Source organism: Helianthus annuus, chromosome 9, assembly GCF_002127325.2.
Source record: "Helianthus annuus cultivar XRQ/B chromosome 9, HanXRQr2.0-SUNRISE, whole genome shotgun sequence".
Classification (NCBI taxonomy): Eukaryota; Viridiplantae; Streptophyta; class Magnoliopsida; order Asterales; family Asteraceae; genus Helianthus; species Helianthus annuus.
Window position 1 is genome coordinate 147,309,134 of NC_035441.2, and position 72,089 is coordinate 147,381,222.

Consider the following 72,089-nt stretch of genomic DNA (forward strand, 5'->3'; position numbering starts at 1 on the left):
ATCAAAGTTTGTGTTAACAATGCTTTGACTTATGTAACATATGCTTGTCAAAGAATGTCATCTATATAGACAAGTTTATTTTGGTTGCTCCCACTCATCTTGAGGTAGGTACATTAATCCACTTGATTCTTGATGAAAATAATTACGTTAGCTTTTCATCACATTATGATGTTTGCATTAACCCATACATGGATATTATTGGCTTACAAATAAAGTGTTCTTTAACCTTCAGTTTGAAACTTTAGGTTGTTTTCTAATGAACATGTAAATGTGTCAGCCATTTATTAGGGAAAATCGTTTTAATGTTCGTCTAATGTAGCTTAAAACTATTATAAGCTACTAGAACAGTGATGATCCTCAAAGAAATCTTTTGTTAGATATGCAATAAAGATTCTTTAATAATTTATCTCTTCCTGAGTACAACCTTTGACAACCAATCATGCTTTTGAGTGTCTTAACGCTTATATTAGGATTTGGTTTAGTTATGAACACTCTAAGGTAATTCAATCAAATCCCAAATGTTACACAAACACATAAAATCAGTTTTACTAGAAAACTGTTTTATTCCATTCATATGATTGATTTACACTAATGGCTTAATTTGAAGAGATAGGATCAGTAAACATTTCCAAAATCCATTTCAACTTCAATTAGGGAGGTTATGTAATCATCAAAGTTAGTAGGCTTTTAAACCTAGATGACCTCCTGAGTTGATTATTGGGTTCATTAGAAGTTTCAATTTTATGGATTAGCTCTTGGTTAGGTTGCTATCATTTTCATTCTAAGTTTGTAAGAGTTGGTGCAGTATAGTGTACAAGAGGTGTAATCGGAGTTAAATTCGGAGTGAAATTTAATGACACTCTTCCCCCCGCCTCTTGTATTCCTTGCAAATCATGATAAGGACTTTGACTGCTCCCACCGAACTTAGAAATCTTTAGGAACTCAGCATGCGTAGGGTCAATGTGAAACGACCAACAAATTCTAATAGAGAAACAAGTTAATGACGTTAGTTGTTGTAGTTTCTCTTGTTGAGGATTATGTTAGTTTAGGTAAGAAATCTAAGTGTGCCCACAATTAAGAAACAATGAAACTTTTGTAAGAGTAGCATTAGATTTGAGGAGACAAGTATTGATGATAGAACAGTGTCATGATGGAGCGGTGTCTTGTACAAGAGGTGCAAACTTATAAGGTAATGTAAAATTTTCACTCCCCACCTCTTGCAACTATTGCAAGTTATTATTAAGACACTTAATGCTCCCACTGATCTTTAATATCTCTAAAATGCTATAAGAAAAGTTTCAATGAGCTACGTGACGCGGGAACCTATCACATATACGTTAGACTTTATTTGATTTCTTTAATGTCCAGATATCATAAGAAACTTTAGGAACATATTTAATAGAAATCTTATAAAGTATATGTATGAATAAATTTCTTCTAAGACCGTGGGCCATATGTGACAAAATTTAGATACAAGTTGATAGTCTGTTAAATGATAAATGAATTATGTCTGAATATTCCATTTGGAATAAGTTCCACAAATGTCAATGAATGACTTATGATGGACCCATCCTTATTCCCTAAGCCAAGTCATTTTTTAGGGCTTTAACGTCATGATTTAGAATCACTGAAAATGAGATTAAAAAAAAAATCATCCTCATTAACCATGTTATGATTTCTCATGAATTTTGGTTCTAATGGATGAAATTTATAAGTCTCATTTTCCTTTTGTCAAATTCTCGTTAGCATGATGACAAAGGTTGTGAAAAAATAAGGTATCATCTAGTTTCATCTTAGTAATGTTTCTATCCAGATATTTAGAACAAATAAGAGGAGAGTTTAAGATAAGTGTGACTTTATGTTGACTATGCAAACCTCACAACCTTCATAACATTGCTTAATTATGATACTATATTCAATCAGAATATATAAGGTATCGAAAAGCGTTGTTGGAAGACTGTTCATTATGGTTCTTATAGTCTTAACATTTAATTTTGTCACTAACTCTCATGTTAGTTATTTGTCGAGTTCTGGTAAGGAAACGTATGGAACTAGAGTTAACTAATCATGTGTTAGTTGGAATATTAAAATTATCAGACTTAAATATCATTAGTAAGTTACTATCTAATCAATTTATCCAACTGGTCTTTAGAATAATGGATAGTCTCGTTGCTTATGCCTAGTCTAATGACATAATTATGCAGTGAGATTTTCCCTTGAAGAACCTTAACGTTGGGATTAGCACTTGTAATTTGTCTATGGACTTTAGAACAATCCTCTCTTAAGGTTTTAGTGGTTGTAAGGTGAATAACATCTTATTTTCCAGTTTCAAACATTTATTTCTATGTACATATGTTGCTTATCAACACACTCGTTATACTTTGGTACTTTTGAGTGTTATAGCTGATTTATAATGCATCAAATTGTACAAATGAAAACTTAGTATGTAATGTACTGGAAAATGTACTTATTTCCATGCGTAAGCCCTTAACTTTATGGGTCATGGTATTGTACATTATAATATATTCACATATACCACTTAACCATATAATTTATAATTAGTTAAATGAAGACATGCACCTTAGGAGTTCTTGTAATTATTCCACAATTATAGATTAGTCTTAGGAAAGACTTAATCTGGAATAACTTTAGTGATAGCAATTATGTTAGAGAGTTCTTGATTATCATAAGAGACATCATGTTCGATTTATCCTAATCATCATGCTCTACTTTTCTTCTGTAGTGCCTTATCAGAAAAGAGCAATAGGGTTATCGTGTCTTAAGAGATAATCAAGTATTTAATTTAAGAGCTAATTCTTATAGAAACTTTAAATAAAGCAAAGCATTTTAGATTCAAGAATTAAAGTGGATTAGATATAGACTTATAGAAGAAAATTATAGTGAGTAAAAAATATGGGTACTAAGAATAAGGCAGACAAAATGATCACAAAATTAATTGAGGATCATTAATATAAGGATCATTATGTGAAGAGGTTGTGATATGTCTATTACTAACATCAAAATAATAGACTACTTAAAGTTCTACTTAAACGAAGACAAAACAGCTTTGGCCAGAAGTGTAATCATTTAAGCATATGTGCAAAGTGGTTGTAACAAATCAGCTTTGGCCAGAAATTGAGACAAACACTTTAGTTATGCACTTGTTGAGTATGCCATCTATGAATGAATTAGATCAGCTTTGGCCAGAAATTAAGACATTCATGCTTATGATGCACACACAACATAGCTTTCGTAATACTTGGATGATAAGTAGATGTATCAAGTCAGCTTTGGCCAGAAATGATATATCAAAAACTCATTCAAGTAAATCCATTTTGGTTTTGTAAAACATTATTTGATCCTCATTAATTAACTAAAAATTAACTAAAATTTTTCTTTAGTTAACATTTAAACAGCCTAAAATAATGAGATTGCGAGTCGCAACCACGATCTCGACTAATGACGTTATGGTTGCGAGTCGCAACTACGGTCTCGACTAATCACGTTATGGTTGCGAGTCGCAACTACGGTCTCGACTAATCACGTTATGGTTGCGAGTAGCAACCTCATGGTCTCGAGTGATGACGTAATGGTTGCGAGTAGCAACCTCATGGTTGCGAGTGATGACGTTATGGTTGCGAGTAGCAACCTCATGGTTTCGAGTGATGACGTTATGGTTGCGAGTAGCAACCTCATGGTTGCGAGTAGCAACCTCATGGTTGCGAGTAGCAACCTCGTGGTCTCGAGTAGCAACCTCGCTAACAGCTGTTAATTGTGATATCATAACCGAAAATTCGAAATCTAAGGGATTAAGAGATATTCTTTCCTGTTTTAAGCTGATCTAATTTTGTCAACATATTTCGAAAATAATAACTGTTTATCTAATAACAGTTTCGAATAAAATTAAAAGATAAAATTAGATCAAACATGGAAAAAACACCCATTAATCCTAAATCATTCCAAAACATAACAGAATACTTCGAATTTTCTCATGAACATGATGAACCCTAATCATAAAAAATAAAATTCTGGAACCCGAAACCTGAATTTTTTTTTTTAAGACTTCTAAACAGATTTCGGTTGTAAACATAAACCCAGTTAAAATCGAATGAACATATGATTATTTTTTCACGAAAACAAAGATCTCGAGTCGATACTCATGACTCGAAACCGGCTGTTAAGGTTTTAAAGGTTTCAAAATTCCGTTTTCCAAGTTTCAATCCCAGAATTATGGATACGAAAACAGAACTGACTAATCAACATATGCTCTGATACCACATGTTGGTTCAGTTCTGTTTATGCATGAAGAAAACAATATAAATCATACCTGTCACAGCAGATAGTGCAGAGGAGAATCCAGTAATGGAGTTCGACATGCCTGTCATCTTGATCTGGTTCCTCCTTAGGGTGCTGACTGATGATGGGGACTTAGAGAACCGAAAAGGGGTATCGGTTATGGAGAGGAGGTTTCGTGATGATGTTATGACTAATGGGGTGTGTGAATTGTGTAACTGAGTAACCCTTAAACCTCCACATAACTCTCCTTATATAAGCACCCAGGAGGAAACCTAATTAGTTACTAAGGGTAATATGGTCCATCAACAATTACCAACTAATTAAATAATAGGTTCTAATATATTTTGATCTCTATAATGTAAATGATTATGATGGCTATAGATTAAATATTAATACGTAATATATTTAATCTTACAATTGATTGGAACTAGTAACATTCACTATTTACATGTGTTAGAATATATTTGTTGTGCCGCATGTAGATATACAACTTCCTTCCGGTGATGCTTTATGATTTTCAGGCTTTAGTCGACTTTTACATATGCGTGACAAGTTGATCATTCTAACTGACCTTAAAAAGTAGAACTTCAAGCTACCAAACTTTACGTGTTTTCCTGCTCTTGACTCTTGAGTGGACGTGCGCAAGTGTCTTAGGGGAGACGGGGCGGTCCCGTTATAGGGAAGTTCCACGCGTGATTTTACCACGCAACACCGCCGCCACTTCAAAGATAACGCGTTATCTTTTCAACGCGTGGAACAGATAACGCGTTGAAAAGTTTGAAATTCGAACGTTGTGCACATGACCGTTGGGTTTGAACGGTTACTTTATTAAAAAAAAATAATCCATTTTTTTTATATATATATCCACATTTTAACCATTTTTTCACACACCAAACTCTATCTTTAACCAATTTAAACCCATTTCACCCAATTTTTTATATCTTCCTCAAATGGAATTCCCTACCGATTCGACGTTTCCGATGTCTAGCGATTCCGAGTCGTCTTCCGACAACGACACGCTAAACTATTTTGTGTCGGTGTATAACGAGCTTGATGCCGAGTCGTCCCGCCCAAAGAAGAAGATGGTCGGCCGTGATCGTATACGTGCCAACGAAGTTTTGATGAACGATTATTTTGTGGAAAACCCGCTATACAATTCCGAAACGTTTAGAGATCGTTTTCGTTTACCCAAAGAATTATTTTTAAAGATTGTTGGAGACATTGAAGCAAGCGAGGGATGGTTTCAAGAAGGTTACGATGCGAGGGGCAAACCAAGTTTCACGCCGATTCAAAAATGCACGTCCGCCATTCGCCAACTAGCGACAGGTAACCCACCCGATCAATATGATGAATACCTAGCTATGTCTGAAAGAACTTCACGTGAGTGTTTGCAATTTTTTTGCAATGCGGTTATTAAGTTGTATTCTAACGAGTTTTTACGAAAACCGACGAGCCACGACATCTCTCGTATTTATGTCGCACACGAGGCTAGATGGCATTTTCCCGGGATGCTCGGTAGCATCGATTGTACACATATCGAGTGGAAAAATTGTCCAAGAGAGTTGCGAGGGGCGTATGTGAGGGGAGACATCAAAAGACCAACCATCATACTAGAAGCGGTGGCGTCGAATGATTTATGGATTTGGCATTCGTATTTCGGTGTCCCAGGTTCAAACAACGACATCAATGTGTTGCACACGTCGCCGTTGTTCCAAAGCGTAACGGATGGTACCGCACCTTCCTCTCCTTTCTACGTGAACGGTCGACATTACAGACGAGGCTTTTATCTTGTCGATGGTATCTACCCGTCTTGGTCTGTTTTTGTGAAAGCTCCCTCATTTCCCGTCGAGGCTAAAGAAAAGGCGTTCAAAAAATTGCAAGAATCGGCAAGAAAAGATGTTGAGAGGGCGTTTGGTGTTTTAAAGGGTAGATGGGGTATACTACACCGACCGGTTCGTTCGATGACCAAGAAAGCAATACATAGCATAGTGTATGCGTGTATCATATTGCACAATATGTTGATCAAACACGACGGACGTGCAATATCCCCGGATTGGGTACCGGATCCTCCTACACAAGTTCAAGTTCCACAAGATATCAATTTACAATTGCGTAACGAAGAAACTCACTTTCGGTTGAGATACGATTTAATCGAACTAGTAGGTTCTCTAGGTTTGGAGTTTCCGGATTCGGACGAGGAGTAGGTTTTTTTTTTTTTTTTTTAAATTGTATGTTCCTAGTATGTTAAATTCGAGGAGTAGGTTTTTCTTTTTTTTTTTAAATTGTATGTTCCTAGTATGTTAAATTGAAATAGTATGTTTTAAAATTAATGAAATTTTTAATTTTAGTGTTTTATTGTTAATTTCTAATTTAAAAATAAAAGTTAAAAAAATTGGGAGGGAGTGATAGAATCCATCACTAGTGATTCCACCCCTAGTCCATTTCTATCACTAGTGATGGAAATATGGTTGATGACATGGCATTAGTTGATTGGATAGTGGGAGTGATGGAATCCATCACTAGTGATTCCACCCCTAGTCCCCTTAGGGGATACGGAGTGGCAGCGGCAAAGCAGCGGCAAATGAGTTTGCCGCGCGGCAAACACCGCCGCCGACCAACATAGGTCGCGGCAAAACATTGATCTCGGTGACCCTTTGCCGACTCGAGTAAATGAAATGGAAAAAGGGGGGGCCACTCCAACGGTAATATGACCGTTTAAAAAAAAATATTTTTTTTTTAAATTAAACTATATATATATTACCAACCATTTAACCATATACTTTCCAATTGAGCTATACTCATACAAACCAATTCCTTCTAAAAGTTTACCATACAAAATGGCGGATGAACTCCCGTTATGGTTCCCACCCATGAGTAGCGACGATTCATCCGATAGTAGCATTCTTTTTTTTCAAAATCTCATCGAAGAAGCCGAACTTCAAGATACCGGCACATCTAACCGAAGGAGATATATTGAACGTCAACGTGAGGAGGGGCATGAGACACTCATGGCGGATTATTTTGTCGAAGACCCGAAGTACAACGAAGATATCTTTCGGCATAGGTTCCGTATGTCGAAACGTTTGTTTCTAAAAATTGTGTCCGATGTGGAAGAGAACGACCCGTGGTTTGTAGAGGCCCCCGATGCGCGAGGTAGGAAGGGCTTTACGCCCTTGCAAAAGGTGACATCGGCTATTAAACAGCTCGCAACTGGAAACACTCCAGACGAGAACGACGAGTACTTGCATATGGCCGAAAGAACTTCCCGCGAGTGCCTAGAATATTTTTGTGACACGGTTTGCAAAATATATGGTCCAGAGTTCTTACGTAGACCGACAAGCCACGACATGACACTTTTATACCAAGCTCATGAGGAAAAACATCACCTTCCAGGTATGTTCGGTAGCCTTGATTGCACCCATTTCGTTTGGCGTTTTTGTCCGACAGAGTATCGAGGCCAATATATGCGAGGAGATCATAGATACCCGACTATTATGCTCGAAGCGGTTGCTTCTCAAGACTTATGGTTTTGGCATGCTTTTGCCGGTCCACCGGGTTCTCAAAACGATATCAATGTTCTACAACAATCTCCGTTATTTTTAACGGAACGAAATGGAACCGCGCCAAAATGTCCATTTTACGTTAACAACCATTTATACAAACGTGGTTATTTGCTCGTGGATGGAATCTACCTTTCGTGGTCCGTGTTTGTGAAGTCGATCCCTTACCCTCACGAAGTAAACGAAAAGAAATTCAAGAGGCAACATGAGGCGGCAAGAAAAGACGTCGAACGGGTTTTTGGTGTTTTGAAGGGGAAATGGGGTGTATTGAGTCGACCGATGCGAGCAAGATCGGTTAAAAAAATTAGGAATGTCGTGTACACGTGTATTATTTTACACAACATGATTTTGAAAGACGATGGAAAGGCGATAGCACCGGTGCACATTCGGGATCCTCCGGTCGAGCCGGCTCTAGACGATACGGTGTTGGGCGAGTTGTTGAATGAAGACACCCATTGGAGACTCAAACACGATCTCATAGATCATCTCGCAAGTCAAGATTTACCCCATCTTTTGGCCGATTCCGACGAAGACTAGTTTAAATTGTTTCATGCTAATGTAATTTTATTGTTTTTTAATTTAGTGTAACTTTGATGTTTTTAATTTAATTTATGAAACTTTATTGTTTTTAATTTATTTATATTAAATTAATTATTGCAAAAAAAAAAAATAATAATAAAAGTTTACCACTTCAGCAAGTGTTTAAACCATTGCCAACACTTTTCAGCAAAGTTTAAACACTTTTGCCTAATTGACATGGCGCGCTCTGATTGGTCGGTTTTTTGTTTTGCCACTTTAAAGTGTTTAACCACTCCTTATACCCTTAATCAGATATAGACCCAATCATTCATATTGGGGAGGAACTTCAATTAACAATTTGATTTGACTTTTCAAGTTTCCTTCTCGTAATGTATGGGCATGATGATTATGCTTAGCATTGTCAAACTTTTTTAAACGTGCAAGCTCCAAAAGCTTGATAAATATTCCCTCTTTCGTCATTTCCAGTGGCGAAGCTTGAGATTTCCGACCCGCGAAAGGGAGGGGGGGGGGGAGGTGGGGAGGTCACCGGACCTAAAAATTTCTATAAAACGGGAGGTCAAAAATGTATATACCAAAAAATTTCTATACGAAAACTACATACTCTCCACTATTGAGCGAAAAGTTCGAGGGTCGGCCGCCCCCTCCCGCCCCTTAAAAGCGTCGCCATGGTCATTTCCAATAATATGGACGAAAATCAAAATGGAGACCAAATCTGCCGTTTACCTCCCATGGAATGCCTTATAAGTTTTACCAGACCATCAATTGCTTTGTTCCATCTCTAAGCAAAAGCACATAGTTCCTATGATGGTGAGATCAATCTCAACAGTAACGAATTCGTAGACGGTCCATTAGCTATTTAGAAGAATAAAAGACGTATTCAAAGAGCTTGGCTGCATGAAAGGTGATCCAATATTCTCAATTTCTTTCCGGCTTGTTGGATACGATTAGAAAAGACATGATCACTTTAGAAAACAAGTCCCAGCGAGACTACAAATCAACTTTAAAAATAACACAAAGCAGTGAGATTATAAGTAAATTACAAAGCAGTCTCTGGTTGAGTTCCAGAAAGCAAATAACAAGCTTTTCGAAATCAAGAAACATATAATTTGACATTTGAGAAACGGGGAATGCGGATGATCAAACAATGCGCTCCAACTCCCTCGCGTAGCTGAGAGTCTGGTTTATGAGCTGGAGAGATGGAATCTCCTTGCATGATGCTGCTGATTCTTTTGCCTTGTTGAATACCAACCATCCGTTCTTCACCTCCCACTCTGGATGCTCCTGCTCAACAATTCATATTAGTTATATTATAATGTTTACTGCATGGTTAAACGCGACATGACATGATAATTTTCATATGTCCACGTGGATCGAAACAAAGAAGGATACCTCTTTGATGTATTCAAAAAGCTCTTTGTCTGATGAGAGCAACAACATTTGGCGAGCATCTTCAACCTTAAGAGAGTCGTACGCCTTCTCACTACACCCTGCAATCTCATCCCTGCAAATAAATATAATCAAGTAATGAGATAACTTTTTATGTGGATTGAGAAAATAATGTTAGAATTGCAGATCAAGCAATTCTTACCTGACGGTCCTTGCCAAGAGATCCATGAAATAAACATAAGTTTCATGGGGAACAGTCTGTCTGGCTGTCAATACACGGTTGTAAGCACCTTCCATGAATGATTGCTCAAGCTCCACTGCATGCTTGATACAAGGATTCTCAAGAGCATTGGCTGAAAGCAACTCTAATTCAGTGTGGAACTCAGCAATCCTGTTCTGTACCAGAAGTCTCAAAAGGTTAAGACCCAAAATGGGGTACTCCTGGGGGGATTGTGGGAGACGATTGCTGTTCCAACAACATAATAACAAAATTAGAATCATCACCCGTAATGCTAATGAATCCAGTTAACCATAGAAAGTAACTTTACCCAACATCCGTATAGTATGGTTTCAGCTGAAAGAAATCTCTCTCAAATGCATCTTGATCTTCCATCTTTACACTAAGCACCACAGCATGCTCATATATATCCCCTAAATTTGTTATCAAATATATCGGTTGATTATTCAAATCATAAACAATATAATATAACAAAAGAAATAAAGTATAGTGAATACTTACTTGCTAGAGTTAACTCTTGAACTGCATTAGGAGTTTCAGCAAACAATGGTGGGAGGCTCTTAAACTCTATCAACAAGATCTGCAAGTTAAGAAATTATATTCTAGGTTACTGCAAGTCAAACAGGATATGAAAAATGAAATATGTTCAGTGTCCTTTTAGGAAACTGGATGACATACAATTTTGAACACATGTAATTGACATACCAACATACAAAATATACGGTTTCTCAACTTAAATACCAATTATTTCTTAAGGTGTGAATGCAACTATGCTAGTCAATCAGACAACCTTGGGACCTATGAACTAGAAAGAATTTACAATCTTGATCATATCATAACCTGGGAAAATTAAACCCTACACCGTGTTAGCTACTTAACTACCATTTTCTGAACCCGTTTGGCTCAGCAGGTTGACGGTTTGGGCCAGGTTTTCTACTACACGGTTTTTATGGAGGAAAAAAAACTCTTTATATAATTGGTGGCATAAAATTAAACCACGAATTTTTTATGTGCATTCTTATTGTTGTAGTAGATTAGATGCTATGGAACTCCGCAGGTGTAAGAGCTGTCTTAAGACATATCTTATCACAAAGGTCATATGTAGCGCATACTCGTGCAAATGTGCAATGTTACATCCAAGTGGTTGTAATATGCAGGACAAACCATGACATGTGATATTTACACGATGTGGTCAAAGAATCCAAATGCACGCTACTTAGGCACAGCAAAACTGTCTGAACCGACCTAAACTAGTCTAAAACAGTGTAAAGCAGCTAAAAATGACCTGTTCCAACCGTGCGCCTTGGTTCTCCCGGCTACGCGCTTTTTAAGCGCCTAGAGGCCACTCTTTTTGGCTTTCTCCTTTGACTAGCTAGTGTTTAGGATGCCCTAAACAACATGCATAATGTGTTCAATCGTTCAATAACGGTTCTGTTAACGTAGAGTCCTAGCATTAACAGTTCCATTATAGTATGTCCAAAAGCAGATCAGGGTTTCAAGGTTTTCTTTCACCATAACAACAAAAATAAGAACCTGATTCCATTTAAGAGTGTCTGATATTATGCAAATATACAAAAAAATATCTTAACCGTCTATTATTGCCCAATTAATCTATTATCAGTATTATCACAGATTCTGCAACAACACGACCATCCCAATCACAAAGGAACGATACCGTTTCTCAGATCTCAATCGTGGCTTTATAATAACATCAGCTACCAATCTATAATATAGACTAACGAATCTACTCGAATTGTAATTTCATATCAACAATAACAGACATATAAACAACATACTGAAAAAAGAGGAACATAATTAGGGTTTATGGTGAATTTAAGGTACCTTAAGTTGAGAGAGAAGTCTGGAACAAGTATCGAAATCATTACGCACTAAGGCAGCTTTGAATCGCTCAAACAGCTGTGAGACCTCGGTCACCTTCGGATCCATACTTTCTGGTTTCTCTTCGGTGTTTGCTTCTTCTTCTTCTTCCTCTTTCCTTCTTCCCAAGAAACCTATTCTCTTTGCAAACCCCCTTCACCCTTTGTAACTTCGGATCTTATACACCTAAAGACGCTTTGGGCTTTTATGAAGCGTCGTTTTGTATTGTATTTGGGCTTACTGCTCTGTCATTATATTAAAACTTTTTATTTCTTTTTCAATTAAATAATACTTTTTACATGTTTATTATTACTCTTTCTTTCTTCACATTCACAACCACTTTAAAAAAATATATATTAAAAATTTACAAAGAATGAACGGTGTTTTTTTCAAATTTACCAATTAACAATAACATTTTCTTTCTCCTCCACTCACAACCATTCTATATAATACAGAGAACTCACTCACATTAATATAGAGGATCCGATATGAATGCTCTAAAAGCATTCACATCCCTTCCATCAGATATTTATAAATGTGTTTTTTATATTATAAAAAGTGGTTTTGAGTTAAAAAGAGAGAAAGTTGTTTTTCGTCTTTATATTTGGGAGAACATTGTTTACTTTCTATAATTTTTTAATATATTTTGAAATTGATTATGAGTGGATGAGAAATAAAATAGAATGATAAATATATAAACAGTATTATTTAATTGAAAAGAAAAAAAAATGCTGTGATTTTTAGTGTAATTATAAGGTAGAAATGGTGGAAGGGATGTGGTAAGGTGCATAAAATCAGTTTGTTTCAATACCTGGTTCCGGTACAGAACCATGTACGAGTATTGGTCATAACCAAGTCAGATATGAAATCAATTATTGGCTTGAAAACCCATACCTGATGTCCCTGGTTCCAAGTAGGGTAAGGAATCGGGTACCCTATACCCGAGTATTTTATTACCCTATTTTCAGGTATTTTTAGGGTACTGACGGAGTTTTTTAAGGGGCCGGGCTACACATGTATGTGGATTTATATAGTTATGGAACCAGTTTTTGTGTATAATCAGGTGCAATTCCAGTCTACTCACGGGTACAAGTTTTGGAACTAAAAGTAACACCTGGTGCATACCCTATGGGTAAGGTCGGTACAGGTTCGGGTACTCGTTTTTAAAAAAACCCAGTTGGATACAGGTTCGGGTTTGGGTTTTTTGTGCACCATTAGTTTAGACATTAGTATAGTTTGAGTCTATGAGACTTTTGAGACAAGTTTTGTTATTTTCAGTTTATATCATTCTAAAATCGTATCTCGTTTCTTAGTGTATAATTACGTCTCATGTTTGGTCTCATACATGTCTAGTATATGTGTAAATCATGATCTTTGGGCGCATAGTTTTGTTAACGTGTACCAATGGTCCTTGTTTATGGTCCCAAGGCCATGGGGTGTGGGAAGGAGGAAGGGAGCCGACGTGAACCCCCCCCCCCCCCCCCGTGTTTTCTTCGGTGGATGCTCCCCATCCTCCCCGATGTGTTGTGTGTTGAAAGGTGTTGATTGGAGGGGAATGATGGAAAGGAAGATGGTGTCAAGTGGATGTGATGTGGCTGATGGTGGGTGGTCGGGGAAGATGAAACCACACCTCAAAGTGTAGGTGATTAAATTTACCTCTTAGAGAATTAATCAACCAAAACTCCATCTTAAACCCATCCTTAAAAGTGAATTGAAATACCAAATACACAAGTATAAATGTAACAAGTTGAAGTTCATAAAAAGAGTTATGTCTGGTTGGTTCCTGTGGTTTGCAGATATTGCAGAGTTGACCCAAGATTTCAATAATTTTAGAATTGGTCCCGGTGATTGCGATTTTTAAACTTGGGTGATCCTTATCACTAACCTACTAATCTGTGTTAATTTCTCAGTTAAGTGCATGTGAAATAACTAAATTACCCCTAAACAATTAAAAAAATAAAAGAGATTGCCCACCTTTTTACTCTTCTTTCCCATCTCTATTTCTCTCTCTCTCTCTCTCTCTTTCTCCAACTCCTCTTCTACCATAACAGCCACCGACCATCTCCACCTCACCACCATCAATCTCCACCTCACCACCATCATCCATCTCCACCACCTAACACCCAATCTCACCTCCACCGCCATCAGTCTCTCATCTTCTTTATTCTAATCCTCTATTATTCTTACTTTTGAGTTGTATCTCCAATATTTCACACAGCATCCTCTGTTGACATCATTATCTATAGTTGCTTCATCACACCAATAGTTATTTACTTCATCACAATGGTAAAGTTAATATGTTAATTTCAAAAATTCAGGCTGCTATAGGCTGTTTGTTCAGACCATATAAAACTGATTTGGAACCAAGGTTGTCTCCATGGAATACATAACACTTGGTAAATAGAAAACCTGGGTGGAATAGCTAAATTATTGCACACATGGTTGTAAAACATCATATGAAAGAAAATGAAACACTGATTTACAAAATCACTGGAACAACCCAAAACAACATTTCCACGCAGGATCATGCTATATCCACCTAAAGGACGGCGGAAACTGAATGTGTGAACAACTGTTAATGGTGGTATTTTGCAATAATAAGATTGTCATCTACTCGTGTATTTCATGAGAACTTCATGTATAAAAGAGGCAAAAATGTCCTTTGTCAAGCACCATAGCAGAATGCCACCCTCCGAATATCAATTAACCACAAACAGGAAATCCAAGGAATTTGAACCCGGAAATAGAATAAAAAATTGGAAAAATACACCACCTATTTACTTTGTATTAAAGATTTCTTCACCAAGGTTTCTTGCCAGCATTTTAAGTATTGGCTCAATATCTCTACAAGTTGATTTTTTCTCCAGAATTCCTAGCAGTGACGCGTGCATCTGCATTTCTTGATTCATGTTTTCTTTTGCCGCGTGAACTGCGTCTTGATTTAGGGGTCCGAGTTTTTGTTGCACGCTTCTCGGTGATCTCTTGGGTTGTGCTGCTTATAACCTTTTGGGTATTGGATGGGAGTTCAGGGGGAACATCAGGCCATGGTGTTCGCTTAGCGGGTACTGTCATTTCTAATGGAGGATCAATTATCCATCTGCATCAGAAAAAAAAAAAAAGAGCCAGCTCTTAGGATGGAATACCTCGAGTTTTAAAAATTCTATGAATTCTTGAGGCAATTACAAAGTGTTCACACTTCAGACATCATCAAGATTTTAATAAAGTATACGATTATGACTCATTATTTATGTTGTAATAATCATTTTAATAATCAACACCTTGTTGGGAACAGCTAAAAGGTCACGAATTTCACTCGATTATTTATTAATAATGTTGATTTGAAATGGTCTGGTATCGAAGTGTATTTTAACAGTAAACAACCTCCTAAATCGCTTTATTCAAAGACAGAGATTATTATTGTATCCGTAAACAAATTAATGCATAATACACCTACTTGTATATGTATACGTATAAACAAACATACATATACATAAATATGAACATACAATTATACATATATGTTGTAGAATGTAGATCCATGAAATGGCTTATATCACATACATTGTAAATTCTATAGTTATCAATGGCCACAAACACAAAGAACCAAACTGTTTATATTCCCAAAATAAATAAAAAGGATTTAAAAAAACATATATGTCACTAGAAAGACTTTACCAACCACACTTCATCAAACCACCACCAAGATGGATAAAAATATCATTTTGAAGCCCTAATGATCAGTTTTGATTATGACTATCCTACTATCTAGGGACTACGTGTCAAGTAAACCGATTACTTAGGTGTCAAACACTATTTCCTGCAACATGTTCTGATCAATTGTTATATTAATCTCACATACATCATTCCAAAACGCACATCTAAACACCCCGTTAAAAACCATCGACCATTGTCACACCTTTCCAAACCTATATCACTATGAAATTGATCTATGCAGTTCTACACTATTTAGGACAATGGTTTACCATTCAACACATTATTGGCATGCTCACTTGTAACACTATGCATATGTAATGATAAAAATGTGACACTAATCTAACTTATTAGGCCAAAACACATTGAAAAAAGCACAATCATTATTATCCAAAGGTTATAACTACTGAATTTAGAAGGATGACTAACCCGGAAGGAAATTTGCTATCCGCACGAGCCTCAGCTCGAAGCCACCAAAGCATCACTTTCTTCCCACAACGACCTAGTGGTTCCACCATAGAAGCGTCCTTAACCAAAGAAAGAGGACTCCCAATGTCATCCTCTCCATCCCCGGCCACCACCACGTCCAAATCTTTAATCCAATCCGGCCTAAATTCAGCTTCCTTCCATACCAACCGTGAGTTCATCACAAACCCCGACCACTCTAACTTCCTCGGCAACACAACTGCCATATCACCAATATAATTTGCATTCTTTCCTTTATATACACCAGTATTAAACGTGTGCCATCCGCTCAACCGATCAGATGCATTACAAGCCGGACCTTGAACCGCCAATGGTGATTTCTTCTCATCTTCTTCATCCACCGTCTTTTTACCGTGAACCTCAAACGGATCCTCATCCGAATGACTCGAATGCGCAAGAATCCCAACCGAAATCGCACCAATCCATTCCACATTTTGGATCTCATCAAAAAGCTCCAAACTATGCATATTACTATCGTCAGCAAACATCACAATCCCATCCAGCTTCTCTTCTCTCACAACTCTAAATCACAAACAATTAAGTCAACTCATACTCAAATTCTATCATAAAACTTCAAACTATAACCGAATTATTAAATTTACCTCAAAGCCTTCAACCTCATTTCAGACTCCACCTTATGTCTCCCCTCCCAAAAAATCGGCATCTTCTTCTCAAATCCAATATGCATAACCTTCACATTCACCTTCACTTTCGATTTCGCAAGCAACGCAGCCGTCTCGTTAGTGGCCCCACCGGCTTCCACAACAATCCACACCACATCATAGGGCAAATTCATCAAAGTATGCATCAATCCAGTCAAATGCAAAGCTTGAAAAGTCCTCACATAAGTCGGAGTCACAACAATCAAACTTCTAGGGTTCTTAATCCCGTACTGCACCTTCTGTTCTCGCTGAACCGCTTCAATTATCCTATGAGCCTTCATAACCTCCACCGGATCCGGATGCGGCCACGGCCGGATCCGGATCCCGTGCCGCCCAACCACCACTCTGCTAGTAGCAGCAGCACCGGTGGTAATATTATTTGTATTAGCATTGGAAGTGGTAAACGAGAGCGTTTGGGCGATATCGGATGCGGATGCAAACGACGTCGTCGTAGTGGAGGTGTACAAGTTGTTGATCGAAGAAGTAGAGAAGAATAAGTAGAAGACTAAACGAGAGAATCTGAATCCGAGAACTAGACTAATGAGACAGCATAAACAATGTAGGATTAACCAGAAGATGTTGGAGGGAGACTTAACGGCGTTAGGTCCGTCCATGGATGAATCTAACGGGAGCCTGTTGGTGCGGTTGCGGTTAGCGTAGCTCTGGTGTAAGGCTAGTAGTTTCATTTTGTGGTGGTGGTGGTGGTTGTGAGGTGGAGTTGAAGTGTTTGTAGAGTTGAATTAGATTGATGGTTGTTGGAGGAGATGATGGGGGTGGGTGGGTTGAACTAACGGAGAATGAGGTGTTAAATCAGGATGAATGCTTTGAATCTACGAATCGGTTTGATTGGGAATTCGAATTTTGTCAATTAAAATTGAGGAAGAAGCTGCTGTTGGAGTCGCTTTCGTTAGTTGTATTGTAGATGAAATGAGATTCTTATTTTTTTTATATCTTTTTGATATGATGAGTGGGTTTCGTATGTTTTAAACCAGTAAATCTCGGTGTCTGAATTACACTCCACCGACTTTTAACTTGTTTTTTGTTGTCATTTAACAGCTCCATTAGACTAAAGGGTATGGAGAGCTCCATCCCAATGAGAATGAGCCGCTATATAGGTGTTACATTACCATTCCATAAAGGATGGGTCTCCTTCATTTTTAAGGGGGTGGAGGATGGAGCTACCCCACCTTATTATTTTATAATTTTCTAAGCTTTTTTTATTAACTTAATTAAAACTTTATAAAAATTAAAAAATACTACATAAAACAACCTAAATAATTTCATTTCATAACATAAAAAAAAAAATTACATTTCCTAAAAATAAAAAAAAAACCTACGACGTCCATTTTTTCTTCACCTCTTCCTTCATCCTCCGATACACCTCTCGTTCATCCTCCGGAACCGAGTCGAGATCCAACCTCATTATCCTAAAAACCTCCGCTCGAGCATAGTCGGCCGACACGTTTTTCTTGTAACTATATTTTTCGGCCGCAAAGTCTTTAAACGAACGGAATTCGGAAATTAACTTGTCCATTTTCGAAGACGCCTTCGATCCGCCACCTCCACCCGAGCCGCCCCCTCCACTCGAGCCGGCCCCTTTGCGCTTTTCGGCCGCCTCTTTTTTTGCTTTGTCCCTTCCTCCGGGACGTTCGATCTCGTGAACGGGCTCCTCCTTATATTCCGGTTCGTCGTTTATGTCGATTTGACAACGAGCGGTGGAGCCTCCCGTACTATAACTTCCGGACTCGGAAGTTTTTGTCCATTTGGCGGTTGCGACCTCATTTGGAATCGGCGCCCATTTAGGTTCTTTCTTTAAAACGTTCCACGCTCGGAGGTGCGGGAAAGGCGGATTTTTTGTTTCCCATTTAGCCATCGCAAGGTTAAGAACGTCCTTGTCGCTACTCCCACTAGGACGGTTGATGTAAAGTGGGTTATAAACCCCGATAAAATCATTCACGCACTTGTTCATTTTCCGCCACTTCCCCGATACGGAATCGAGATCACGGGCCGCGCCTTCCCCCATAAGGTTATTAAATCTATCCGTACATGCCTTTCAAAAACCAGAACACGTTTGATTGTTCCCTAAAATTAAAAAAAAATGCATAAAACTAAAAAATAATTCTTTTTAAATTTAAATTAAAAAAAAATTAACTTTGGTTCATACCGACAATCGGGCAAGTTGAGGCCTTAACATACGCTATTGCTAGCGCCTCCTCCTCTACTTTTGTCCACGTTCTCGCCTTTGCTCTCGAACCGCTTTTTTTTTTTTTGCGGTGTCGGATTCGGTTTCAACGACCTTCCCCTTCCCCCTATTTTTTTCGGTTGAGTTCTTTAGGTGGCGATTCGGGGACGACTTCATCATCATCGTCAAGTTGAACCGAGGGTTGCGGTTGCGAAGTTGGCGGTTGCGATTGGAATTGATCAAGTTGAACCGAGTTGCGTTGCATGAATTGTTGAAGTACTTGGTATTGTTGCAATTGTTGAAGTTGGGACATTTGATTAAAGGCGTTAGGTGATTGTTGGAAACCCGAAAACGTAAATGGTGGAGATCCCCACGAAGGATCCATAGTCGGAGTGTAAGCGGGACTCGAAAAAAAGTTAGGATTGTTCGGATTGGGATTGTTCGGGTTGGGGTTGTTCGGGTTGAAGGGATTCATGATTGTATAAAAAATGAGAGTGTTTTTTTTTATAAAAATGGATGAGAGAATGGGAGAATAATGGAAGAAATGGATGAAAGTTGTATAAAAAATGGAAGAAAATGGTATATATTTAAAGTGGAAAATGAATTTTTTTTATTAAATCAATCCGTTGCCCAACGGATATATTTTTGAAAATTGGCCCATCACAATCGTCGCTGGACTGCTGTTGTTGCCGTTTTGGGGTGGGGGGGGGGGGCGGTGTGGGGGACCGGCGCCGGTCCTAGCCGGGCCTCAGCCGAACCCAATACCCACTAGTCTTATTTAGTGGTTATGGTTATGTGATGAGCTCCGTTTCACTTTATTAGTAACGGTACCGAGAGTACTATTTTAGAAATCATAAAAAATGGTACTAATACCGATACTGAAAGTGTTTGGTACGGTATTCGAAGGTAAATCAACCTAAAATATCGATGTCATACCAAAGGTACCGATCCCAAAGATGGCAAAAAGCGAGTGCCGAAAATGGCATGGTATGATACGTTTCAATACCGGTACCGGTTTGGTTTCAGTATCGGATACTATTTGCTCATCCCTATTCTTAGCTATAAGTTTTCTATATTATCTTTTAGTGGTTGCCATATATATTACAAAATAAAAATTAGCAAGAAAAAAAAGTTATATTACATTTCAAAACATTTGATAAGTTGAATAAAATATCAATGTCTTGTTTTTTTTCTCTGTAAGAAAGAAGTCGCATTTATATCCTCTGTAACTTTGTCTGGATGTAGGTGTTTATTGTTGATTCTTGATTTTAAGGGGCCAGGTTGTGTTGGTTGAATGATGTCAGGTTGTGTTTCGGGTATTGCTTGTTGGGAGTATTAGGTTTGTTAGAAAAAGTTGGCTAGCGGTTGTGTTTCGGCTTGAGGGCTCGATAACATTAGGTTAGGTGGTATGGGTCGATAACAATTGGTGAAAAGGTTTGGAGCAAAAAGGTAAGCGTTGCTTGGGTTGTTCGGGGTGTTTGGCTCGTTTTGGTTTAGACAATACGGGTTGTTCGTGTCAAAGAGGCTACAATGATTCATACAGGGCCGGCTCAAGGGGGAATGAAATAAAGCAAGCGCTTTGGGCCACCACTTCCATAGGGCCTCAAATTTAAAAAAAAAATATTATATTTAGGTGATCTTAGATTTAAGATTACTGATATTGAGATTTATGATCTTTCATTCACAGAGATGATACATGAATAATAAGATCTAAAACAATTTTTTTCTTTTATTTTTTTTATGTAAAGGGCCTCAATTTTTCTATCTGCTTTGGGCCTACAATATTTTGAGCCGGCTCTGGATTCATGATTTTCTGTAGAAATTTATAAAAAAATATATATAGAGGAGGAGAGTAGAAAATGTGGTTTGAGAGTTCTGGTATAAAATGTTAACACATATATATATATATAGGTAATTCAAGTTTACATTTTCTTTTTTTAATTCAGATAGTCATGTGACTGTTGGGCACAAGTATAAAGATTTAAACTTTGCATTAGATGGATTTGCTACAAGTATATGGACCGTTAATGGATAATCAAAATAAGTTTCTTTGTTTCTATTTTTTTTTTATCCCAAAATGAATAAATAAATTGGTTCTCAAGGTTTTCGTTAGAATCCGGTTTTTGGTGAGCAAAAAATAAAAATATCTATTTGTAAAAAATGATTCGGGTTATAAACCGGTTTAGAAGGTAAACGTCCACATATCAAATCGATTGGGCACTGGGGTTGGGCTCAACTTGTTTGAGACAAAAAAAAAAAAAAAGTTTTTGACATGTTTTTCAAATTAGGTCGGGTCCAAACTGGTTGAGGCTAACCCGGTTTTTTGGTAGCAGGTCGGGTACTCGGGTTATAAACCGGGCCCGCCAAACTGGTTTTTGCCTACACCTCTAGTTCTTGTATAGTTTTGTATGGAATCCTTCACCACTAGATCACCAATCGGCCGGCCCAACTAACAAATATGATAGGGCTTTAATTTAAAGGGCCTATTTTTGTCAAGTCAGGCCCGGAAACAAGTTTATTACGATTTACCGGCACTAAAATAATAAAAATTTGATAGGCTTCCAGCCATCCAGAGTTCCAGGTGAATACAATTTACTCCGCATTTCTTTTTAAACCTAAAATAATCTTTAAAACATTATTAATAATCTATATGATTTAGTAATTAACTAATTTTATCATTTTGTATGATTCAGTAAGCACTGGTTCCTCATCACTAAGTTTGTTACCGTTTCCGTATGATTCATTTTGTGGCTAAACTACTATTAATTTTGAATTTTGATAGAAAAAAAGGACTCAATTAGCCTAATATCAAGGCCCTTCCGTATTAATGTATTAGACCCAAATGAACAAAACAAAAGCTATATTTATTGCGAGGCCAAATTGAAGTACCAATTTTAAAATTAAAGAGACCCAATTCCAACTCCAAGCAATATGAAATTCGTATTTAATTTAAGCCGTCATCACAATTCTCGCTAATTGTAACGTCGCACATGCTCATTAAGCTCAATGTTGTTGCCGATTAGGGAGAAAATAGAGGCGAAACTAGGGGAAACTAGTGTTGTCGCAAGGACAATCCATGTTGGTTAACAGCTATTTTTTATAGTAATCTCTATATATTGCAATTACTTAATAACTATTTTCCCTAAATCCTTAATCGATTCTTTGAATCTTTGAATTTTGATATTGTGCTTGCCATTGGGACTGGGAATGCAGAAAGCAGAATCGATGTTTTCTTTATACCAGTTCAAAGAGGCCCCACATTTGTAGTTTGCTTAGGGCCTCCAAAAACGTTGAACCGGCTCTGCCTAAAAATGATACCTATTTAATAACTTGTTAACAAACAAACAACACAAAAGAACCAGTCTTGACTTCAACTCATATATAGTTTGAAAGTCTCCATCTCCTTCAACTCATATTTAATAACTTGTTAACAGACAAACAACACAAAAGAATTAATGATGTAATGGCATTCATATTTCATGTTAAAAACATATTGCCATTGTTTTTCAAGTTATGAAATTTCATAGTAATGCAAAAAGTAGTTGTTTCAACACACTTTTATTTCTACTTTTTAACATAAATATTATGATTTATTACAAATAAAACTGGATAACTTTTCTTAACAAACCCTTGCAACTATATATTACTTATAAGAAGTTGCTGTAACAAGTATAGGATACTTCCTATGAACGGTAATACCATAGCTCTCGGTCATGTCGAAAGCCTTTTCACCCGACAACGCAAAATCAAATTTATACACTAAATTTGCCAAAGCAAGTTCATTAATAACCGTTGCAAAATTAATACCAGGGCACCCTCTTCGTCCAGCACCAAAGGGTATCAACTCGAAATGAAAACCTTTATAATCAATAGGGTTGTTCAAGAATCTTTCTGGTCTAAACTCCTCAGGTTCTTCCCATACCGAAGGATCTCTTGCTATTGCCCATGCGTTAACCACCACTTGTGTACCTGATGCGATGTCATATCCGAGTAGCTTAACATCTTTTGTTGATTCACGAGGAACAAGTAGTGGGGCTGGAATGTGTAGACGGAAGGCTTCTTTGATGACCGCCTTTAGGTAGGGCATTTTATCTAAATCTTCTTCGGGTATCAGTGATCTTCCTTGTCCTATTTCGCGTGCCTCTTGTTGCAATTCTTTCATTGCACGTGGGTTTCTTAATAGCTCGGTAATTGCCCATTGTAGGGTGGTGGATGTGGTATCAGTGCCACCACTAAATATGTCCTAGAAATAATCAGTCAAAATCAAATTACACACATGACACATATATAGACAAATGAAGCTTAAAAGGAGACTCCATGAACATATGTGTATATGATATTTCATATGTAATTCTCTATATACACACACATATAAAGAATCATGTTAGAACCATAAAGATATTTGAGAACCCAGAGAAACACTGTCAACCAAACAATTATTTTCTTTAATCAAAAGTTAGTATTGTAAAAAAGAAAAAGAAAAAAAGAAAACAATATATATGTAGCTATCGATACACATACTAATAGATGATGTATATTTAGATAATATTTCCCTTGCCTTGTACGGTTCAAAAGTAGTTGTGATCTCTCCTAAATATATGAGAGGTATTTTGTATATATGGAGGAGAATTAATGAGAAGGGTTCAAAATATTATGCCGGTTGAAAATGACAGGTTAGTGCTCCAGTTGATTTCGGGACTGAATGAACAATACGAGGGCATCGCTACCATACTTCAGCAACAAGACCCACTACCATCCTTTTACGATGCTAGATCCAAGTTAATCATAGTAGAGAGTCGAAAAGCAGAACAGGCACTACATTCGGCCCAACATGCAGGTACCGCCTTGAACGCCAACACCTCACGCCCACCGGCCAACTCGCAAAACTCCGGTGACTATCGCACGGACCCCTCCACCGATCGGACCCGTGGCAGGGGTCGATCACATGGACGAGGTCGGGGACGCGGGTCTGGTTCTCGGGGCAGAGGCAATTTGATGCAGATTATATTAATATTTATTTTTATTATTTATTTAGATTTCAATTTCCTATTTTATCGTATTTGTTTCCTAATTACATTATGATTTAACCTATAAGTAGGGAGCTAGGGTTTATTGTTTATTTAGTTTTGATTGAATTTTATAAAAAGAGCTTTGTTCTTGGAACCTTTGGTTTGATTTATCGTCTTTGATTATCAATAGTTTCTTGAGCCATTTGAGTACGCTTCCGATCCGTATCACAATTCAGTGTACAATCCAAGTTATAACAACTTGGGTGGTAACTCTCCTTGGCCCAATCCAACATACAATGGCAGCGCCTGGCCCAATATGGCCCATCAGCCTTGGGGCGGGTTTCAACAGTGGAACTCCACATCCTCCCCTTGGGCCGGCCCACCTTGTCCTTGCCCTACCGCACCATCCAGGCCCACTAACATGAACAACAGTAACGGTAATGGCATTCTTGGCCCACATCCGGCTCAGGCACATCATGTTGCGTACACACCGACTGATATTGAGCAAGCGCTGTACACGATGTCACTTAACCAGCAGGACCCGACTCACTATATGGACACCGGTGCTACTGGGAACATGACACACAATTCAGGTAATTTCCAATCTTTTTTTAATAATAGCATGTCTCAAAATATCCTTGTTGGAAATGGCTCAACCATCCCGGTTATTGGACATGACACTCAGATCTTACCCCCACCCTTCCCACCTTTTATCCTTAAAGATGTCCTTTATGCACCTAAATTAATCCAAAATTTAATCTCGGTTCGTCGTTTCACAACTAACAACTCCGTTTCTGTTGAATTTGACCCTTTTGGTTTTCTTGTGAAGGATTACAAGACCCGGATCCCTATCCTCCGGTGCAACAACAGCGGTGATTTATATCCTCTCTTGCCTGGACCCGGGAGCACCACCACGCCCTCCACTTTTGCAGCTATTTCTTCACAATTATGGCATCAACGTCTTGGTCACCCGGGACAACCTTTATTGCATTCGTTAAAAACTTCATGTTCGATTGACTTTGGAAAATTTAATAAAAATGTTTGTCAATCCTGTGTTCTTGGTAAAAGTGTTAGATTGCCATTTGCTACTTCACACCACCCCACTTACATGCCCTTTGATATAATTCACAGCGATCTATGGACTTCTCCTATCCTAAGTTCGGAAGGACATAGATATTATATATTATTTGTTGATGACCTAACCAATTTTTTGTGGACTTATCTCATTGCTAAAAAGTCCCAAGTCTTTTCTATATTTTGTCACCTGTACAAACTAATAGAAACACAATTTGGCAAAACAATAAAAACCTTCCAATGTGACAATGGAAAAGAATATGTTAATTCATTTTTTCAACAATTTTTCAACCAACATGGCATGTTGTTTCGCCTTTCGTGTCCTCACACTTCTTCCTAAAACGGTAAAGCTGAACGCAAAATAAGAACAACTAATAATATGGTTCGCACCCTATTGGCCCACGCTTCCCTTCCCAATATTTTTTGGCAACATGCTCTCGATACTACTACATACCTTCTCAACATTTTGCCAAGCAAGCAACATAATAACAAAACACCAACCGAATTACTCTACAATCGTATCCCTTCTTACGACCATTTACGAGTTTTTGGTTGTTTATGTTATCCCCTCATTCCTTCCACATCTATCCACAAGCTCGACCAACGCTCTTACCCTTGCGTATTTCTTGGGTATCCTTCCACTCATAGGGGTTACAAATGCTTTAATCTTAACGCCCGTCAAATTATCATTTCTCGTCATGTTGTCTTCGACGAAACGACCTTCCCCTTCGCCAACACAATTCATCCAAGTCCCTCGTATGACTTTCTCGATTCTCCCTTCCCACCTCAACTATGGCCCTTTGTCCAGCCCACTATTTCTACGGCCCAAACACATCAGCCTGCCACATCTCCACATAAATCTCCCACCCCTACCCCCGCTACCTTGGCCCGCGACCTTCCCCAACTCAGCCCAACGCCCAACGCCCCGCCACCCGCACCACAACTGTCCACACACCATCATCCCCTGGACCACATCCCAACTTCCCCTCCTACTGGCCCACATCACCAGGTCACTGCCCCACATTCCACAACCCAACCTCCTGACCAGACAACTTCTATGGCCCACAACTCAACCCAGTCTCACAACCAAACCACACCTCTGCCACCACCTACCTCAACAGATTCCGCTACTCGCCCTCCCATCACCTCCACTCGTACTATGCGTACCCGGGCAATATTGTTAAGCCAAAACGACACCTTAACCTTCACACTTCTACTCTCATTCCCATCCCAAAAAATCCCACCGATGCCTTGTCCATACCGGAATGGTACGATGCCATGACTAACGAGTTTCATGCTCTTATTAAAAACGAGACTTGGGAATTAGTGCCGCGTGAGCCAAACATGAATATTATCAGAAGTATGTGGTTATTTAAACATAAATTCAAATCGGATGGTAGTTTGGAAATATATAAAGCACGCTTAGTGTGTGATGGGCGTTCTCAACAGGTGGGCATCGATTGTGGAGAAACGTTTAGTCCGGTGGTAAAACCGGCCACCATACGTACTGTCTTATCCGTTGCTCTTTGCAACTCTTGGTCAGTCCATCAACTAGATGTCACAAATGCCTTTTTACACGGTACCTTAAATGAAACGGTTTTCATGTACCGACCGATGGGGTTTAGAAATACAGACTTCCCAGATCATGTTTGTCGTCTCAAGAAGTCTCTTTATGGCTTAAAACAAGCTCCACGCGCTTGGTACCAACGTTTCACGGACTATGTTCTCACATTAGATTTTATTCAAAGTAAGTGTGATGCATCCTTATTCACTCTTCATCAGGGCAATGATGTGGCATTTCTTCTTCTCTATGTTGATGATATTTTGCTAGTAACTTCTTCCGATCACCTACGACATCGCCTAATGTCTCACCTTTCTAATGAGTTTGCTATGAAGGACCTTGGCCCTCTCAGTTTCTTTCTTGGGATTTCGGTTACCCGAACCAACGATACAATGTTTTTGTCTCAACAAGCATATGCACAGGATATTATCGAGCGTGCTGGAATGCAATCTTGCAAACCCGTCTCCACTCCAGTCGATACAAATTCTAAGCCCAGTGCCTCCTCACCTCATGATTTTGAAGACCCTACTCTCTATAGGAGCCTTGCAGGTGCTCTACAGTATTTAACTTTCACGCGACCCGATATTAGCTACGCTGTTCAGCAGATTTGTATAGATATGCATGCACCAAAAACCGATCACTGGAACGCTCTTAAACGCATTATTCGGTACATTCAGGGGACCACCTCACTCGGTCTATTCTTGGGGCGTTCCAATGACCCGGGCCTACTTGCATACACTGATGCAGACTGGGCAGGATGCCCAGATACAAGGAGGTCTACTAGTGGTTATTGCGTATACTATGGTGATAATCTAATTTCTTGGTCGTCTAAGCGGCAACCCACCATCTCCCGCTCCAGTGCTGAGGCTGAGTACCGTGGGGTTGCTAACGTGGTTGCCGAAATTTGTTGGCTTGGTAATTTGTTATTAGAACTGCGGCGACCCCTGACACGTGCTACACTTGTTTATTGTGACAACGTTAGTGCCATTTATTTATCGGGTAATCCTGTTCAACATCAACGCACCAAACATATAGAGCTTGATATCCATTTCGTGCGTGAAAAGGTTCAACGGGGACAGGTTCGTATTTTGCATGTCCCATCTCGATTTCAGATAGCAGATATATTCACGAAAGGTCTTCCTCGCATTCTTTTTGAAGATTTTCGGTCCAGTCTCAGCCTACGGTCCCCTTCCGCTTCGACTGCGGGGGTGTAATAGATAATGTATATTTAGATAATATTTCCCTTGCCTTGTACGGTTCAAAAGTAGTTGTGATCTCTCCTAAATATATGAGAGGTATTTTGTATATATGGAGGAGAATTAATGAGAAGGGTATCAACCCACATTATACAAAATATTATGCCTGTCTTCACATACAATATATACCTTTTTATTAATAGAAATTTTTTTGATTGTTTTACAGTAGTTCTTTTGGTTTTCTCATAACTTTATGGTTCTCTCTTGAATTGCACCCTATGTATAGATATGCATGTGTGTATGTGTAATTTTTATTGTTTTTTCACGAGTTCTCATAATATTTATGAGTTCTTATTAATTTCCTAATATGTGTGTGGGTGTGTATATATAACAACTTATAAGAATTTGGCCTCTGCATGTTCCTTTTTTTTTATTTTGTCTGTATTGTAGTATTGGAATCATAGCATCTTGCTATGGTTTCTGTTTGTTTGGTTTGTTGAATAAAAGAAGGCCCCATCTTGCTATTCAAAAAAAAAAAATAAAAAAAAAATAAGAATTTAGCCACATCGATCCTTTTCTAATTGGATTTTAATAATCATAGCTTTCATCCGTTGGTCGGCATTAATCCCAACTTCAAAATTCTCTCTGACAATCCTAACTTGTAAGAATTTGGCTCCCATCGATCATTTTCTAAAAAAAAAAATCTAGTTATTGGCTGATGTGGTTGCTTATGTGGCACAAACTAAGTTACTGAATTTTAATAATCCTAACTTTCACCACCACCATCAACAACAACCATTAGCCACCACCAGCACCATCAACAACAACCACCATTATTCACCGCCGCCACCAACACCATCAAAAACCACCACCAACAGTGTAAGATAAATGTTTTTTTAATGTATTTTATTATTTTTTTTCAAATAAATAATATTAATTATTTATAAACAATAAGACCTACACAAGTTTAATTTATCTATAAAACCTACACAAGTGCAAGTCATATGTGGGTTACACTACCTATACATGTGTAGGTAAACATTTAAAAGTAAAAATAAATAATGAATTATTAATAAAAAAAATTAACCAATTTAGGTTTGTTATTTTTGTTTTTCGTAATAATTTAGTATCTTGAATTGAAACTCACCTTTATGTGTATTTGTGTCTCTCTAAAACAAATTCATGTTAAGAAGATGATAGTCGTAATCATGTCTTACCAAGATAATAGCCTTGATCATATGTCTTTCAAGACGAAAACCCGTCGAGTTGTCTCTTTGAATTTCTAATAAGACATCAACAAGATCTTGTCCTTCGACACCAAAATCCTTCTTATTTAAATGCGCTTCGACAACACCCTCACAAAACTCATCAATTTCTTTAGCAAGGTCATCAGCTTTTCGATGTAATCCACTCAATCGATCCACCCACTCTAGCGACGGAATATAATTTCCCATAGAAAATCCTGCCATTAATTGCACCATCCGGTCTAGCATGTTCTTAACCTCCATCCCTTCATATGTCCTCCCCAAAGCGACCCTGGAGACGACGTTATTTGTAAGTGAAACAAGTAACTCGCTTAAATCAACAACAGAATTATTGGCTTTTTGAATTTTTTCGATCATACGAGCTACCTCGTCCTCTCTCACTTGTCGAAATGACTCAACCCTCTTGTTGCTAAAAAGATGGAGTATAGAAATGCTTTTCACCTGCCTCCAATACTCTCCGTATGGTGCAAAAGCTATATCTTTAGAGCCATAAAAAATTCTACTGGCGATGTTTGAAAACGGCCTGTTTGAAAATATTATATCATGGGTTTTCATAATCTCTCTGGCTGCATCAACAGAAGAAGCTACAATAACTGGAACAGTTCCGAAATGAAGCAACATGAGTGAGCCATAGGTCTGAGCCATGGATTGAAGGGCACGATGAGGGCTTGAGCCTAATTGGTGAAGGTTTCCTATGAGTGGTAACTTTGGTGGAGATGGCGGTAGGTTTTTATGAGATTTTGAAGAAGAAAAATATAATTTCCATGTAAGACAGATAAGAAACAAAGGAAGAGAAGAAAAGAGAACAATTTGCAAAGTGAAAGACATTTTTTTTTAGATATTCTTACTAAATTTTGTGAGAACCTTATATGTGTTTGCTTATATTGCATGAGATATGGCATATTTGTTATGAAGTCAAATACTCACCTCATATATTAACTTAAACATTTATGCCTCTAGAAGCCTTAAAAACTTGGAAAGAAAACCCATGCCATATTAAATTAAGGTGATGCCTTTTTTTTTAACCGCAAACAAACATATATTTTATAAAAACATTGGATTAACACTGCATTAGCCTACGCCAAAATTACAAAAGGTCTGACCAAACAGAAATACATTAACTACATTTACTCGAAACATCAAAATTACACCATTCTTCCCACGTGATTTCTTTCATCCCCGAGCGATTTCGAATCCATAGGTACGAAAGATGCTTTATATCTTCTATCATCCGAGCGAAGCACAATACCCCTGCTAAGTCCACCGTAATTGTCTCATACGTGCTTTCTTTTCTTTTCTTTTGTGCGTGTTATTATCTAGGCGAGTAGCTTGAGGAATTTCAAGAGCTTTTTAGAGACGTTAAATAAGTACTGTCATAAATAAACAATTGATTTTTTTTCAGATTTCGTTTTTTTGAACTGTTATGATTTATTAACTAAGAAATTATGCTTTGTTTTGCTTTTATATAATAGTGACATGTCAACCTTTCTTTATTCGAGTGTTACTTAAATTATACAAGTCTTGAATAATATACAAGGAAATTGACTAATTTATATGAACCAAAGGGTGAGTTATTAAGTCAAAACCATCTTACAACTAAAATCAAATTTCTATTTTATATGAATGAGCCACATTTAGCTCAAGCTCAAAATGAGAGAACAACAAGCTATTAACCCTTTGAGGAAACCATTTACAATAATTACCCTAATAAATATGTAAACTTAATTAGGGATATGTATGTTAGGACCAAGACTAGCGTTCGGACGTTTGTAGAGGATACTGATTTTTTCCCTGTGGAGGTAGGACTTCCCCAAGGGTCTGCCTTGAGCCCTTTTTCTACTTGTGGTTGTCCTAGATGAGTTGCCAGGCATAATTCATGAGACAATTCCATGGTATTTGCCTTTTGCGAATGATATTGTGTTAGTTGCGGAGAGTAAACTAAGCTTGAATGAGAGACTAGAGGAGTGACGAGCAGCTTTAGAGAGTATAGGGTTAAGAATTAGTTGATCTAAGACCGAGTATTTGTACTGTGACTTTAGAGGCGTAGGCAATGACGAGGATACTCAGATCACCATTGGGGGTAAAATGGTTTCGCACGTGACTAGGTTTTAGTATTTAGGATCTTTTATACAAAGGAATGGGGAGATAGATGGTGACGTAGCCCACCACATTCAGATGGGATGGTATTGGTGGAGAGCAGCAACTGGGGTGTGGTGCGATAAAAGGTTTCCAACTAAATTATAGTGAAAATTTTATAGGACATCGATTAGACCTGCTATGTTATTTGGGACTGGCTGTTGGGCCATCAAGAAAACGCAAGCACGCATAATGGATCTAGCTGAGATTAGGATATTGAGGTGGACATGTGGGCACACACAGTTTGACCGGATGAAAAATGAGGTTTTTAGGGAGAGGTTGGGAGTAGCTAGTTTTTTAGATAAGATAAAAGATGGGAGATTGAGATGGTTTAGGCATGTGAAGAGGAGGCAAACGACAGAGCCAGTTAGAGTGGTGGAAACCCTCACTGTGAAGGGGAGGAGTAGAGGCAGACCCAAATTAACTTGGACGAGCGAATTAGGCAAAATTTACTAGGGTTGCACCTCTCTGAGGACATGGTCCATGATAAGAGGTTGTGGAGACGTAGGATTAAGGTTAAGAACTTTTATGGTAGGGTATAAATGTGTTTTAGTTGTGTTGTAGGGACTTAGAGCATGTTTGGCTAAGCTTTTCCAACCAACTTATTGACTTAATCAAAAAACCAATAAGGAGTTCTAGTGTTTGGTAAATGCAAAAGTCTTTTTCAAAATGACATTTTGAGAAGGAGAAAAAGTCATCAAAAAGTCATTTTTGAAAAGTTAGAATGTTGTGACTTTTTGAACTAACTTATTGACTTATTAGCTCTTAGTCATTTTACATCAATAAGCTAAGCCAAACACTTTTTAAAAAATAATTTATTGACTTATTGACTTTTCCCACCCCATAAGCTAATCCAAACACTTTTTTTAAAAACTCCTTTTCAAAAAGTCATAAGTCAATAAATCCTTTTCCCAAAAGTCCTTTTTAACTTAAATAAGCTTAGCCAAGCATGCCCTTACTTCTTGTTTGCACTTTAGGTGGACTTTACATGTGATTGTTTTCTTGTATATACATTTATAGGTTGTTTCTGATGTAAAATCTGTCTATTTTTAACCATGTACGCTTTCACCACCTATGTTATTAGTGGTGGTTTTCTATATACATACACATATATACCTCATGATATTTGTCTGTGTGATTTGAGTTGCGGGTCCCCCTGAAAACAGCCTCTCTACCTCATGATAAAGGTAAAGTTTGTCTACATTTCACCATCCTCAGGCCCTACTAATAACTTTGCTACTTGTGTGATTTACTGGGTTTGGTCTAATTGACCATACCAACACCGAGATACATACGTATTTTCCGATCATTATAATGATATAGGATACAATAGTTACATCTAAGTTGTACGTGATTTATGCTCTTAGATGAAACACGAGCTTTATATGTTATGTACATGTATTCCTTCTATATGAAAAACAAATAAAATTCCAAACTAGTTTAATTACAAGCTACGATAGCATTCTAACTAAAAATAATTATCTTTACACCTACATTACATTGAGTGGTATTGGTGTCATCTAGCCACCAATATTAGAAAATACAAGTGTTAGGGTTAAAGCCTAACTAGCAATGAAAAATATACGATAATGATGTATTAAATAGAGGTTGGATTAAATACATATACATAATGTTCTTAATCTAACAAAGGTAGTAAACAATTTTGACTCGATACCGTAAAAAGCTAGAAGGGTGGAGGGGGGTAAAATTGGTATAACATACCAATCTTGATTTTTTAGATGTTCATAACTTTTTATACCACATTGTTTATGATATGTATATACCACAAAATCAAGCATTTTTTTTCTTTAATATATATATAACGTTGATATATTTTTGTAATATTTGAAAAAAAAGTATCACATTGTGCATATAACTGTGTTGTTATACATTTTATACGGTATTGGTATGTGAATAAGTCTAGATAACTTGTTGTTAGATAACAACACCGTAGTTTTCGTAATTAGAAAATTAGTCCAATTCTACGCGTATATATATATTGGCACTGTCTATATGGTATAACACAGTTATACGCGGAGTGGGTTACACTTGAAAAAGTATCATTAATTCTATAAAATGATATAATAATATTATACACAGTTTGAAGAGAAAAACTTGTTAGGTCTATAGTGTAATTTTTTTCATAAAATGTCAACTATATAATGGTTATTGCATTCCAACAAAAATGTGTAACTAGTAGATTGCCTTTAGGGATGGCAATCAAACCCGAACCCGATACATTTGGGACGGGTTTAGGTTCGGTTAATCGGGTTTGAGAATAGTTTTTATTTTTTTCGCGGGTTTGGGACGGGTTTGGGATATAGTGATATACCCGTATACCCGACCCAGTTACCCGATAAAGTGTACCCGCTTACCCGATTGTGTACCCGATATAATTTCTTTTATATTATTAATATATGTATATATATGACACATCCATTTTTTACACATATAGGTATTCTATTCCGTATACATTGTAGTTATTTGATATATATTTTTATAATAACAATACAAAATGTAACCGGTTAGTAGTTATTCGATAGATACCCAATTGGTTTTGAGATGAGTATACCCAACAAGTAATCTTTTTAAATTAACTGGTTTACCCGAAACCCGCAGGTATACCCGATACCCGATGGGTATTTACCCGCTAGAAACCCGACGAGTTTTGGGACGGGTTTGGGACAAGCTTATCTAATCGGGTTTGGGTTTGGGATTACCTAAACCCGTCCAAAATTACTTCCTCCGTCAACAAACTTTCCCGCCCAAAATTCGGTTATAAATAAGGCAATTCAGGTACAATCTCTCAAGTTACTCTCACTTGACTTTCACTATTACTTCTTCTTCTTCATTGAAACCTGTACTTATTCTCACGCCGGATGGTGGTCACGGAGAGAACCCCCATTCTCCTCGTGGCGAGTTTAACGGCTGTTTGTTTTGCAGTTATTATTCGAAAAAGGGAGCTTAGCCAAACCCCGAATCAAACGAGAGGACTCACCTTTTTTATGCAGAACTAAACCCCTGGTCCGATTGATTCCGGATTCATTTCTTTCCAATCTCTGTTTCCATGGCAGAGATGTAACACCTCGTAAAATCACGACTAATATAATGAAGACACGTGTCATGGACTTTAAACGTGTAATGGATTGATCTGGAGGGACTAAAATTGTCAAACAATGTAAAATATGTAAGTAAAAGGGATCCAAAGTGTCAACATGCCATTTTTGTGCCTCTGATTGACCTCACACGACGTTCGTATTCTTAAATGAATAATTTATCAAACATTGGAAGTCGTTTGTGCTTAAATTAAGGATCTTACGAAGCATAGGGGTTAAAAGTGTCAACGTGTTGAAAGTAACCTCTGAGTGACCTTTTAACGAACCCAAAAACATTGTAATAATTGTATATTTTGCTTTCAAGAAAATCGGTTATTAATTTTGTGGAGTTTCAATGAAATCAAGACTTTTCGGGTAATCTTACAACTAACCGGGAGCTTAACGGAGTTAGTTTATGACCCAAGGTCCTTAATAGTTAACTATGGGGGTCCTAAATGCAATAAATAGAAGTTATTTAAATTAAATATGGACCAGGGACCAAAACTGCAAAGTTTGAAAGATATTTTCCGGTTAAGGGGAGCCACGCGGCCCGCGTAGACTCCTTAAGAGTCTCACGCGGCCCGCGTAAGAAGTGCGAGCGAACAAAAACAAGGACAACTGCATGTTCAGCCTGTTACACCGCCTTTGCATGCAATTCTTTGATACCAGGGTCTGAGCCAACAGTTTTTACTACCCTAGGGACACCTGTGAACATCTGAATTACCTCCTAGGTGCAGATGGAGTGATCTTGGAGCATCTAATTTGCTATATAAAGGCTTGTTCTTCACTTGATCTTTTGCACATTTGAAAATCACTTCACAACTCATTCTATGGAGTCCCTTGAAGCTCTAGGAAGCTTTCCTCAGTTCCTAATTCGTGCTAAGTGTTCTTGTAAGCATTCTTAGCCTCTCTAGTTCAAGTTTTATTAGCTTAATGACCGAAAGTCAAAGATATCGTATAATCATTTGAATTGAAAGCATTTTTTAAGCTTTGACTTTGTGATTAATCACAAACGGTCCAGCCATTATTCGAATTGAAAGTAGCTATGAGTTGGTAATTATGTAGTTAATAAACCCTTAAAAGGGCACCTACTGATTATCACTTTTACTTGGTCAATTGTTGGGTCAAACTTATTAATAAAAAGTCAACAGAATCTGTTTTTGCAAATAAATTCATAACTAGTAATGCAAAGGTTACGGAACATGTTTAAACACTAAAATAACTTGGTAAATAATATAAGAACATGTTTAGGCATGTTCAACCCGACAATTCTGAGTTTAGGCTCGGTTCGCAACCGAAAGTCGTAAAAGTAGACTTTTGCTTTGACTTTCAGTTCTGACCCGATTTAGCTTAGTTTAGATATGCCTTAGGGTTCCATTGGGACCATATTACATGTTAGTATAACCCTCTGAGATTATACAATATGGTTCCTTTGTAATCTAAATCATTTGCATGTTTCCGTTAATTGCTTAAAAGTTGACCATTATGCCCTTTTGATATAAAAACGAGATTTTTGAAAATGTGAGAGGACAAAAATCTTTATAACTGATTTATAAGCGTGTCCAAAAAATTCGACATCAGTTTATGGTCTAAATTAGGAGTTATGCTCGATATCGTAAATTAAAGGCTTTTTATTAATTAAACGACATTTCTAGTATAAATCATATTCAAACCCAATTTTTATCACCAAACTTTATACCTACTGATATAAAATAATATTTAGGGATTTTTGGAAATTTTTACCAAATTTTAAACTGATTATATTATAGAGTTTAATGTAAATTCGGTATTGACAAAATTGCCCTTTTCTTTGATAAAATGAGTTTTACATAACATTTTGATACCAAACCTTTTTCTACTGATTTCATATGTTAAATAAAATATTTTAAGCTTTATAGACTGATAAAAATCTCAGCTTTCCTTAAATAACCCGAAAATCGCCAAATACCGACTTTTACGCTTTTTAAAACGCATACTATGGGTTAAAACTATATTTGACACTTAAGACTCATTACCTACTGATATTATAAGTAAATTTTTATACTTTAACAGTAAGTAAAAGTTTTGAACTCAGATTTCCAAATTTGACCCTTAAAGCTTATGTGAAATGACCAAAATGCCCCTACGGTGCATAGTTTAGCCATAAATGATAAATTTCACATATATGCAATATCTTACTGATATAACTTGTAAAAATAAATATTTTTACTGATCATTTTTTACCAGAACCTCAGATTACTATTTAACCTCTTTTATAATCTTTAAAATGACCAAAATACCCCTTCGGGGCTTAAATTGATTTTAAATTCGTTTTGGGCATAAGGAAGATATCCTACTGATATCATAGCATATTTCAAGCATATTAGCCTATGGAACATGTTCATGACTCATTTCATTACCCGTTATGCATTTTTCGCATTCGGTATGGTTTATGTAACTAGTTTGCATAAATTAACCGAAACGGGTCAAACCTTATCATTTTTACTTCAAAATCCAGAATGTGTTTAGTTTACCCATATTATACAAGTCTTCATACTTGTCAGGTATAAATCACATTATAATCCGGTCTTCGCTTAATCTTGCGTTTTGAACCGTGTACCTTTCATTAAAACTAACCGGTCTAAGTTTAAACTTAAGTAAGACCCGTTAGGAATCTAATAGGTTATTAAAACCTTTGTTCCAGATTTAGGAGCCCAGTAAAAGCTATCTGTACTTGCTGATTGATATACGGCTGGGATAAAAATTATATTTTTGCTCAGGTAAATACTTTTAACTTATTTTCCCTTATACGGGCTTGGGGTACGGTATTTAATAATACCGCTTGGTCGGGTATTGAATCTTTAATCGAATAATGGTTGAATCATTGAGATAACCCGTTTAATCTGTTTTGTTTGCTTTAAGTCTTTGGCGGGGGGGGGTTAATGACCATGTCCTGGATATCCTCGGCTCATTCATTGAAATGGCCACGACTTAAGCATGGGGTGTAGGCATACACCTGCCGGTGCGTATGTAAAAAGATATACCCGCTTGTTGAGGATAACTCGCCGTGGGTTTATATTATGTGGTGTGTCTATTAATCTTGTTCCGGCTTCTATCCCGGATTCCTGAACGTATAACAAACATATAAATCTTTTACAAGATTATTTTAATAATTATCCCAAGTTATAAAAGAATATTTGTGCCTTGTGCATTTAAATCGATTTTTATAAACACTTTTCAAAATGAGTCGGTTAATTGTATTTACCAGTGTAAACTGACGTATTTTCCAAAAAGGTTAAGTGCAGGTACTAAGCGAAATTGGCTGGCTACTCCTAGTATCAATAAAGAGTCTTGCAAGCTTTTGATGCTTAAATCTGTTGAACAATACTTCTTTTTATTTTAGATCCGCCTGTGGATCCTTTTACAATCCGTTGTGTAATATTTTATGTTACTTTCAAATCTGTTTGTAATATTATTACTTTAGACTTCCGCTGTGCATTTAAACTGTGATTATTGACCATGATGATATCAACTACGTCACGATACTTCCCACCGGGCCCACCGGTAATGCGTGGAAATATCGAGGTGTGACAAGAGACTCCGTCAAATCGTCCCTCAGGCCCTCGACCAACGAATTTCACACATAATCCTCAGGTCGAAGGGATTGTGGAAGAAGCTTCCGATGATAACGAGGTCCAGTACAACGTTAATCATCCGAACGACCCTGTTACTCCAGGAGTACAACCTGAGATCCCGATAATTCCAATTTTACCTCCCGGTGAAACCCCCATCTCGTGGTACGTTAGATCTCAGGGTGCATTAAACGCAGTATACGCACAACTTTGTGCACAGGCTTCCCCTCCTGTGACTCAATCACGGAGATCTGCATCTCATGTACGGGCACCGTCTGCACCACGTACATCACACTATGACGCACCATCGCGAATACACGTAGACGACACAGAAGTCTACTCCATATCTCCTACTATGTATGAATCTACTCACTCTAAGACTCGATGAATGGATTACCGTGATGAGCCATATTCTCATAGAAGGCAGTCAGTCCATTCTCGGTTGGGCCCACGTTCTTACCAAAAGCGGAACACCCAAACCAACGAATACGACAAAACATATCAGGAAGGTGATAACACGAGTGTGTTCAGCCGCCTGCAGCGGGACCATGCAAATTATAAACCTCGCGCGGTTTATAACCCAGATGCAGAGCATGATTATAACTTAATCTACCGTCCAGCAGAAGCAGCTGAGAACTCGAAATTTATCAGTGAAATCACTTTAGCTCCCCTCGAAAGGGCGAAACTACCATCAAACATCGGAAAATTCAACGAGATGTTAGATCCAGACGATCACCTCCGTGTATTTACCAGCGCAGGCCTGGTAGGGGGTTGGACATTGCCTATGTGGTGTCACTTATTCGTCCAAACCTTGACAAGTGCGACACGGTTGTGTATTGATAATTTACCGGTAGGGAAGTTAACGTCATGGGTTGATTTAAAAGAGAAGTTCCTGGTCCACTTTAGCTAACAACGAAGATCTATTAGAGACACCGTCGATGTAATGAATATCTGGAGGCGGGATGATGAAAGTCCGAAGGACTTCATAACGAGATACAACAAGGAAGTCCTAGAAATTGTTGACGTACATGAGCATTTGATACGAGCACAATTCAAATACGTTGTGCGCTGTGACGATATGATTAAAGTTCTATCAGGAACTGAGGGTCTACCCAAAAGTTGGGAAAAACGAATGGCCGCAACCAAGGTTTACGCTCAAACCGAGCGTAACCTAAGCTCCAACAGACCACCGCCACCACACAATCGCCCATAAGACATGAGTGGGAATAGCGGAAAGAAATTTAAGAAGAACTGGAGGGATTCCGCTTCAGGCGCATACTCGTCCGATGACGCTCGTGCAACAATAAACAAACTAGCGGCGCAGAAAGAAGCAAAGCAAGAAAAATCGCGAGCGGCAATGGACTCCTCTCACAAAAACACCGGCGGAGGTACTCAGCACAGAAGATTATCAATTTAAAACTCCTCCGCCAATGAAAAAACAAGAGAAGTCAGGATCCAAATCAGTATTGCGAGTATCATAAGGATAAAGGGCACACCACAAATAATTGTATAAGCCTCCGCATCGAAATCGAGAAGGCACTAAAAAGTGGCGAACTCACCCACTTACTTCAAAATGTGCGGGAGGACATCAAACAGATTAGTCGCGGGGATGAGGGGCCGAGTAAAATAGCTAAAACTTAAGTCGTGCAAGAGCAACAAGCATACAATAGCTTCCTTTCATATTGGTTAGGTTCTTCAACTTACCAATCCATGACACGGGACTATTAGTATGAGTAAATTAAGTCTCAATTAATTATCCTAAGAAACAACTTTGTAACCATGGCCTCTGAGCCCTATCTAAAATCAATGCAAAGTTTGTTATATTATTTCTGTGTTTATTACAAAGTGCATGCAATTCCTTTTGGTAAGCGCAAAAACACTATGGTAACCTTAACACAAGTCACATGAACGGTCTGTGATCACACGTATTGCGCAAGGCCTAGCCTTACGTTCACGCATGAGCTTTATACCACCTTTATTCGCCTTACCTAATCAAAGAAATTGTACTCATGCAAAATATTGTAATTCAAACATATGTTATAACAGTTACTGTAACACTGCGCGCCTTAACAAAAAAACCATTTACATGCACGGCAGTGTATCAACAAAGTTACTTGCGCCATAGCGCATTAACAAACAAGGATCTACATCCAAAACCTATGTCAACTACCAATCGTTCATATAAAACAAAGAAAACTTAAGCTAGGTCTTCATCATCGTCATCCTCTCTATCCGGAAAAACTTCCGTCGGTTGCGTCATGAAGTCTTCAGACTGCAGTGCAACAGTAACAAGGTCCATCACAGGAAGCTGCAAAGTGTTGAATTGAGTCTTTGCAGCGGCAAGAGCAGCTTCAGTATCAACACCATGCGTAGCAGAACTACTGGTATCCCAATCAACTTTTAAAGCATTAACAACATGCTGAGAACATTCTGCGTACCCTTGGGCATACCCATCGTTACACGTAGCAACCAGCAGATGCGCAACCGTTTCATCTAGTTCATCAAAATTAAGAACAGAGTTGGCAACCTGCGCAATAAAACAAATAAGAAGGTGCATAATCATCTCCAAACATTATCAAAAGCAGATACACTTACGCTTATGATTCCGCGATCTTTTAACCATAGCATATCATTCTTCAATGGTTCAACCTGACTCTCCGCAGTCACCCGGGCAGTCTCAGAATTTTCCAACTTTTCTTCAGTTTCAGCAAGACGGTGGGAAGTCTCAGCTTTTTCAACCCGTTCAAGCTGCAGATCGTTTTTGGCAGACTCGAGCTCCGCTTTAATTTGTTCCTGCTCAGCTAATAAAGAGGTAACTTCGTCTATCTCTTTATCCTTAAGGGCAAGGGTGGTGCAGGTTCGTACCTCTCTCTGTTCACTCCTCTCCCGATGAGAGCGCGCTTCATCACGCGCCGCCTCAGCATCAGCTTTTTCTTGCTTCAACTTCTCTATATCCGCATCTTGTTTCTTTAGTCTCTCAACTTCAGCTTTGAGATTATTGATGGCATTACGGAGACCCATTTTCTCATTATTATCTTTCTCGCAAATTTCCCTCTAGCGTTTGCGCTCCTCCGAAAGAAGAGCCGCCTCAGCCTACGCTTTCCTTTTCCAGCTAGCAACATACAATTCTTCAGTTTTCTGATCACTCTCAAACTTAGCCCGGTCAGCTTCCAACGTAGCCTTCAACAGGGCTACCCGGGCCTCATCTTCAGAAACTTTTTTCTTGGACGCCTCAAAGGCAGCCCACTCTTTGTGCATACTACGCCACTCGCGCACTATGCGATGCGTAGTAGACGTGTAGCTAGCAGCTCCCTCAAGGTAAGCATGGTAAGCCTGTTTGTGGGCACGATCTTCCTGAAATTTGATCTCTGCAGGAGGGAAGCTGCCTTGCAACCAATCACGGCAAACCCGCCAGTTTGAGAAAGTATCGCCTTTCTTCAAATTCCAAACTGAAGTGTGAATTTCAGAGGCCTTCTTCTCCGAGTAAGTCCTGTAGTAATAATCCCCCAGTGTTTCATCTGGACGGAGAGGATCATTCTCTTCATCATGAGAAAAAGCACCTTGGTCTCCAGCTGGGCTCGTCTCAATATTTACAGGAGCAGAGGCAAAAGTAGGGAAAGTTGTCACATGATCTTCCTGAGCAGATTTGTCACACCCCAACCGATGGCGGAATCATCGGGGCATGGCACTGAGCGAAACAGATTGTCCAGAAGTTTCCATAACAATTATTATCACTATTCAATTTATATAATACGTCCCATACCGTACCTCAAATAGCAAACAAATTATTACAGATAACATCAATTCAAATATTTTGTTCCGACAACTCAGATTTAAATATAAAAATTGTATAAATGCTTCTAGAGACTCGATTTGCAAGATCTACAGACAACTATGCTCTAGACGCTTATTCTAAGCTCGCCTTCCTAGCAGATAAGCATCCTAATTGCCTGCCACATACGTTAAAATAAATTCAATACATAAAATGTAAAGGTGAGCATACAAGTTTGATAATAGCATATAGAGTTTGAAATAGTTTACGCATAACCAGCACGTACGCAGAGGAAAACGAAGCATGTTAATTATCGACATGGATCTATCGATACCTGTGACTGCGGGTTGTCTGTCCGAGAAATTTCGCAATACATGATTACCACCGTAATCCATGCAAGTAATTGTCCTTAACAACCCCCGTGTGAACGGTTGCTGAGTCCAAACTATAGTACTACGTCGTTAAGGTAGGTAGACAACATTCCACGTGTAAACATAACCACAATCATTCATTTAGTCACGTAATACATGCAGAACGGTTAGCGTTTAAATAATTGAGTAGTGTGTTCGATTGTGATTTAGATAAGTAACGTATGTGACACCCAAAAGTGCTAAAGCAAAAAGGGTTCGAGTATACTCACAGCGATTGATTGATGGATTGAAGGGAGCGCTTGAGAGTAGGGTTAGCCTGAGTAGTTCGATAGCATAACGATGAGTAACGCGTAAAATGGAAACAAGTGCTGATGGGTCGAACAGCCTGGTCGATCGAACTGTAGGTTCGATCGAACGGGTTGTTCGTTTGGTTAGACAGTCCGTTCGGGCAGCCTGTTCGATCGGCCGGTAGGCTCGATCGGTTGGGCTGTTCAAGTGGATTGTTTCTTCCTTTAAGTAGGATGTGTTTGTGTATGATGGCTTGTTCTTTTGAAGTTTTCTTTGTAGTATTTGAGAACATTGAAGTGTTCTTACCTTTCAGGTCGATCGATCAAACGGACCGTTCGATCGGCCGGCTTAACCTATCGGGTAGACACTTCGGTAGTAAGTCCTCATCTGGATGTCACCTGATCGGACAGCATGTTCGATCGGGTGGCACTCCAATACGTTGAACGAGTTTGAAAAATCGATTAAGGGTTGAAGCTTAGTATCTCATGATCCGAAGAGTAATTTAACCCAAACCGTAGTTCGATCGAACATCACTTTGTTCAATACTATACTTCATGAAATTGTCAAAGTGTGGGGCCATGTGCTAGCCGATCGGCTGGCCTGATCGATCAGCTGACATGTCCGATCGGTTGGGCTGTTCATTCGAACAGCCTGTTCGATCGGTCAGCATTCTGACCTGGTCGGCCTGTTCGTCTAACACTTGGCTGTTCTGGTTGTTTGACGTTATATCGAGGTATTTTGACAACGAGCTGAACCATGGAACCTTCGTTCTTGCTTGTTTCTCCTGCTCAGACAGGAACCACCCAAGTCCGGCCGGTGAACGGTTCGGAACGGAGTTTATAGTTTAACCCGAAATTGGTGAACCTCGTAGATAGAATCCGAATCTTGAACCACACAACCATTATGATGATTAGTGAGTTGGCTCAAGCTCCGTTTCTACTGGTTTGAAGGCATTGAGTGTAAAAGATTTGAAAGAAAGTTCGAAATCATTCTTTCAATCCTTCACACCATGTAAATGTTCAGATCTGTGATAGATCTTAGTTTGTTTATGTGGAAATCGGCTAGATCCAAGTGATTCTTAGTGGATTGGGGCCAAAACATGAAGTTCTTGAAGAACACCATGATGACATCATCCTAGAATACTTAGATCTTGATGATTTCATGGTTAGAAATCAAGATTTGAAAGATAGAAAGGTGTAGGAGTGTGCATAGATAAAAAACGTACAAGATTTAGGATGAAATCTTACCCGGATTGAGAGAAATCTGAGAAATAGTGAAGAACACGAGCTGGTCGGTCAGAGGGTTTCCAAAAGTGGAAAGAATGACAATGACAGGCCTATTTATAGGCTTCCCAAAGAGGAAAGAGCTGGCCAATCGGCCAGGCATCCCGATCGGACAGCCTGCTCGATCGGACAGTCCGTCCGATCGGCTGGGCTGTTCGATCGGCTAGGAGCCTGATCGATCCAAAGCCTGTTTTAAGTGTTCGGTGTGACGATTTCTGATATTTTGATTTCGATTGAAGACGATACGAGTACGATAGAGTTTCCTATTCAAATTACTTCTAGTCCCAACTGCTATATCTACATACAAGCATCTATGTTTCACACTATCCTTTCACTACCATTCATCATAATTCGATTTCGATTGAGTTCGATTGAGTTTCGAGTTTCGATTCGATTGATCACCACACATAACATAAAGTAAGCATGCACAGGTAACACGTAAGGCACACACACACGTAATATAACACCAAATTTGCATAATTCGAGTTTTGAGTTCGATTGATGATTCGATTAGATTGATTATTGATTGATTAACTTTATCGCATTGTTACTTCCTACTATTCACAGTCGTAAAGCGTTTCGCGTCGATTAAACATTCGATTACTTCGATTCCTTCGATAAACAACACTTACTCCACATAATACAATTAATAAAACATAAAATAGACTAATTACAGTCAAAGAAGTCAAACTTGACTTGGACTTTGACTTTGAATTTGACATTCGAAAACACGGGGTGTTACAGCCTCCCCTTGTTTAGGGAATTTCGTCCCGAAATTAGGCTGAAAGCTGCACATCACCATGAATGATCTTACCAATTTCTCGCTTCAGATCTTCATTTAAACAACTGCGGGTACTTAGCCTTCATGTCGCTTTCGAGCTCCCAAGTGAACTCTGCGCCTCGTTTGCCTTCCCATCGGACTTTTATGATAGTGATGCGCGAGCGTCTGAGTTGCTTGGTTTGGCAATCCATGATTTCGACAGGCTTTTCCACGAAGTGTAGCGTTTCGTTTACTTGAAGGTCGTCGAGAGGTACAATCAGATCATGATCAGCTAGGCATTTTCAGAGGTTTGAGACATGGAAAGTCGGGTGGACGTTACTAAGTTCCTCCGGTAGTTCGAGTCTGTAGGCGACTTTGCCGATCCTTTCCAGAATCTTAAAAGGTCCAACATATCGAGGCGCTAGTTTCCCTTTCTTGTCGAATCTGACCACACGCTTCCAAGGTGATACCTTTAGGAGTACGTAGTCGCCAACGTCAAATTCAAGGGGTTTGCGTCTTCTATCGGCGTAACTTTTCTGTCTATCCCTGGCTTTCGACAAGTTGTCTCGAATCTGGAGGATTTTGTCAGTCGTTTCTTGTAGTAACTCGGGACCGGTTAATTGCGAGTGACCGCTCTCGTGCCACACAATAGGCGAATGACATCTTCTTCCATATAAGGCCTCGAATGGTGCCATTTGTATGCTGACATGATAGCTTTTGTTGTACGAGAATTCGACTAACGGTAGGTATTTGTTCCAACTATCACCGAAGTCTATGACACACGCGCGGAGCATGTCTTCAAGAGTACGAATCGTTCTTTCAATCTGTCCGTCGATTTGAGGATGGAATGCGGTACTCAGGTTAAGCGTCGTACCAAGAGCTGCTTGAAACGTTTCCCACAATCGCGAAGTAAACCGAGCATCACGGTCTGAAATGATGTCACGAGGCATACTATGATTACAAATGATCTCGTCGGTGTAGATTCGGGCTAGTCGTTCTACCTTGTAGTCTTCCCGTATTGGCAAAAAGTGGGCTGATTTGGTCAAACGATCAACTATAACCTAAATGCTGTCGTGACCTGATGGCGTGGGCGGAAGTTTGGTTATGAAATCCATAGCTATACTCTCCCACTTCCATATGGGGATTGGAGGTTGTTCGAGTAAGCCAGAAGGTCGTTGATGTTCAGCTTTAACTCTCGCACAAGTCAGGCAACTTCCAACATAGAGGGTAATATCTCGTTTCATGCCCGGCCACCAGTACTTGTAGTGAAGATCCTGGTACATTTTATCGGCACCGGGATGAATCGAATATCGGGATTTGTGGGCTTCGTCCATTATAATCTTTCGCAAATCGGTCTGCTTAGGGATCCAAATTCGGTCCAGATAATAGAAAATCCCATTTGCTTTGCTTACCAGCTGAGCTCCATCGTGATAGATCTTCTCTTTCTTCAAAGTGCGTTCGTTAAAACAAGCAAGCTGGGCTTCGCGGATGAGGGTTTCGAGATCATGCTGGGCTTGGGTATTGCGAATACTGAGCAAATAATTCCGTCTGCTGAGCGCGTCGGCAACAACATTTGCCTTGCCTGGGTGATAACAAATCTCACAGTCGTAATCGTTAAGAAGTTCTACCCATCGGCGTTGATGCATGTTAAGTTCTTTTTGATTAAAGATGTGTTGTAAACTCCTGTGATCGGTGAAGATCGTACACTTGGTACCATACAGGTAGTGTCGCCAAATCTTCAATGCAAAAACAACTGCGCCTAGCTCGAGATCATGGGTTGTATAGTTCTTCTTGTGGATTTTGAGCTGACGAGATGCGTAAGCTATAACCTTGTCCCGTTGCATGAGAACACAGCCAAGACCAAGGTTGGAAGCATCACAATAGACAATGAAATCGTTGTTTCCGTCGGGAAATGTGAGAATAGGAGCATTGCAAAGCATATGCTTGAGGGTTTGAAAAGCAGACTCTTGTTCGGTTCCCCAAACAAAAGGCTTGTCTTTATGAGTAAGGGCAACGATCTTAGAGAATCCTTCGATAAATCGCCGATAATAGCCCGCTAGTCCGAGAAAGGAACGAACTTCGGACGGGTTCTTAGGCGTAATCCAGCTCTTAACGGCTTCAATCTTCGCGGGATCGTCATGAATACCTTGACTATTAACGATGTGACCCAGAAATTGGACCTCCTCCAGCCAGAATTCGCACTTGGAGAACTTGGCGTAGAGTTGATTCCCCTGGAGTAGCTCGAGAACCAAACGTAGATGTTGCGCGTGTTCAGTTTTCGACTTAGAATAGATCAAGACATCGTCGATGAACACGATGACGAAACGGTCTTGAAATGGCTTACACATGCGATTCATCAGATCCATGAAAACCGCGGGTGCGTTAGTTAAACCAAAAGGCATAACAACGAATTCATAATGGCCGTATCGAGTTCGAAAAGCGGTTTTAGGGATGTCTTCCTCTTGAATGCGCAATAGATGATAGCCTGAACGTAGATCGATCTTCGAGAAACACTTAGCACCTTGCAACTGATCAAACAAGTCATCGATTCGAGGCAAAGGGTAACGGTTCTTGATGGTTAACTTATTCAATTCCTGATAATCGATGCACATCCTGAACGACCCATCCTTCTTTTTAACGAAAAGGACTGGTGCGCCCCAAGGAGAGGTGCTCGGGCGAATAAAACCTTTTTCGAGTAGTTCCTGAAGTTGGTTCGAAAGTTCCCGCATTTCGGATGGCGCGAGTCGATAAGGGGCTTTGGCAACAGGGTTAGCTCCAGGAATAAGGTCGATACGAAAGTCGATATCATGACTTGGCGGTAGTCCCGGAAGATCATCAGGGAACACCTGAGGAAATTCACGAACCACTGGAACGTCTTTGACTTCGACCTTCCTTTTCTTTTCCTTCTCCGCTACTACAATGTTGGCCAAGAAGGCTCGGTATTCCTTGCGGAGATACTTGCTAGCTTTGATACATGACATGAGCTTGAGACCCTTCGAAGCTGTTTCACCGTACACACATAATAGATCACCATTAGCGAGCGAGAATCGAATCATCTTATCAAAACACACAACTTCAGCATGGTTTTCGCGAAGAAAGTCCATGCCTACTATGATGTCGAAGCTTCCGAGTTGCATCGGAATAAGGTCGATAGGGAAGATGTGATTGTTGAGCTCGAGGGTACAATCACGGAGAACAGAATTAACGGCGATAGTTCTTCCAGTAGCGACTTCAACTTCGAATGACGAGGGGAGATAAGAGCGCTTACGACTAAGGAGCTTCTCGAATTCAAACGACACAAAGCAGTTATCGGCTCTAGTATCAAACAAACACGATGCATAAATACCATTCACAAGGAACGTACCATTAATCACGTTGTTGTCAGCCTGAGCTTGACGGGTGTTGATGTTGAAGGTTCTGGCACGGGCTGCTTGCTGCTGCTGCTGCTGCTGTTGGGGCTCTTGTTTCACTACCCTGTTTGGGCACATGTTTGCAAAGTGGTTAGGGTCACCACATGAAAAGCAGACTCGAGCATTGACCGCGGGTGCTTGAGCTGCGGGTTGGCCTTGAGGGGCTGGGAGTAGAGCTTGATGAGCGGCGACAGGAGCTGCGGTGTTATGGGGACCATAGCGACAGTTCGCAGTGAAATGACCGTAGAGATTGCAGTGAGTGCAGAAATGACAGGCGATTCCCACCGGATGATGATATGAGCATGTCGGGCAGAGCGGGTGGGGACCTGTGTAAGCACGCTTTGCTGGCGGTGCATTGGTCACTGGAGCTGGTCGATGGTGCGACTGCTGCTGAGCCGGTACGACTTGCAGAGGGGCAGCAGTTGTTGTGACAGCACAGTTCTTGTTGCTGGAGCTGCTGTTGTTATGCTTCTTCTTTCGGTGTGAGGACTTGGATGGCTGAGCAGTGGAGTCGGCGGTTGCTGCAGTGGTAGCTTGATGCAGAGACTTGGATGGCTTACCCTAGAAACCAGACTTTACCCACTTGTCATTGATCTCGGCGGCAAGCAAGTAAGTCTCCTCGATTGATGATGTCTTGGCGGCGTGAACAAAGTCGGCAACACAATCAGGTAGAGCTCGAATGTACTTCTTGATGGCCATGTCTGGCGTCTTGACTTGGTCGGGACAGATAATGCTAAGCTGCTCGAAGCGAGCAGTTAAAGCAGCGTTGTCTCCATCCTTCTGCTTGATGTTCCAAAACTCGTCCTCCAGCTTTTGGCGTTCATGGGGAGGGCAGAATTCGTCCATCGTGATGGCCTTCAGCTCTTCCCAAGTCAGCTCATAAGCTGCATCATTCCTGTGTTTGTTTCGTTCGGCCGTCCACCAGTCTAAAGCTCGGAACTGGAAAACGCCTGTTGCATTTAGGGTACGGAGATTTTCAGGACAGCCGCTTTGGCACAGAGTGACTTCAACCGAATCAAACCATTGAAACATGGCGGTAGGGCCATCTTCTCCGGTAAACTCTTTTGGTCCGCATGCCTTAAACTGTTTGAAGCTGAAAACAATCTTGTTAGCATCTTTAGGAGCATCAGTTCGCGACTCCTCAGACGATTTGCTGACGTTTTCATACACCTCGCTCATAGCTTTTGCCACTTGCTTGGTGATGATAGCAGCGAGACGCTTGTCTCTCTTTTCTTGGCGAGTAAGAGGGGTTCGGTGTCCAGATGACGACATGGTCTGCAACAGACATTGTCGTAGGTCTCAGACACAGCAAATCGAATCTCACCTCACACGTCTACTACTTACTAAAGCCCAGGAACACGATAAGACATGAATCACATAAACACATAGGCACAAAATCACATAGTCACAAAAGCACAAAAGCATGTAGGGCACAGAATCACAGAAGCACATAAGCACATAGGCATTTAATCACAGAGGTAGTTAATATCACGTAATCCTCCTATCAGCACATAGTAGCACGTACAGTATCCTGACTACCTCCAAGTTTGCGAGTTATTCGAATATAGCGATCGCGCATAGCATATTGATTAGTATAGCATATCGTATGGCATGTCGAGTATAGTACAAGCGTACATCGTAGCATAATGTCGTCTAGATTTGCAACGACTTGTTAGCTTATTGAGATAGAATAGCAATGCGAGTCGTGTGTGTCGAACGAAGTGGTAGTAAAAATCGAATAATTCTCCAAAAATTCAAACACGTAACAGGTAAGTACATATAAAACATACAAAATCGTCGAATGATCAGGATAGGCAATTGCGGGCTCAGATTCGAAACACATAAAATCGAGAGATAGATTGTCTGCGGCTATTAGACATCGACTACCCAAAGCGATTCGACTATTCACAATAGACTTGTCGTCACATTTCAACTTTCAGGTTCGTGTTTCCGCCTTGATTCTTGGGCATTCAACACGCATTCCCTAGGTCATAATCATGAGTTCAGGTCGTTGGAGTCCGTCGAGGCTTCGGTGAGATAAATAAAAAATCCAGAACAAGTTGTCAAGGTTAGGGTCTCACCCCTAGCTTAGCAACCTCTTCCTTGTTTTAGTAAAATTTGAGGAGATTATTCATCAAAATATGGATTTCACTCCTGATTTGGTATAATTCTCCTCGCTGGTTCTGAAAAATTAATGAAGAAATCATTGATGAATTGAGAAAATCAGCGTTGACCAAGCAATTTAGTCGAGAGTTTGCGGTTTTCACACCTAATCCTGACTAAATCGCTTGATTCTATTTGAAAATTCGAGTGCAGTGATAGTGAGGAATAGCTGGGTATAGCACATAAGCTTGGTCTGTTGGTTCCTAACTATAGTCTAGGTCTCTAAGACAGCGACCCGGACAAGGTCGTGTCTTGCTTAATTCCCTATAGTTATGGCTCTGATACCAATCTGTCACATCCCAACCGATGGCGGAATCATCGGGGCATGGCACTGAGCGAAACAGATTGTCCAGAAGTTTCCATAACAATATTATCACTATTCAATTTATATAATACGTCCCATACCGTACCTCAAATAGCAAACAAATTATTACAGATAACATCAAGTCAAATATTCTGTTCCGACATCTCAGATTTAAATATAAAAATTGTTTAAATGCTTCTAGAGACTCGATATGCAAGATCTACAGACAACTATGCTCTAGACGCTTATTCTAAGCTCGCCTTCCTAGCAGATAATCATCCTAATTGCCTGCCACATACGTTAAAATAAAGTCAATACATAAAATGTAAAGGTGAGCATACAAGTTTGATAATAGCATATAGAGTCCGAAATAGTTTACGCATAACCAGCACGTACGCAGAGGAAAACGAAGCATGTTAATTATCGACATGGATCTATCGATACCAGTGACTGCGGGTTGACTGTCCGAGACAGTTCGCAATACATGATTACCACCATAATCCATGCAAGTAATTGTCCTTAACAACCCCCATGTGAACGGGTGTTGAGTCCAAACTATAGTACTACGTTGTTAAGGCAGGTAGACAGCATTCCACGTGTAAACATAACCACAAGCATTCATTTTGTCACGTAATACATGCAGAACGGTTAGCATTTAAATAATTGAGTAGTGTGTTCGATTGTGATTTAGATAAGTAACGTATGAGACACCCAAAAGTGCTAAAGCAAAAAGGGTTCGAGTATACTCACAGCGATTGATTGATGGATTGAAGGGAGCGCTTGAGAGTAGGGTTAGCCTGAGTAGTTCGATAGCATAACGATGAGTAACACATAAAATGGAAACAAGTGCTGATGGGTCGAACAGCCTGGTCGATCGAACTGTAGGTTCGATCGAACGGGTTGTTCGTTTGGTTAGACAGTCCATTCGGGCAGCCTATTCGATCGGCCGGTAGGCTCGATCGGTTGGGCTGTTCGAGTGGATTGTTTCTTCCTTTAAGTAGGATGTGTTTGTGTATGATGGCTTGTTCTTTTGAAGTTTTCGTTGTAGTATTTGAGAACATTGAAGTGTTTTTACCTTTTAGGTCGATCGATCGAACGGACCGTTCGATCGGCCGGCTTACCGATCGGTTAGACACTTCGATAGTAAGTCCTCATCTGGATGTCACCTGATCGGACAACATGTTCGATCGGGTGGCACTCCAATACGTCGAACGAGTTTGAAAAATCGATTAAGGGTTGAAGCATAGTATCTCCTGATCCGAAGAGTAATTCAATCCAAACCGTAGTTCGATCGAACATCACTTCGTTCAATACTATACTTCATGAAATTGTCAAAGTGTGGGGCCATGTGCTAGCCGATCGGATGGCCTGGTCGATCGGCTGACATGTCCGATCGGTTGGGCTGTTCGTTCAAACAGCCTGTTCGATCGGTCAGCATTCTGAACTGGTCGGCCTGTTCGTCTAACACTTAGCTGTTCTGGTTGTTTGACGTTATATCGAGGTATTTTGACAACGAGCTGAACCATGGAACCTTCGTTCTTGCTTGTTTCTCCTGCTCAAACAGGAACCACCCAAGTCCGGCCGGTGAACGGTTCGGAACGGAGTTTATAGTTTAACCCGAAATCGGTGAACCTCGTACATAGAATCCGAATCTTGAACCACACAACCATTAGGATGATTAGTGAGTTGGCTTAAGCTCCGTTTCTACTGGTTTGAAGGCATTGAGTGTAAAAGAGTTGAAAGAAAGTTGGAAATCATTCTTTCAATCCTTCACACCATGTAAATATTTAGATCTGTGATAGATCTTAGTTTGTTTATGTGGAAATCGGCTAGATCCAAGTGATTCTTAGTGGATTGAGGCCAAAACATGAAGTTCATGAAGAACACCATGATGACATCATCCTAGAATACTTAGATCTTGATGATTTCATGGTTAGAAATCAAGATTTGAAAGATAGAAAGGTGTAGGAGTGTGCATAGATAAAAAACGTACACGATTTAGGATGAAATCTTACCGGGATTGAGAGAAATCTGAGAAATAGTGAAGAACACGAGCTGGTCGGTCAAGGGTTTCTAAAAGTGGAAAGAATGACAATGACAGGCCTATTTATAGGCTTCCCAAAGAGGAAAGAGCTGGCCGATCGGCCAGGCATCCCGATCGGATAACCTGCTCGATCGGACAGTCCGTCCGATCGGCTAGGCTGTTCGATCGCCTAGGAGCCTGATCGATCCACAGCCTGTTTTGAGTGTTCGATGCGACGATTTCTGATATTTCGATTTCGATTGAAGACGATACGAGTACGATAGAGTTTCCTATTCAAATTACTTCTAGTCCCAACTACTATATCTACATACAAGCATCTATGTTTCACACTATCCTTTCGCTACCATTCATCATAATTCGATTTCGATTGAGTTCGATTGAGTTTCGAGTTTCGATTCGATTGATCACCACACATAACATAAAGTAAGCATGCACAGGTAACACGTAAGGCACACACACACACGTAATATAGCACCAAATTTGCATAATTCGAGTTTCGAGTTCGATTGATGACTCGATTAGCTTGATTATTGATTGATTAACTTTATCGCATTGTTACTTCCTACTATTCACAGTCGTAAAGCGTTTCGCGTCGATTAAACATTCGATTACTTCGATTCCTTCGATGAACAACACTTACTCCACATAATACAATTAATAAAACATAAAATAGACTAATTACAGTCAAAGAAGTCAAACTTGACTTGGACTTTGACTATGACTTTGACATTCGAAAACACGGGGTGTTACAAGATTTTCCTTTCTCTGGGTCACGCGCCACAACTTTAGGAGACTTAGGATGAGCAGCGTCAACATCCGAAGTCTCTGGATCCACAATCATCTCTGATTCCACCTCAACAGGCTTCTCCGCTTCAGAATTTTCCGCCTCAGCAATCTTCTCCGCCTCACTCTCAACGGCTTTAGTACTTTCTAGTTGTTTACTGATGGAGGCATGAGGTGGTGAAGGCGAAAGTCATCATTAACTGCGGATGATGGCTCCGCATGAACAGGAGAAACTTGTTTTTCTGCAAAAAACAAAATCCATATTATAAACATATAGCACGCATAAAAAGCAAACAAAGAAGATACTCACCCAGAGGAGGTTTCGCAATAAAGGCATCAAGATTGCCTCTTCTGCTAATCTTTCTTCTCTGAGCCTTCTTAGCAAGCTGCGCTTCAGCCTTAATTTCAGCCTGTTTTTTTCCTCGCCTTCGTCTTCAACAAAGGTTCTAGACTTGACTCTAAGTCAATTGGGTCATCAGGATTTGAGGCAGGAATGTCAGCAGTATTCCGTGGCTCCGCCTTCGGCTTCTTCACAACTACAGGCGCAAGACCTTCCAACGAATCAGACACCACTATGTAGGACCAGTTTTGACTCCGAAACGATTGCGAAATGAACGTATAACGTGCGGAATCCGTACACGAACACGACCTAACACACGTGATGTAATATAATCGTGATTCTAATATAAAATCTGATATTGTACAGCACCTTGAATCACAATGACAACACTTTCTCTCTCTAGACTCTCTCTCTAACCTCTAAGCTCCAAAGCTCCAAATGGCAAAAGTTTTTTAATCTATGACATAATCTCCTATTTATAGTCCAAGGCATTTAATGAGATTTCTCATTATTACAATTATGCCACCTTGCCTTTTTGTCTAGATATTACATCATAATGACTCGTTTTCTTCTGTTTCTCGCTACTGCTCGGATTGACGAAGGCTATAGACATAAATGCACCAACACACTACATAGTCACACCAGGAGTCAGAGGAACATCGCATACCTTTCTTCTCTACTTTGACATTTTTTGACTTTCGAAGATTGGGCTTTCGCCGTGTCAGTCTTTTTCAACGAAATATTAACAGCTGGAGCACCCTTTTCTTTTCAGGGCTTATGCCTAGGTTAGTCAATTCACCTACTTGAAAAAACAAAATATTGCAATATTACCCCACGCGCACAGAAAGCAGAGAGTAATATTGCAATATCAAACCAAAAAAATATACTTACCAGCACCAGTTGGAGGTTGCTCGGAAAGATCTTTATCCCGCGGCAAATCAAGATTCTTGACTATCCGAAGGTACCAAAGTTCCTCATCAGCTTTTTTTGGAATAGTAGCCATCTTTCCACCTTCTCTCTTACACGCAACAACATATAAGGAGACAACTACAAAGGGGAAAACAGGAACAGTTTAAAAAGAGAGAGAGAGAGAGAGAGAGAGAGAGAGAGAGAGAGAAAGGGAAAGGAAATCCCGAATCTTACTATTATTGCCCTCTATATACACCGGTTTGTCTTCCCGTTCCATCCGCCAATACAGACTCATCCCGGCAGCAACTAGGGCTTTTTCCGAAAGCTCAAGACGGAATATCCTTTAATTCCTGTTACCAAGTTTCTGAGAAAGGAGTTTGAATGGTCTTCGGCACAACATCTTCCTTGCCTCGGAAAACCATCTTCATCAGAATAACTCCGGCCTTAATAAAAAAGAATTTTGGCTTACAATCATGAAAGGACGTCGGAGGGTTCGACAAAATCTTATTTGCTGAAGCACGTTGGGCAAAAGAATAAAAACCTTAAGAACAGTGCATTTGATAAAACACTCGGAAACGATTAACCGTCGGCTCGATATGCATCGACCGACAAAGGAATTCGAAATGACGTATCCGGACCATTCCGATGGGGTACGTTTGAGAAATATGAAATTTGTAGTATGAAATGATTTCAAGGAAAAACTTTGACACCGGCAATCGAAAGTTGCCTTCAGCAAAATAGTCCAAGAACAACGTAATGTACCCGGCCGGAGCATCTGCCGCCGTCTGACCCTCATCAGGATATCGAACACCCCAATTATCAGGGAACTTAAAATTCTGAACCATGCTGTCAAATGTTTCTCTAGACCACTTCAGGGGTGGCAGATTGGCAGATATCTCTTCAGAAGAATCTTCACGATGTTCTCCGGTAGACATAAAGGGGAAATTTTCAGCTTTCTCCAAGAAAGTAATAGGGAAGACGAAGAAGAATCAAGAACAAATAATAAAAATGGGGCACTAAAAAGAGGTTTATATACTAACCGCCATAAATTCCCTAGAAAACCGAAATGGCCCCTTCTTTCGGAAAAATACGGCTATCGAAACATCACGGGCGAGTGGGCAGCAAATAAGTACCCTCACGCGCGCGTGTAGGCCACGGCTGACGACGCACATTTGATAATTGACAGCCTGTCATCAAAACATCACACGTCAACAGCCAGCAGAGTACTTTTCACCTGCCAAGGATCACATTTTTCAAAAGAATTTTGGCTTCCAATCATGAAAGGACTTCCGAGGGTTCGACAAAATCTTCTTTGCCAAAGCACGTTGGGCAAAAGAATAAAAATCTTAAGAACAGTGCATTTGATAAAACACTTGGAAATGATTAACCGTCGGCTCGATATGCATCGACCGGCAAAGGAATTCGAAATGACGTATCCGGACCATTCCGATGGGGTGCGTTTGAGAAATATGAAATTTGTAGTATGAAATAATTTCAAGGAACTTTGACACCGGCAATCGAAAGTTGCCTTCAGCAAAATAGTCCCAGAACAACGTAACGTACCCGGCCGAAGCATCTGCCGCCGTCTGACCCTCATCGGGATATCGAACACCCCAATTATCAGGGAACTTAAAATTCTGAACCATGTTGTCAAATGTTTCTCTAGACCACTTCAAGGGTGGCAGATTGGCAGACATCTCTTCAGAAGAATCTTTGCGATGTTCTCCGGTAGACAAAAAGGGGAAATTTGCATATTTCTCCAAGAAAGTAATTGGGAAGACGAAGAAGAATCAAGAACAAATAATAAAAAAATGGGGCACGAAAAGAGGTTTATATACTAACCGCCATAAATGCCCTAGAAAACCGAAATGGCCCCTTTTTTCGAAAAAACACGGGTATCGAAGCATCAGGGGCGAGTGCGCAACAAATAAGTACCCTCACGCGCGCGTGTAGGCCACAGCTGACGACACACATCTGACAATTGACAACCTGTCATCAAAACGTCACACGTCAATAGCCAGCAGAGTACTTTTCACCTGCCAAGGATCACATTTTTCAAAATTTGAAATCATGATCAATTCAATATCTTCTCCAAGAAGATTTCCAACATTTCGCGCCAAAACTCCACATAGCAAAAAACAGCCATCTCTTGTGTAGTCCAGTACTCCACTTATTTGCATAAGAGCAACACTAAACTGGGGGGGACTTGAAGGGGTATGGTCCCAAAAATCTCGCACAGGCACATTGGACCATACCACATCTTCACCACAATAAACCCTCTTTAAGAGAACCATGTGCGGCTGCGCACCGGTTCTAAAGGAGAACTTGAAAGAAAACAGTCTTCAACATCCGCGCGCCAAGATGGAACTAATAACACATCCTTGCGCAAGTTCATATGACATGATAGTTGGGAATAAAACCCTAACAACATCTCCACGCAATTATAACCCAGACTTGAACATAAAGTGACCTTTCTGTTACAACAGAATTAACATGAGACAGAGGCATAAAGGATTACAACTGTAAACCTTCTAGAAAGTTCCATCATGCACAACCATTCGGTTATAACTGAATGGCCATGTGGCATCATCCTGAACTTCAATCAAGGTCACGATGATGACACTAAATTGGAGAAGGATCCACACTTACTCACTTTCCACGTGGCATCTCCCCAGCCGTTGATCATGCCCACAATCCGTGTGTATATACACCACGTTAGTGATTAACGGTGAAGAAAATAACCGCTCACGGAAATTACTTTCCGTTACTTCCTCCGTCAACAAACTTTTCCATCCAAAATTCGGTTATAAATAAGGCAATTCAGGTACAATCTCTCAAGTTACTCTCACTTCACTTTCACTATTACTTTTTCTTCTTCATTGAAACATGTACTTATTCTCACGCCGGAAAGTGGTCACGGAGAGAACCCCCATTCTCCCTGTGGCGAGTCTAACGGTTGTTTGTTTTGCAGTTATTGTTCGAAGAAGGAGCTTAGCCAAACCCCGAATCAAACGAGAGGACTCACCCTTTTTATGCAGAACTAAACCCCTGGTCTGATTGATTCCGGTCATTCGAACCAGTATTTCTTCAATGATAGAGTTATCCGGGTTGATAATAAGTTGAAGAGTTGATTCACTTTTCAAGAACGATTTTGCTTTTAACTTTTTCTTTAAAATATAGAAGGATAAATAACTTTTGCCCTAATTTAATAAGGGGAATTGGCCTGTGATGATCTCAATTAGACGTCATTGGCCATTGTCAGTTCCACCTTTGAATATTCCCCCCATGCCAGTCCCACCTTTCACCTATTTTTCCTCCACCGGTCCTCAGTTAAAAAAATTTAACGGAGTTAAGTTTTTTTTTCTGAATTACAAACTGAAGTATTAGGGCTTTTGATCAGAACGAGGATACGAGTCGAATGATGTAAAATTTACCTCGAAACTGTGCTCCAAAAAATTTGGTTTTTGTTAATTGGAAGTTTAAACACCCGAATTGAAGCATCGTTTTCATCGTTTGGAGCACAATTTCAAGGTAAATTTTACATCATTCGACTCGTATCCCCGTTCTGATCAAAAGCCCTAAAACGTCAGCTTGTAATTTAGTAAAAAACTTAAGTCCGTTAAGTTTTATTAACTGAGAACCGGTGGAGGAAAAATAAGTGAAATGTGAGACTGACACGGGGAATATTCAAAGGTGAGACTGACAATGGTCAATAACATCTACTTAAGACTATTACAGGCCAATTCCCCATTTAATAAATATTTTTTTTGACAACGTACTTGTAATAAATAAGTTTTTCATTATCATTATTAAAAAATAAAAAAAAAAAGAAATCGTTGTTTTTGGGTTATTTATTGGTGGGTCTTGGAAAAGTCGTGATTGGTCATCGTTGCTACAGCGCCCTTCTTTGACTTTTTCTGTGCATCTTTGAAAGTGTACACTTGACTACCCTGGTCTCTTTCTTTCGTCAGACTGTATGCCCATCACGTGCTCCAAACCCTTTGCATTTGCATGTCAAACATGATACCATTTTGGTTTGTAGCAAGTAAATGAAATGTTTTAAAAACCTGTTTAAAAATTATCTAGTAAAACCGGTTAGACTGTTCAGTATACCTGGTTGAATCGTTCGATACACTCGATTAAACTGTTTTTGAGCTAAATCTGGTACGATATAAAACCCGGATTTTAAAACATTGAGTAAATGATAGAGATGGAAACCGATTATTCATAATAATAGAGATTTAATACAACAAAAACAGAAGAGATGTGAGTTATACTATTTCTATCGTATATATTATCTAATAAATTTATTTATGTTATATGTATAAAAGATACACATTAAATAAAATTAAAAGTTACGAGTTCTATAAACCTTTGAAAAACAAACTAAAACCTTAAATTATATTACAATAAAGCTGAAATCAGTCATTTCTGTTAAAAAAAAAAGTTTAGATTTATTATTGAAGATTGCATAAATGAAAGTGGGTAAACATGACCTTGTTTTTTATTTTGCATCAAATAATGATTTATAGATAATCTTAAAAACAATTCAACATATTCCTCAATTATGTATTATTTATTTCTCCCCTTTTTCCCTTTTTGACCTTATGCTTTCACTTTCATTATTTGTTTTGTTTTTGGGGTGCAATTAAGAAAAAAAAAAGCCATATTAATGAGATATCATATGTTCATTATGCAATTTTTAAAAGTTATCTAATAACACTAAAGTGATTAATATACTACGCATCAGATTTGCTAGTGTAGTATATGTCTTTTAACTACCTACATAGTATACGTTAATCACACAATGTAAGAAATTTAATTTATAACTATGAAATAGAGTTCAATACAGTTGATGATATACACATGAATCAAATACAAAATAGATATAAACTTATGTTTGCAACTGTTTTTTAAAATTGTTAATCAAACAATAAGATACATCGACCAATTTACATGTAAAAGTAGTCATATATGGTTAGCATAATGATAACAACGAACAGAGTTTGATAATGATTATAAGAGGGGACGGGGTGTCCAGGCGGGTAGACGGTCGAGTTCGAACTCAAGTGGTAACACCGCCGTCACCCCTAGGGTAGCCAATCCGGGTTCATTCTCCGGATACTCCAACCCGTGCCACAAATTGGAAAGGAGACTATTTGAATGGTCAAAAATCCAATCGTTAGGATCTAAAAAAAAGTTACTTTTAGACCTTTATATATATATATATATAGAAATGGGATCAGAAGAAAACGCTCAAAAGTGTGAGAATGATGAGAACGTGTCCTGGCCCAACACGTGTCACGCGGCATAGAGAAGGGCGGAGGGGCTTTTTTGTCCTTTCATCTTCTGTTTTTCCAGTTCCGCTTTTCCGAATATTGTTTGAATTTTTGGGGTTTAAGATTTTTGGCGTTAACCAAATTCAATAATTAATGGCGTTTAATGGTTTTTTCGTATTAATATTTTGGCGTTTATGGCGTTTTATTCAAAACGTATGCCATTGTAACCCAGGGGTCAGGAAATCTATTTGAATGGCGTTTTTCAAGACGTTTTAAACAAGTTGGCCCATTGTTCTATTATTTTTTATAAACATTTTGGCGTTTGGGTTATCTTGGCGTTTTACAATTGTTGGATTATATTTCAGCCACAGTAAAAAAAATACAAGCGAAGAAAATAAATTAAAAATCCTAATCGGATCTCTCTTCACAATATTCACTGTCATCAGTCTCTCTGTTCTTTAATACTACAAGAATTGACACAAAAAATATGGCGTTTTATGTAAAACTTAACAAACCCATCGGTTTGATTATTTTGCCTGCTCGTCTATTGAAGTGGCTTTTTTGTGGATGTTTGGGGACATAGATCTATGACGTGTGCGTGGGTTTTTCGCTTTTTCTTCATGGTGATCTTCATCTTTATAATCATCCCACTCTTCAGTGTCATTGATCTCTTCTCCTCATCCAAGCCTTCTTCAAGAACAAAAAAAATACAAAATGCCATATGACTGGCATCAGTATATTTTTCTTGAATTTTTGTCCATCTCATACAACAAAATCTTACTGAGTTACTCGACTCCGCTAACAATTCATTGAGTGAAACTTGACGAATAACAATACTGAATATCCAAGAAAGCATATTAGCCATCTTTGATTTTTTTTGGCGTTTTACAGTGAGTGATATTTAGTAGTATTGGCGTTTGTTTTTTTAGTTTGATTAAATGGAAGTCGCTGAGACGTATCATTTTATACGATCTCTTTTTGGCGCCTAAGTTAGGCGGTGCGTTATTATAATAAAGTATTCGTCTTTTCAATTACTGTTTGTAATTATTGTTTTTGACAAGATTTATCTCTGAAGTCTGTAACACGTCCCATCTTTCAAGTTTGACGTTTTAGATTCTAATATAATAAATTTTCCCTATCTTCAGTTTTTCTGATTTGAAATTACTGTTTCTAGTTACATTTTCAAGTTCGTTTTTTACTTTTTATTATTTTTTTGGGTTTTTATAATACTTTTTCAAACTAATTTTATTATAGTTTGGGAGTTTTTGGGGGCGTTTAACGGGATGATTGTCACACCACGAATTTCCACGTATCACCGGTGGGCCCGGTGGGGAGTATCGTGACGTAATTGATGTCATCATAGTCAAACAACACATATATAAATGCACAGCGGAAGCAAAAGATAAATATATTACATTCCGAATATAAAGTAATGTCAAAGTATTACAACGGAAAGTAAGGGATCCACAGGCGGATCAAATAAAAGAAAACTGTTCAACAGACTTTAGGCATCTAGAACTTGGAAGATTCCTTATTAACGCCCTGAGCTTCCAGCCAAGCCAATTACGTTCAGTACCTGTTGTTGGTGCACTACATCTGTTGATTCCGTCTAGGTGTCTAGGGTCAAGTCTTATACCATATTGTATAGCATAGGGCTCGAAATACGAGAAAATGGAAGTCTGTATAGGTTTTAGGTCTTTGGATCGCTTATATGGTCATTAGATGTGTGAACCGCTGATAAGGCACTATCTTGGGCCGCTTATGTGTCAAGATTGTGGGTCGCTTATATGTCAGCCTGGATCGCTTATTGGGCATGTCCAATAAGCGATCCCAGTAGCCTATATATACCCTTAGAGCGAGTTCATTTGTAACGGTTCCTGATTTTCGTACCGAAGTGCTGCCGGATCGAAAACAGGGTTGTATTCATCGTCAAATCAATACAAAAGGAGTTTAAAGTGATATACAAGCTATTCCTACGTCATTTACTTGTTTTCCGCACCTGTACTTGACGAAAACACCTCTGAACGACTCATTCGGGTCAGCAAACGATCCTACAAGTGGTATCAGAGCCTCAGGAGGAGGAGTTCTACAGGAAATAGCTGAAAATTGTCGAAAATTCTGTCTTCTACTCATTCTTTTTCAGATTTAGATATTTTTCACGGTCGAAACTTGCTCAAAATCTCAGGGATTGTGCGCGATGGTATAAAGACAAACCCTTGAAAGTTTGGGGTTGAAATTCGAAGATATAGTGGGTCAAATTGTTGTCCGAATTTGGATCGTCTTTCTGAACATTCATGGATCGCTTATTGGACCGAGCTTGAACCGCTTATCTGTACATGTTTAGGACCGCTCATTCGGTCGGATGACTTGAACCGCTCGAACAGCACACTGTTGAACCGCTTATTCAACATATCTTGGACCGCGTATTCGGTCGAGTGACTTGGACCGCCCCAAAATCAATTGTGAACCGCTTATTTGTACATTTCCTGAACCGCTCGTACGAACAATTATCTGGATCGCCTATTTGGACCATCTGGATTCGCTCGATCAACACATCTTGGATCGCTTTTGTGATTGTTGTTGAACCGCTTTTCTGTCAGTTGCTTTGAAAAACGTGTTAAGTCATCATGAATTCTGAATTTTACAACGCGTTTGCTACATCGACTACTCCAGCCGCGATTGCTCAAGCTATGAATCTGAAAAACGAGACGGGAACCACCCAGAAACCCCCGAAACTGATGAGTATTGAAGAATACTACGGGTGGAAAGATCGCTTTGAAAACTGGGTTCAGGCAAATCATCTCAGATCATGGGAATGCATATTGGAAAAGTACACATTGCCTCGAACAGAATTGCAAGTCATTAAACAGATATCTGAATTCTCAGAACAAGAACGTGCAATGTACAGAGCAGAGAAAATGATGATCAGTTTGTTACAGCAGGCGATTAAAGAAGATATATTCATTCTGCTACAACACGACAAAACTGCGAAGTCAATTTGGGATGCTCTTAAAGTGAAATTCGAGGGTAGTGAAAGTATGATCAAAAGCAAGAAGGCATTGCTTAAAAAGGAATTTGATTTGTTTAGCAGTTTGCCGGGAGAGGATACTAAAAAGCTAATTGAGAGATACTGCCAATTAGTGCGTTCGTTATCTATGTTGGGAGTTGAAAAAGGTCGTGAGGAATGGGTTGATAAATTGGCTGACGCGTTACCTCAGAAAGAGTGGGGAACGTATTTGATGATACTGAAAAACACGGGTGTTTATGACAAACTTACAATTGGTCAGTTTATTGAGAAAATTGAGAGTCAGGATCTTGAACAGCAAAAGATCGCGAGGATGAATAATCCTAGTGGTCAACAAGATATTAAAATGTACTATAAAGGTAGTGTTCCAGTTTCTGAAACTGAAAGAAGTCCGAAAATTCAAACCGCTTTCAGTGCTGGAGATTCATCAGACAAAGTTGATCAGGGTTCAAACAAGAGCAGCAGTGGGTTTTCATCGTTCCCGAGTGTGAATCCGAAAGAGACTAACACAAGTTTTCAGTCTCAGAGTACAAAAACTGGAAATGGATATGTGATTCAGTGCAACATAGCTCTCAATCTTCCAGAAGGTCAAAGCTTCTCTGAAGACACTGCTAAAGACCACATGGCACTTCTGGGTTCAGTTCTGTTATCCTATGAAGGTCTTGTTGCTGGTAGGATCGGAAATCCTATGCTCACCAAAGAGGATTACGATCAAATAGACGCTGAGGAAATGGAACTTATGGATATCAAATGGTGTCTTGCTAGTGTTCTTCGTCGGGCTGAGAAATTTAAAACCATTACCGGGAGAAATGACTTTCTTGATGCACATGTTTCTACTTTAGGTTTTGACAAATCTAAAGTTACTTGTTTTCGATGCAGGGAGAAGGGCCATTTCAAGCGGGAGTGCAAAGGAAGAGAAGCTAGTGGAGCACAGAATCCATTTGGGAAAGATGATTACTACCGCAAAGCTATCTATCAACAAGTTGGTCAATCCCAGGAACCTCAGACAGCTCACGGAAGAAAAATTGAAGATCCCAAGAGAGCATGTTTGGTAGATTTCAGCTGGAGTGATTACATATCATCTGAAGCTATAGCAGAACGAGTTATTGATCAAGATGATGAGAAACTACCAGAAGGTTTTAGTTGGGATATGTTTGTAGATGAAAAGGGAGGTTTTAAAGCTTTCATTGCAAAGATCGTCCGAGAGCCAAATTTGTTTGCTACTTGGATGAGATCTATTGGAGAGAATGTATCAAGTGGAGATGAAAAATCTGGGTCTTCTGATGAAAGTTCAGATAGTACTGATAGACTCTCAGAACACTCTGGGGATGTTTCAGATAACTCAGATGAAACTGTGCAAGAACAGGATGTTATATTTGACAAAACACCATCGGATTCTGATGTATCAGATGGTGACTCTGATAAGTCTGTACATTTTGATCAATCACCTGATCATAGTAGCAGTGATGATGAAGAAGAGAAACATATAAATATTGCAAAATCTCATTTGTCTCCTAATAGTTTTCATTTCTATTTTGCAGAAAAAATGGAGAAACTGGCGGAGGAACGAGCTGAAAAAGATCAACAATCTGAATCTGAAGGTGAATTTCAGAATGCTGAAAATGTGGCTGAAAAGATTGGTGAGGTTGTGAAAGAAGTAGAAAAGGTGATTGAAGTAGAAAAAGTGATTGAAGTTGTGAAAACAGTCGAAGTTGAAAAGATTATTGAAGTCGTCAAGCCATGTGAGAAGTGTTTGGAAGCCTGCAAAGAGTGTGCAGCAAAAGACGACATCATAGCTGAGTATGAGAAAAAGAAAGAGCAGTTATTGTTCAATCTTAATTATATGAAGGAATCGTATGATGTGTTGAACAAAACAGTAACTGGTCTTCAAAAGACAAACACAGAAAGAGAACAGGCGCTGACGATGATGAATGCAACTTTAATGTCAAAGCAAAAAGCTATAAATTTCTACATTGAAGAAAGTGCAAAATGGAAGCAAGAGTTGGAAACCGAAAAGATTGAAAATGAGAGGATTAGGAGGTTATTGTTGAGTTATTCTACCTCTGATTATGTTATTGATCGTGTTTACCCAACTGTTGCAGGTATGGAAGCTTTTCAAGCTGAGAAACCGAAAGAAAAGAAAGATTGTGGTAAGAAACCGACCGTTAGCTATAACAAGTGTCCGCCTCCAATTTGGGAAGGGTATTCACCTAGGAAACCAAATGAGGAACAACTTGCAAAAGCAGTCAATATACAGCTTAAAACCGACACAACTGACGTCTTACCAGAAAACATTGATGTGACGTTTACCTCATCCGATACTGATCATGAGTCTGAATTAATCAAAAAGGTGGTCGATCAGGTGTTGGACACTGATGAGGAGACAGAGTCAAAGTCTGAGTCTGGAGGGTCAAAGTCGTCAGTCAACAGTCAAAATTCGTCGGTTAAACGGTCTTATAGTAAAGAATTTTTGTTATCAAAGGCAGATTTGGATGATGAAACATTCGAAGTTGTTTATACTTTGAATGGTTCTGACAGATTATATTACAACAAAGAATTTCCAATTTTAAGTGTTAAAACGGATCTAATCAACAAAACTTTTAAACTAATAGAGGTTAATATTCCTGAGTTAAAAGTTTTGAAAAATTTTGAAAAATCTAAAAAATATACTTCTAGAGTTCAACAACGTTTAAACAAGAAAAAGGGTTACAATTCTGGTCCTGGATTTCCTAAGAAAACCAACCAGAATCGTAGCTACAAAAAGAAAGGTTTAGGTTTTGTTCCACAAGAAAATCATAAAAATGAGAAAAATTCTAATTCAAACACTGAATTTGTGACAGGTGGAAGCTCGGAAGATGAACAGCAGAAACCATTTTGGAGACAAACTAACAAAGAGTTTCTTGCTGAAAAGAGAAAGAATGGAACTGGAGTATTTCATCCGAAAAATGCTCAAACCTGTTTGAAATGCAATGAAGCTGGTCACATTGCATCGGATTGTTCGAAAGATATCAAAGCAAAACAGGGAGCTTCTCAGAAGATGAAAGACAAAGTTGAAGAAAAATCTGAGAAATCAAAAATTTTTAAAAATTCGAAAAATGAAGTTGGAGAATGTTCAAAGAAAAAGACAAAATTTTACAAAAGACAAGGAAATGACAACCAGGTCTGGGTTGCGCAGAAGGATGAAGTGAAAGTCGGCGATGAATCTGGTTCCACAAAGCCAGAAGAGCTACAAGTTATGGAGAAAAGTTCAGAAAATGATGATGTTCTTCCATCATTGAAGTTTGAGGAGGTTAAAAAGAAAATTGGAAAAATTGAAATTTCAAATCAATTTTATGATGATGAAAAAGAATTTGATGTCGAGAAAACATTCAACGGGAATGTTAAGAAGATATTTGGGAAAATGTTGAGTGGTAAAGCTAAAGGGGTAAAAGATTTTTACGCAACTAAAAAGGCGACATACAACCCTACAGCTGAAGAGTTGAAAGTCCTCAAGTCTGAGAAGACTTGGAGGGAAGTTTGCTTCCCAGAATAGTCAAAGGACTACGCCGGAGATCCCAAGTTTATATCGTGGATCAGGAATCGGCATCATTCTAGTTTTTGATGTATTTGTTTGGATGATTGTGATTAATGTTTGAATGTTTTGCAGGTAAAAGGACTACGCCGGAGCTTCCAGGTGGGTAATTGCGAAGCAAGAATCGGCATTTTGATTGGTAAAATGGTGATGTAGACGTAATATTCCTACAATTGGTAGTTTTTGGGTATCTACAAGTGGTAATCTTGATCCCACAAGTGGTATTTGTGGTTAAATTTTGAGTGTATTCTTTGAAGTACATTTACAAGTGGTACAGAAGGTTCTTAAATGAAAATGGTAAATCAGGGACATTAATTTGTACTTGATTTACTATATATGGCAAAAGATAGACAAGATGATGAACCACATCCCCGTACTTAAAATTGATACTCCTACAAGTGGTTGTTATCAACACAAATTCATTTTCCGGAAAAATCATTTTGATTAAAACAAACTTAAGTGTTTTGAAATCTAAATGAGAAAATGATTTGTGATAGGGGGAGTTCAGATTGTTTATGCCTAGTGGATGGCGATTTGATGTGATTCAGTGTCAGTTGTCAAGTTTCTGTACAGTTTGTTGTTGCTTTTTATGTTTCTAGTAGGTCAAAAGTCTAGAAGTTTTCAAATTTTCTTTAAAATGTGTTTGCATTTTAGGGGGAGTAGGGAAATTTCAGAAAATCCAATAACATTTGAAAATTTAAAAAAAAAGGCCAAAAACATTATAAAATTCAAAAAATGAGTTTTGTTGCGAAAAAGAGGAAATGATAGTACATCAGTGGGCTATCATGGCACGCTAAAGAAATGTAAAGTTAAAAAGTGTTAAACAATCTTTCTGCGGATGTGTCAGTAGATTTTCGCACATTTAGTAAATTGAAACGAGATATAAACCTAAATTAAACTTGCTTGATTCGTGGGTAACTATTCTTGAATATATGGGTAACCCCCGAAATCTTGTTTGAAAGGTCCCATATTCTGAGATACTAGGTCTTTATACTCAGTGATATCTGGGGTATTATCCCGGGACTTCTGCTGTATGGAAGTACTGACCTAGTCCCCGGATAATACTTTATGCTAAAGCTTTGAAGCATAAGCTTCGCCCTCAGCATGCTGATGAAACAATAAAATTGATAGTCGCTGCTGTTGAAATGCAAAAAGATCCTCTAAAGGGGACCCACCAAAAGTCGAGCCGTCATCTCTCTGCTGAACGGAAGTTCTGACCTGAGCTCTCACGGTTTCGCATCTAACCCCTTTACAGATATCATCTGTGGTATATTCACCTGTAAGACTGAATATTTGGGATCTGGATACAGGAGTATATTCAAGTGGAGTGATACACAATTAAGTTTAAGTCTCTAAAACATTAATATCGTATCTCGAATCGATTGAAATTTGTGTTGAGAATTTAAGAGGACAAACATACTGACAATCTAGGTAAATTGTTTAAAGCTTAAAATGAAATCAAGCTTAACGGTGTTGATGATTTGTCTCATAAACTGATATGATCCTCTTGCACGAACTCACAAAAATATTGTTTGTAAATATTTCATTCTTTGCATTTTATTTTCTCATATTGAAAATCCAAAAAGATTTTAGTGTGTTTTAGCATAAATTTTTGAAAAAGTCAAAAAGATTTTCGACAACTGATGTTGGAAAACTGATTTTCAAAATTCTGTGTGCTAAACATGATGAGCAGAATTTGAGGGGGAGTGTTTGTGTAAATCTAACTGTTTTCGTTAAATCTAGCCTTCTTCATGTGGTTCATCATATATTGTATTGAGGGGAGTCATATGTTGGTGCAGAGGTATCTGATATGTGATAAAATTAGAAAATTTATTTTTGGGTTAAGATTGTGCAGGTAGCAAGGTTGCGATCTCAGAAATTAAAGCTAAAGATTTTTGATAGAGCCAGGATATTTGATTCTAAAAGTCCGTGAAGATCAGATTCTGATTCTGAAGATCATGACAAACTGATGATGCTGATGAACTTAAGGAATCAAGAGATCTGATAAAGAGAATTAGAGTGTTTGAATGCCAGACAAAGATCCTGAAGATGTTACTGAAGAACAAAAGAATGCCAGTAAATCGAGAGGGGGAGTCTGTAGATTGAAAGAAGAGAAAGCCCAGAGACTGATCTAGACTGCAGATGAGAAAACACAAGTTTACAGTCAAGGTGTGTTGGCGACTCCATCAACATCTGAGGGGGAGTCTGTTGGTGCACTACATCTGTTGATTCCGTCTAGGTGTCTAGGGTCAAGTCTTATACCATATTGTATAGCATAGGGCTCGAAATACGAGAAAATGGAAGTCTGTATAGGTTTTAGGTCTTTGGATCGCTTATATGGTCATTAGATGTGTGAACTGCTGATAAGGCACTATCTTGGGCCGCTTATGTGTCAAGATTGTGGGTCGCTTATATGTCAGCCTGGATCGCTTATTGGGCATGTCCAATAAGCGATCCCAGTAGCCTATATATACCCTTAGAGCGAGTTCATTTGTAACGGTTCCTGATTTTCGTACCGAAGTGCTGCCGGATCGAAAACAGGGTTGTATTCATCGTCAAATCAATACAAAAGGAGTTTAAAGTGATATACAAGCTATTCCTACGTCATTTACTTGTTTTCCGCACCTGTACTTGACGAAAACACCTCTGAACGACTCATTCGGGTCAGCAAACGATCCTACACCTGTCACTTAACCCTTTTTGGAAAATATGTCAGTTTACACTGGTAAATACAATTAACCGACTCTTTTGAAAAGGTTTAATAAAATTGATTTGAATGCACAAGGCACAACATATCTTTTATAACTTGGGACAATTATCTTTATAATCTTGTATACAGATTTACATGTTCGTTGTACGTTCAGGGCCCGATGTAGAAATCGAGTCAAGATTAACAGACACGCCACAAGTATAGGCCCATAAGAGAGTGAGATACTGTTTCCCTTATGCACTGTCAGGGGTATGCCTACACCTCGTACATAAGGCGTGGCCATTTTATAATACAATGATGTCAGGGATATCCGAGACATGGTCATTAACCCCTAAAGGCTTTTATTTCAAACAATACCGATTAAAGCGGGTTACCTCAATAATTTAATCACAATCCGACTAAACATTCAATACCCGACCAAGCGGTATTATTATAATACCGTATCCCAAGCCCGTATAGGGAAAATAAGTTAAAAGTATTTACCTGAGCTAGCAAAAGCAATTTATACTCAGCCGTATATTCTAATCAGCAAGCGCAAGTACTTCTACTGGGGCTCTCAATCTGGAATGAAGGTTTTATTAACCTATTAGATTCCTAACGGATCTTTAATTTAGCCTTAGCTTAGACCGGTCAGTTTCAAAGGATAAATACAGTTTAATCGCGTGAAAGGCGAGAACCGGGAATGGAATGTGGTTTGGACCCAACAAGTTTGAAGACTTGTTTATATTGGTATAATAACCACACTCTGGATTTTGAAGTAAAAATTGATAAGGTTTGACCCGTTTCTGCTAGTTTATGTAAGCTAGTTACATAAACCGAACCGTGCGCGCAAAAGACGTAACGGGTAACCGTAAGAGTCCTACACAAGTTTCCTAAGTTAATATACTCTAAAGAGGTTGTGGTATCAGTAGGATACCTTCCATAATGCCCGTAATGAGTTTAAATCCAAAATATGCCCCGAAGGGGTATTTCGGTCTTTTTAAAGATTATAAAAGAGGTTTCTGAGTTCTACAGGAAATCTAAGTTTTCTGAACAGTTTATAAAGGTCAAAATACTTTATTTATTATTTAAAATCAGTAGCAACTGGAATCGGGTCAAAATACCATGTAGAACTCAAGTTATGTCCGATGTAGAACTCAAGTTATGTCCGAAAAGGGTATATTCGGTATTTACCGAATCGATGCCATAACCGCAGGTTATGTGCAGGTTAAAAATAATTAAAAATCTTTGAAAATCTCAAAATATTATTTTACATCAGTGTGTAAAAGGTTTGGTGTCGAAATTTGGGTTTAGATAGGCTTTATGCTAATTGCGCCGATTAATTACTAAAGTTTCCGTAATTGCGCTATTTAGCATAACTCCTATTCTAGACCTCGGATTGACATGAAATTTTAGGGACATGCTTAGAATTCAGTAACTAAGGTTATTGTCCTTTCACATGTCCAAAATTCTTGTTTTAAAGTAAAAAGGGCGTTATGGTCAACTTTTAGGCGTTTAACGGAAATGTGTAAAAGACTCGGACAAACAACGAACCGGTCACAGAGGGTTGTATCATCATGTAACCTAGTCCTAAGAGAGTCCTAAGGCATATCTAAATCATACCACAACGGGTCAGAACTGAAGTCAAAGCAAAAGTCAAAGCTTTGCGACTTTCGGTTCCGAACTGGGTCAAAATAGTAAATGGTCGGATCAAACAAGCTTAGACTAGTTAATATACTTATTATCATGATATATGAGTGTTAAAACAGGTTATACGCCTTCTACATTGCTACTTATGCGCTAAATCAAAAATTAAGCTTCTGTTGACTTTTTATAAACAACTTTGACCCGACATTTGACCTAGTTAGAAGGGGAATCAGAGGGTGCCCTTTTAAGGGTTTAAAGCCCACATGATTACCAACTTATAACCACCTTCGATCAATCGCTGGACCAATAGTGATTAATAATTAAGTCAACCATTACTTACGACGGTTTGACTTCTAAGCTAAAACTCAATAAGGAAAGGTCAAGCATACTTACAAAGGTCCTATGCACGACTAGGGAAGCTTAGAAGGAGGTCTTGAGCTCCAGAAACGATCAGATGAAGAAGAAATGAATGAATGATCAAAGTGTGCAACAATGGGCTTTATATAGTGCCTTAATCACCTTAGATCATTGACAAATCATGCTAGCAATGGCCATGGATGATTAACAAGTGTCCCTAAATGTCTAGGGGATGTTTAGGCAGCTCTTGGAAGTGTTTAAAGGCAACATAAGTCGTTTACATGGGCTGAACAGGCAACAAAAACGATTTTCTGCATCTGGGCGTGTCAGGAGGCCCGCGTAAGGCCTTCACAATGTTTATGCGGGCTGCGTGAGCCTTCAGATCTGATTCCAAATCTTTTCATTAATTGCATGTTGGCTCCTGGTTCTTCGAAAGGTCAACTTAACTTATTTCTTGTACTTTGACCCCTTCCAAATTACCTACAAGGGCCCCTAGACTTTTACCCATCATGTTAAGTCCTTATTTACCTTGTTATTACCCGAAAAAGTCATAACTTTCAACGTTGACGCTTTTAACCCCTCATATACGAAATCGATCATAACCTTCTCATTTTACAACGGAACTTCATGAAATTTTAATCACTTATTCTAGTGAGCATAATTTACCTTTACAAAGCTTCGGGTTTGCTAAAAGGTCACTCAGAGGTACAACTTAAACATGTTGACACATTTAACCCCTGTAGTTTGTAATTTCTCACTTTCTCTCACAATGAGATTCGTATGATCCATGAATCATTCGTTTAAGAGTATAAACATCATGTAGGGATATTGTAAGGCATATTTATCCATTGTTGACATTTTGAACCCTTGAATTCACATACTTTCTATGTTTGTCAATTTTAGTCCCTCTATAGTATTCATTAACACGTCCAAGCTTATGACACGTGTCAATACATTATAGGACGCAAATTTTCGAGGTGTTACAATGATATCGTTTAAACAAACATTTTGGCTGTTTTGGCTTTTTTATTGTATATGGCGTTTTTATTATACAACAATCAACTGAAAAGGAAAAAATAAAAAAAAGAATACATAAAAAAAGTTTTTTTATAATACTTGTCCAAAGTAATTTTATGATGGTTTGATAAACGCCAAAGGTGTAAGACATTTGCCTTTTTGGTGTTTTTATTAGATTTGGCGTTGTTTAT

At 38.9% G+C, this 72,089-nt stretch overlaps 5 protein-coding genes across 5 annotated transcripts; 1 reads left to right on the plus strand and 4 right to left on the minus strand.

The window, feature by feature from the left end:
- The first annotated feature begins 7,133 nt into the window (after window positions 1-7,133).
- Window positions 7,134-8,393, plus strand: LOC110907841. Its single transcript, XM_022152764.1, has 3 exons — window positions 7,134-7,689; window positions 7,744-7,871; window positions 8,013-8,393. The coding sequence occupies exons 1-3, from the start codon at window positions 7,134-7,136 to the stop codon at window positions 8,391-8,393; spliced, it is 1,065 nt and encodes a 354-aa protein (XP_022008456.1).
- Window positions 8,394-9,340: 947 nt separating this feature from the next.
- On the minus strand, window positions 9,341-12,120 carry LOC110904951 (26S proteasome non-ATPase regulatory subunit 8 homolog A). Its single transcript, XM_022150813.2, has 6 exons — window positions 11,863-12,120; window positions 10,522-10,600; window positions 10,331-10,433; window positions 9,985-10,248; window positions 9,786-9,897; window positions 9,341-9,677 (listed from the first exon to the last, which is right to left on the minus strand). The coding sequence occupies exons 1-6, from the start codon at window positions 11,965-11,967 to the stop codon at window positions 9,534-9,536; spliced, it is 807 nt and encodes a 268-aa protein (XP_022006505.1). The 5' UTR covers window positions 11,968-12,120; the 3' UTR covers window positions 9,341-9,533.
- A 2,235-nt stretch (window positions 12,121-14,355) lies between these two features.
- Window positions 14,356-17,779, minus strand: LOC110904952 (beta-1,4-xylosyltransferase IRX14). The gene is made up of 3 exons (XM_022150814.2): window positions 16,698-17,779; window positions 16,039-16,617; window positions 14,356-14,995 (listed from the first exon to the last, which is right to left on the minus strand). The coding sequence occupies exons 1-3, from the start codon at window positions 17,441-17,443 to the stop codon at window positions 14,743-14,745; spliced, it is 1,578 nt and encodes a 525-aa protein (XP_022006506.1). The 5' UTR covers window positions 17,444-17,779; the 3' UTR covers window positions 14,356-14,742.
- A 311-nt stretch (window positions 17,780-18,090) lies between these two features.
- On the minus strand, window positions 18,091-18,780 carry LOC110907842. Its single transcript, XM_022152765.1, has one exon. It carries the CDS (start codon window positions 18,778-18,780, stop codon window positions 18,091-18,093), a length of 690 nt encoding a protein of 229 aa, XP_022008457.1.
- A 3,710-nt stretch (window positions 18,781-22,490) lies between these two features.
- Window positions 22,491-29,903, minus strand: LOC110904953 (3-beta-hydroxylase). The gene is made up of 2 exons (XM_022150815.2): window positions 28,997-29,903; window positions 22,491-23,182 (listed from the first exon to the last, which is right to left on the minus strand). Exons 1-2 carry the CDS (start codon window positions 29,870-29,872, stop codon window positions 22,583-22,585), a joined length of 1,476 nt encoding a protein of 491 aa, XP_022006507.1. The 5' UTR covers window positions 29,873-29,903; the 3' UTR covers window positions 22,491-22,582.
- Window positions 29,904-72,089: the final 42,186 nt, after the last annotated feature.

Excerpts from the sequence above, each read along its gene's own strand:
- LOC110904952 (XM_022150814.2), bottom strand. The coding sequence starts at position 17,443 with ATGAAACTACTAGCCTTACACCAGAGCTACGCTAACCGCAACCGCACC. Across the intron at positions 16,618-16,697 it reads ATGAGGTTGAAGGCTTTGAG|AGTTGTGAGAGAAGAGAAGC; the intron begins GTAAATTTAATA and ends TTTGTGATTTAG. Across the intron at positions 14,996-16,038 it reads GATAGCAAATTTCCTTCCGG|ATGGATAATTGATCCTCCAT; the intron begins GTTAGTCATCCT and ends TTTCTGATGCAG.
- LOC110907842 (XM_022152765.1), bottom strand. The coding sequence starts at position 18,780 with ATGGGGGAAGGCGCGGCCCGTGATCTCGATTCCGTATCGGGGAAGTGG.
- LOC110907841 (XM_022152764.1), top strand. The coding sequence starts at position 7,134 with ATGGCGGATGAACTCCCGTTATGGTTCCCACCCATGAGTAGCGACGAT. Across the intron at positions 7,690-7,743 it reads GGAAAAACATCACCTTCCAG|AGTATCGAGGCCAATATATG; the intron begins GTATGTTCGGTA and ends TTTGTCCGACAG. Across the intron at positions 7,872-8,012 it reads GTTCTCAAAACGATATCAAT|TCGATCCCTTACCCTCACGA; the intron begins GTTCTACAACAA and ends GTGTTTGTGAAG.
- LOC110904951 (XM_022150813.2), bottom strand. The coding sequence starts at position 11,967 with ATGGATCCGAAGGTGACCGAGGTCTCACAGCTGTTTGAGCGATTCAAA. Across the intron at positions 10,434-10,521 it reads TCAAGAGTTAACTCTAGCAA|GGGATATATATGAGCATGCT; the intron begins GTAAGTATTCAC and ends TAACAAATTTAG. Across the intron at positions 9,898-9,984 it reads CTCTTGGCAAGGACCGTCAG|GGATGAGATTGCAGGGTGTA; the intron begins GTAAGAATTGCT and ends ATTTATTTGCAG.
- LOC110904953 (XM_022150815.2), bottom strand. The coding sequence starts at position 29,872 with ATGTCTTTCACTTTGCAAATTGTTCTCTTTTCTTCTCTTCCTTTGTTT. Across the intron at positions 23,183-28,996 it reads TGATCAAGGCTATTATCTTG|GACATATTTAGTGGTGGCAC; the intron begins GTAAGACATGAT and ends GATTATTTCTAG.